This window comes from Lichenostomus cassidix, chromosome 28 (assembly GCF_008360975.1).
Source record: "Lichenostomus cassidix isolate B80296 chromosome 28, HeHo_3.0, whole genome shotgun sequence".
Classification (NCBI taxonomy): Eukaryota; Metazoa; Chordata; class Aves; order Passeriformes; family Meliphagidae; genus Lichenostomus; species Lichenostomus cassidix.
This window is the reverse complement of record NC_139508.1, coordinates 5,715,184-5,774,156: the sequence shown is the minus strand read 5'-3', so window position 1 is coordinate 5,774,156 and position 58,973 is coordinate 5,715,184. Positions and strand designations below refer to the sequence as shown.

Sequence of the window (58,973 nt, the reverse complement as noted above, 5' to 3'; positions counted from 1 at the left end):
GATGCCGAGTGGTGGCACCATCCACCAGCCGCCCCTGGGAGGGTGATCCAGTGGCGACGAGTCCCTCGGCAGCACCAATGGGTGCCGGCTGGCATCTGCCTCACTACAAACCCATCACCACCTTTGCTGTGCCATAGCAAAGAAGGAAACCTCCCCTCTAAAGGTATTTCCCAGCTGTGGGGTGTATGCAGTATAAGACCAGGTGATGTCACATGTCACCATCCTGCATACTGTCCCCAGCTGATCTCAGGGCAATCCAGTCACCCCAGCAGGCTCAGAGAGACCCTACCCCAGTGCCATGCTGTGGTGCTAACCCTCTCTGGGTCGGCAGGTGCACAGGTGAGCCACCAGGCTATCTGCCAACTGAGAGATACCACAGCCAAAAAGAAATTAAGCCCCCAGCCACCCACTGCAGAAATGCTTTAATGCAGAGAAGTGGTAGATTTCAGGTTCTGCAAAGCCCATGAACAGTGCCACTGTCCTCTCTGATTTCACTTGGAAGGGACTTGGAGAAAACAATATGCCATTGTGATGGGCAGTCATCTAAGAGCCAGGGGCAGCTGGTGGGCTCGGGGCAGAGGGCCCAGCTGGAGCACAGCCCCTGACCTTTGGGTGTCCCATGGTGGAGATGGATACGAGCAGCTGTCCGGCTCAGCAGGTATCTGAGCTGAGGTTCCTTGGGCCAAATGCCTGTGTGGGACTGACCTGAGCCATGTCCTTGCCTGCGGCATCAACTGGGTCACCCTGATGTGCAGCAAGTGCCTCGGGTCTCAGACATGGCTCCAGCACTCCAGATGGCTGCTGGAAAGGCGACTGCCACCCCTCATTTACATTACCCTGACAATATTCTCCATAACTGACTGAACGAATCACGTAGGGCTGTAAGAGCTCCCTAATTAACACAGTTATTATTAGCAATGTCAGGACAGGTTTGAAAAAGGCAAATTCAGAGTACCTGTGCCTGACAGCAAATGTTGAGTGGGGTGATGGGACCATCCCACATGACCATGATGTCCTCTCTGTCACTTGGGAGTTCTGAGCACATCTGGATTGTGGGAGCAGGGTCATCCCTAGGTGCCAGATGGGTTGGATGGGCTGCACAGGCACTGGTCCAGGCATGGGAGTCTTTGCACAGGATGAGTGGGGTCATGTTGTTGCCAGGCTTCCCCCATGAGCTAAGAAACTGCTCCTGAGTCATATCCAGGCAAATCCTAAGGGAATTGGGATCATCATTATTCAGACCAAGACTCCTGGTGATGCCAACAGCTGGACGTGCAGGAGGAGCAAGGTGAGAGGGTTCTGCTGGGTGCAGGGACACATGCTAGCCATCCTGCAGTGCTGCCTCTTCCCCAGCCCCCAGATCGCCCTGACTCCTGCCTGCGAGCTGGTGCCTCTGGGGGCTCTTTGTCGTATGTAGGGCAGCCCCGGGGTGCCCGCAGCAGCTTGTGCACTGCCAGAGCTCCTGCCCCTCCTGCTGCCCATTGAGCGCTTGGAGAGGCGCCTAATTCATCCTTTCAGAGCAGAGATAAGATGGATTAAGGCCTACTGAATGCTTGCCAAAAGAATTGCCATTAGGCCCTGGAGAGCTTAATCTCCACCAGGCTAAAAGCAGACAGGCTACACCCACAGCTAGTCCTGTCTGCCAGGGGATAAACACCCAGTGCAGGATTTCAGGGAAGCCTTTGGAGGCTGTGAAATGCATCCCAAAGTGTCCATGCTGTCCGGAGTGCCCAAGGCTGGGTGCCAGATCCCACACTCCCCCCAGCTCCCAGGAATGACATTGCTGACTGTAATGCAAGGGACTGTACTGGCCACTGGAGTCTCAGACACCTCTGCACCTTGACTCTCCTTTCCATGAGCTCATCTCCAAGGCTCCTCCATCTTGGCAGCGTTGTCTCCTGCAGATTAGCTCTCCAAAGCTGTCTTTGCCCACATACTGCTCAGCTGACTCACATTTGTTATTTCCTGTCCCTATCTCTGATTTCCTTTGCTGTCGTCACACTACCACTCCCCAAGGTCCAATTCCTCTCCAGGTATCCCTGACCCCACTGCTGCTCAAGGTCTGACATGTTTCCCAGCCTCCAGGCTGATTTCAGAGGATGATGATGTTCCTTTCCATGGAGCCAGAGCATGGAGGGGACGGAGCTCACTCTCCCCTCCAGTGGTGCCGGACAACCTCAATTTGCCCCCATGCAGCCTGCCTGGGACACCTACACAGCCATGTGTGGTCAGCGTTGTGCCCAGTGTGACCACCACAGCTCAGGGAAGGCAGTGCCAATCTGGTGTCTCATCCTTGCCTGGGAAGAAGTGGTGAGACTGGCATGGGGTTTTGGACCTCTTTGGAAAGCCAGACCCAGCAGGCCAGTGTTTACATTTTAGTCAAATCTTGGTGGTAAGGACACTGTGCCAGATGCCAACCATCACGAGGGATCTGACCCCACTGGCTTTACACCACAAGCAACGCCTCTCAGGACTTGAGATAGGGAGAATGGGCCCCATTAACCACACCTGCTAGAGACCGCTGGCTGTCCAGCCATCCCACCAAGAGGGATTTTGAGTTCATTTTTCTGTAAGACCCTGGAAAGAGGCAGGGTGCTGGCAGCATGCCAGGGCAGTGCTTGTGACAGGTGCTTTGGGGCTCATCACACCTCTGCCCTGAAAAACACTGACATCTCCAATGTCATTGTCTCTGGACTTTTGTTGACAGAAGAGGTCTCACAGGCATCCCTCTCCCACCAGCGCTATGTGGGTAAGTCAGGTTGTATTAAAGCACAGCCACTAAAACCTCCAGCCCCAGCCCTGAGTCCCTCCCTCCAGTGCCTCGGGACTCCCCTCACACCCAGCTTCTTCTTTCTTTAACTTTGGAGGTAACAAACCCTCCAACTTCACTGCCGTCCCCCCTGCCTTCCACTGCCATCATCTCCCCTTCCTTGCCTGTCCCTTGTCCTTGCACTCCCCCAAGACAGCAGCTGCCTCTGGCCATGGAGCAAATGGAGGCTGGGCGTGGCTCTTCCCTCTCCACTGGCATGATGAAACCTGGACTGCGTGGCGGTGACACACTGTCCCAGCCAAACAAACACAGCTCAGCCCTCGTGTTTCATTGCAACAGCCTGCACAGCCCTGGCGCTCCCAGCCAGGGACAGCCCAGCCATGTCTGGCAGAGCCAGGGGCTGGCAGTGGCAGCTCTTCTGGTGCAAGTGCCATCCCAGCACTCCTTGGGGGCGATTTTTAACTGGGCTGTGGCTGCCAAGACCAAGGGAGGGCTGAGGTCTGCAGGATGCAAGGGACCCCCATCCCAAACAGTCCCCATTCCTGATGGTGTGATGAGCTCATCTGAGGTCTCGTGGCATCCCTGCATCCCTGCCTGTCTCTGCATCCACTCTGCCCTGTCCCTTCCCTGTCCCCCATGGCAGAGCAAAGCTGTTGGGGATATGGAGGGCATTCACTGATCCCCTAGCGGCATTTTAGTGCTGCCCCTGAACTCCCTGTGGGCACAGCAGGCACATGAGATGGGTCTGACGCTGATGTGAAGCCATGGGATCCCTGTGGCACCAGGCACAGGGCTCTTCCAAGTCATGCGACGAGCCAAAGCACCAGCACGATTTGAAGCAGAAGCTGAGGGCACAGGCAGTCCCAGGAGGGTGACACATGGACTGGCACAGCCGGGGGCACCACTGTGGAGCCCAGATGGAGATGGCAGCAGCAGAGCCGGGGTGCGATGTTGGGGTGCCAGAGGCAGTGGTGAACAGTGACGGGCAGATGTAGGTGAGAGTTAAGCCATGCTGGGGACACCAAGCCTTCCTCATGCTCCCTTGATGTAATATTTGTGGGAGCAGTGTGTTCCAGCAGTGCCATAAACACAGAGAAGCAATGCCATAAACAGCAGTGCCATAAACACAGAGAAGCAATAAACTTGCCTTTATCTGCCTATGGGGCCTTGGGACCATCTAAATTAGGAAACAAAGGAAAAAACAACAACTCCAAAGGGTTTTTTTCTAGCTGAGCCAAAAACAGAGCAGAAGCCAGGAGGGGGAAGTTCAGCCCAGACAGGGGCACATGGGAGCCAGGACACCTCAGCTGGCCCCAAGCCACCCCACATCTGGCCTAGAACCAACCTCTGCCTGGGAACCTGCACCCAGGGCAGTGTCCCCAGGCACAGTGAGTGATGGTGGCCCCTGGCATCACTCTCCTCTCAGGAGTAGCAAAGGATGCTCAGCCGGGCTGTAGGGCTCTGGCATGGAAATGGTGGTGTTGCCTGTGTGACCACCCTGCCTGTATCTCTGCTCTGCCTTTTGGGCAACCTGCCTGGGGCTGTATCTCCTCTCCTGGGCCCCTCGCAGCCCCCTCCTGGCCCAATCCTCTAGCAAGGGAGTGCCAGTGCTGCAGGATCCACACTTGTGGTACAGCCCCGGCTGTGCCACTGACATCGCCCTAGCTTGGCTCAGTGCTGTCCTCACATGGGCAGAAGCTGATCCCCAACCCTCTGAACCTTGGCCCAGCACTTGGTATCTCCTAGGTATGGACAGTGTCAGCTCATTCAAAATTACCTATTTTGGGTCATCTTCCTCACAGAAGACAGTGACATTGCAGAAGCTGAGGTTCTCATCCAGGCATGATTGTGAAGACAGGTTTTCACTCAGATTTACCCAGCCCCCCAGCAAGTTATTACCCCTCTTCTCACCCCTTTCATCCCCAAACTGGAAAGTTTTATGGTACTGTCATCAACCATCACCATCCACCACCACCCATCACTAACCCATTGCCACCCCTCACCAACGAGTCACCTCCCCTCACTAACCCATCACCAGCCATCACCATCCACCAACCCATCACTGGCCCACACCCACCCACTCCCAATCAGTGCCACCCACCCTCACTGGGGAACAGACCCACCCCCCTGTGGTGACAGCAAGTCATGGCCCGACCCTGCATGGCACTGTGTAGGGGACTGTGGGGAGACTGCCTATCTGTGCAGGTAAAGCACCAGTGGCAGTGAGCTGTGGGGTCAGCCCTGCCAGCCTCCAGGGCTTTTTGGGCTCCCACATCACAGCTCGTGTTATGAAAACCATAAATTATTAATTGCAGCTAAGAAGTGAAAGGCTGCGAGCTGCCGCCTGCGCAGACCCGCCGTTCATCTCCGGGCTCTGCCCGCTTAAAGCAGGTCTCACATTTATAATTCATGAGTGTGTCCCTCAGAAGCAGTTTTACAGTGAAAAGAAGGAATAATGCACGCTCTGCACAGAGCCCAGGCAGGTGGTGCCTAGCCCCAGCAGCCTCCTCCATCCCAGCCAGAACCCCATACTGCTGCACAAGAAAACCCTCTCCAGGCACTGAATCCTGTTTTCTCATAAAATTTAGGACAATCTGTCAGGGCTTGTCCTACACTTCGGAGGCAGGTGTGCCAACAGGCGGATTGGCACAAGCCACCTCTCTTGAGGTGGGTGCTGGGAGCACAGAGAAAGCTGAGCTCCATGGAGGTTGTCTCAGCCGAGAAGGCTTGTCTGGTCCTGAGCCCCAGCTGCTGGCCCATCGGAGCAAATTCACATCACACCTCATTAAAAATTTGGGACTCAATCCAGGCACCCCACCCCCCGACATATGCAGTGGAGGTAGGGTGTACCTACACAGCCCCCAGCATTTGGAGAACATCCTGCAAAGACCTATCCTGAAGAAACATATCCCTGGCTCAGTGCCCTGGCACTTGCCAGGTCCTGGGCTGACCTGGGACCTTTCCGTCCTTGCTGCCAGGTGGTTTGGGGTCTAAGGATGAAGCCCTGGGCAGCCACACAGGACAAATCAGGTTTGTGCCCTGTGCAGTTTCAAGCAGAGTGTTCCCCCATCGACACCCCCGGACTGGCCGTCTCCCGTGGGCGGTTGTCAGCTCAGGTTCAGTTCTTCCATCACCTGCTCTGAGGAGCCTGTCTGTCTGCTTGTTTGTTCTTGCCTGAACCCATTAATTAACCTGAATTAAAGCATCATTCGAGCTGACAGTGCTGGGCTTCCTTACGGCAAGGATGTTGGTTATGATTACCACCTGGGCAAGGAAATTACAGCAAAATTCCTGCACTGCCAAGGTCTGGGAAGGATCCACCAGCAGGACCCACAGACCTGGGATGGGGCTGGGATAATGGCAAAGAGCCTGTTCCCATGCAGCTTGCTGGAAACAGGAGCAAATGCAAAAACCCTTGAGCATCTGGGAGCACAGAGCTGTGTCAGGGGGATTTAATCCCCACCCAGCCTAGGGATGATGGGGAAAAACTCCTGTCTGTGATGCAGCTGCTGCTGCTCATGGGGCTTGGGTGGGACCCACCAAAATGCTCCTTCCCTGGAGGAGACACAGCCCTGGGATGGGTTGCAGAGCCACGGTCTATCTCCATCCCTGCCTGGGGTTTCCAAACCTGCTTGCACAATGCTCTGGCCATCCTGACCTGGTGCTGGGACATCCTATGGCTACTGGGCTCATGAGGCTGTGGTGGACCCTTCCCTCTCTCAGCACCCGCCATCTCCTGCCCCAGATGTGGTTTTTCTTAGAGGTGAGTGGAAATATATAGAAATCCTTATGGAGGGAGAGAGGAGCACGGTCAGGTCAAGAAGCATTGCTTTGAGCCTTTGCCCCTATTAGTGACCAAATGGTGGAGGACCTGCATCATGCAAAGGTCATGCAGCTCCATCCTCCTCCAAGCAAGAGTCCCTGCAATGCTCCCACACCAGGAGTAGCATGGAGGATGTCAATGGGAGTCCCTGTGTCCTGTGTCAGGGATTTCCACTGGAGGTGAAAGGGGTGAAAGATGAAGCATGACCCGAATCCACCCCGTGTGTCCCAGCACTCTCAGCCTGCAGTGGGTGCTTCTGTCCCCTCAGCCATGCAGCACATTTCCCTGGCTGTGGACAGATGGAACACTGCTGCTGAAGGGCAGGAAATGCCAGGGAAAGGCCAGCTGAGCCAGATTGTACAACTAAATTACACCTTGACTTTTTCACCAGGTTTAGCAGAAGATGTGATTCTTGTCAGCAAGGCTCACCATGTTTGGCTATGCTCATGTTTGCACTTTGCATGCCCCTCTGTAGCCCCTTCCCACTGCCTTGGGTATCCAGTGCAGATTTAGTGCTGCATGTTCTCACTCATTCAATGAATAATCAATTTAACTGCCATATGCACTGCTCATCGAGAAAGAAACTGCTTCTTGTTAAAGGTGTGAAAGTAAGTCATGTGTAAAATTAGCTTAGCCCTTTGCTAAGTCAGATGGGAATTGATTTCAAAGCAATAGAACCTGCCTGGGTTCCCAGGAGCTGGACCATTTTCTAAACCAGCTACTGCTTTGCAGAAGAGGGAAATATTTTCCCAAAATATGGGAGGAGGGTTCTGGGGACTCATTAAAGGCTGAGTGGCAGAGGGAAGACCAGTCACCAGGATGAGAGCCCGAGCTGTGTTTCCATGCTTTGAAACAGCCAGCTTGGGAGAAAATGTCCCAACGCCCAGGGGGGCTGTGCCCAATCAGTGCCCATGAGTGCTCGGCCGTGGGTGGCCTGGGGCTGTGGGTGACCCTGGCCAGCCCTGCTCCTGGGCTGCTGGTCCTACATGCTGCAGACTGTGTTTCTTTTTGTTTTGAAGAAAAATGAACTTCTGGGGTGGGATTTGCCCCCACTCCAGGGATTTGGACATTAATTTGTAATGGGGATTAACAGTTCAAATCCCTTAAGCAGCTTTTGCAGCCCCATCCCTCATTCCCCTCACTGCTGAGACCCCCGGCCAGCCTTGCTCAAGCGTGGACAGTGTCTTGGCAGGGCTCAGGGCATGGTGGCATTGGCATCACATCATCAAGGACCCCCTTGCCCTGCAGGTGATGGAGACATGGCTCTACCCAGCCCCTGGAGGGAAGGCCCAAAGCAGCCTGGCTGGAGGTTTCATTGCTGGCTCCATCCCGTCTCTGGGCACAGAGCATCTGCTGGGGCTTTTAGCATCCAAGACTAACATGGGCTTTAGTAAAGGCTTTGACATCCCCTTAAACATCGCAAGTTCAGCTCTGCCCCTGGAGTCACCCTTCCCGAAACCACAGGGTTCAGCCTCTGCCCCACTCCAGTGTAGGAAGCCCTTTGGGAATTGGGGTTTAAGGCTGATCCCCCCAGCATCAGACACTCTCCAGACCTGAGGAGCAAGTGCAATGTTTCCACTGCAAAACACTTCTGTAAATAAACTGACACCATTTCCCTGCTTAACTATGGACTTTCAGGCTATTTCCACTGTATTTCAGTTTTGTATGTTGATTTCCTTATGACTTGCCCCTGGGAACATCTGTCATGGTTTAAAGAGCAGAGCTCACTGGGAGGCAAGGGACAGTTTCAACAGCCCAATGTCCAGGACAATAAACCCAAGTATAAGGACTGGCCTCCCAGTTTGAGTGGAGGGAAATGTGAGTGTGCTGTTTCCAGCCGAAGACTGCTGGCAGCACATGGCATGCCAAGAACGGCAGGTAGCAGAAATCTGCAGGAGGCAGCTGGCAGGGCTCCTTGGCTGGCCGGACCCCTTGGCTGGCAGGACCCTCATCCCCAGGGCTTGGCCTCCAGCTGTGGGGTGCCAGATCGCTGGGATCCCTCATCCCCTGCCTGGAAAAAGGATGGAAAAAATCCCCTTCCTGCTGGACCCCTTCCTATGTGCCTCTACAAGATCCTGTCCCCAGCTGGGAGATTTGGGGGAGAAAGGTATGAATTTGGGGGGTTGACTTTGGCTGTGCCCTGATGATATGGCAGTTTGAGTACAGTGCAGGGGTGCAGTGCCCCTCTGTCCCCTGGAGTAACATTCCTTGAGCCACTAGTAATACCCTCTCAGCTCCCTTGCTGAGGGCACAGAGGAGGAAGAGGAGGATCCCAGTCTGCCCTCAGGGCACTCTTGGGCACTGAGGACTCCTCTTCCCAAGGACTTAGGGACATGGAGGGAGGCAGGGGCAGCCCTGAGCCTGCTGCCAGACACAGTGTGACCTCTCCACTGAATCACAGTGGGAGGAGGGTGCCCAAGTGCCCAGGAGCCACATCAGCAGCCCAGCCCCATTAGTACCCATCTCCATGGGGATGTTGCTCGATCACACCGTGGGCAGTCATGGGGGTTGGGGAAAACCAGGGCTGTCTTCATGCCACAGCCCTTCTGCCTCTCCAGCATCACTAATCCCACTGCCCACTCCCTGGGTGGCAGTTGCTTTGCTCTCCCCTCCTCCTTCTCCTCACATTTCCAGTCAGTCTCAGCAGAGATCCCCCTTTAGCTCAGAGTTTGCTGCTGGTCCCTGAAAAGTGCTGCAAGACCCTGGCAGCTCGGTGCTGCTTACACATCCTTGTGTCATCTTGGGCCAGCAGCTCCCACTGCCCCAGCTGCGTCCACTTCTGTCAAAGCATCCTATCATTCTCCATGAAGGAGGTCACTGCTGGCCCGAACCACCCACAACCACCCAAGAAGAAAAGCTTGGCTTGGGAAGGGAGAGTGGAATGCTGCACCCCACACTAGCAGGCTGCTGGCTGCTGCATCCCCATCTCCACTGACAGCCTGGCTGGAGGCTCTGCTGAGCCTCTGCTGCAGAAGCTCCGTGGGATTCTGTAATGGCAGCAGCAACTAAATGATGTCAGGTCTTTCCGATGAAGTGGGGTGGCCAGTGGCCAACAGGCTGGTATGGAGCAGAGCCTGGTGAGTGGAGAGTGAGTGTGCACCCACCAGGGAGATTTTCTGTGCCAGTGGCTACTGTGAAATATGCCAAGCTTCACATTAACACAGTGATAGATGCCTGCAGGCACCTCAAACCAGCAAAACCCATCCTTGGCCCCTGGGAAGAAAAGAGAGCAGCTGACCTGGATTTCCTCTGAAAAAATGCAACTCCAGACAAGGACGCATTTGAAAAGCACGCAGTTCCCAAGGGCCTTTATCATAAAACCAAGGAATCATTAAGGTTGGAAAAGATGTCTAAGATCATTGAGTCCAACCATTAACCCAGGCCTGTAAGGTTCACCACTAAACCATGTCCCCAAGTGCCACATTGAATGCTTAGGGCCAAAGACAGTACAGTTAAAGCCATGCCCAGCCAACAACAGCCATCTAGAAAACAGCTCTCACTTATGCCGCATCCAGCACGTGTCAATGCACTGTGAGGTGGGAGCAGCTGTGGTGTGCTCAGATCTGAACCAGGGCCATGTGGAGGGGACAATCAGCACAGAGAAAAGTGGCAACTCCAGCATCCGTTTGTGGATACAGCATCCCATGGCAATGCTGGGAATGGAAATCCCTCAGAAGCCAAAGCCTGGGCTCACAAGTGAATTAGCAGCCAAACAAGCCAGGCACATTAGGTTCTTCCATCTAAGTAATGTTCCAGATGTTCATATCTCTGCTTTGTGTTGTGCTCTGCCAACCCTCCACCCCCAACATGGGGAATACATGGAGAGCAGAAATGCAGGGGAGAGCAGTTGTTTGTGGTTTGCATAAGCGTCTACCCTGTGTCTGAACAGATAATCAGTGAACTTCAGAAGTTAGGTAAATGCTGCCCAGGGAAATTCTGAGTTTAGGGGCAGTGAAAATTCTGAGTTAAGGGGCAGTGAAAATCTGAAAAGCTGTCCTCAGCTGTGGTGTCAGCAATAGGCAGTGCTCAAAGAGGCATCTGTGAGCTTCCCAAAACCCTCCAGGGAGCATCCCCGACTCCCAGCACAGAGTCAGCATCCTTCACCCTTCTTGTCTCTGCTGTTTGCTGATGAACTGCTCCTGGATCCTTAAGATACTTCCATGAGTCCTGGACCAAGGGCTGGAGTTTCTGCAGCACTTCCCCAGTGCTACAAAGAATGGACATCAGAAAGCTCAGGTGGGGGTCAGTTCCTTTGGTCTTGGGAGAGACTCTTCCCTTGGGGGTGTCAGAAAGGGGGGATCCACTAGGGCAGGGACAAAGACCCCTCTTCCCACTTGGGATGGGACAAGCAGCTCACACCAGGGCCCCAGGGATGCACCAGAGGTGTGTAATGCACCTGGTTCTTGGCAATACATTACAGGAAAGTCCAAGATGGACAATACTAAAATGAAGTGCCATCTCCTGTGGAACATTCCTGCCTGCCCAGGACTCACAGCTGCCTGTGGAGGGCCCTGGATTTTGGGGGCTGTATGGAGGGACAGTGCTCCCCACACAGTGCAGTCCTGGCCAACAGGAAAGTAAGATGCTGCCAAGGGTTTTGAAAGCACAAGGCACCAGAGCAACTACTGACACCCAGGACCAGTACCAAATGCTCGTCCCTAGTACCAGGACCAAGACTTGGGATCAAAACCCAGTACCACTTCCAGTACCAGCCCTCAGTAACAGCCCCAGCACCCAACACTGACTCCCAGCATCAAAGAGCTGATGTTCAAGACCATCCCCAGCACAAAGACCCTGTACCAGCACCATTTCATGAGGCGGTGGTGTCCCAGATTTTGGTCCAACAAAATTAGTTTAGGGTTTGATCCATTCATGCACAGATTTTCCCAGTTTCTCATCCCTGACAAAGGAGAAGGAATGAATAAAATCCATAAAGAAGGGAAAGGGGCTGGGGGTGGGCAGGAGCCCCCCAGTCGCCTGGGGCTGGGCAGGGCCGAGGCATCTCCTGCACGTGGCACAAAGAGCCAGAAGAGCTGCTCCTCCTGAACATGCTGAGTACATCCTCCCACGCCTGCGCCGGCTGCCTGGACAGGGTCTCCAGAGGAGACGAGCTCACGCAGCAACCCTTCTTCCAGGCATTCATGCTGCTGCCTTCAGAGCTTTATGAATATTGTAGCAAGGCCATTCCTTTCATCTCTGCTTCTTTCCAGGGAGCCCCAAACCTTCTGCACATTCATTTCCACCTCACTATTCCTCTTAATTATTTAAACTCGCCTTCCCGCAAGCAGAGCCCTTCCATTATCACCCCTTCCTTTGCAGCGCATGTGGAATTTGGGGACTTGCAAATCCACTCAACTTCTTCAGATTTGTGCAGAGCTGCAGGTTTCCTCAGGCTCCCCTCCCTGCTCCCTTCCAGCCTGGCCCTAGGCCATGTTCACAGAGGCCCCAGCCACAGACACCTCCAGAGAGCCAGTGACAAGGCAGAGCAAAGCAGCTTTTTACTGGGGTCCTGAATGCTGAGGAGCTTCCCTATATGACTTTGATCATTTCCATGGCTCTTCTTGGTGGTCCTCCCCCAGAGCTGCATCCAGGGCCAGATGTCCCTGCACTGCAGCTGTACCGATGTGGCTCATCCTAGAAAAATCCCTTGCTGCTCCATGTCCAGCCTTGGCAAAGCTGAAAGTACTTCCCAGAGCTCCTGTAGAGCAGATCCCATCCCTGCCCCTCTAATGAGACATCCTCAGTTAATTGCCTTTTAGCTAAAAGGTAGGAAGGCCAAGCCCAGCTCCTCAAATACTGTAAATTAAAACCTGGCTACTCAAATACTGTTGAAGAAAAGCAGTTTTCAATAAAATGGATTCACATTAACACTTTCTCTGTCTACTTTTGAAAGGTGACAGCTGCATTTGGGCACCACCATGTGTCTCTTCCTGCTGGCCCAGCTCCCAGCTCCCCATGCTGCTTGGACCTGGCCACAGCTGAAAAGGCAGGGTCTGGTGGAGCTCTGGGAATAGTGGCAGGACACAGGAACTGGGGAGTGGGATGACTCAGATAGCTTTGACACATCTTGATCCCCTGTCATGCCTGAACCTGCCAGGTGCTCAACAGCCAGGGCTCTGTGGCTACACCAGATTTGACCACACTGCACTGTGCTTGGGTGTCAACAGTGACCAGAACATTTGCTGGAGCAAGGGACCCATGGCCACTGCTCTTTCTCTCCATCCTTCTGCTATTGTGCCATTCTCTGGTTCTCTCATACCCTAAGGGTCTCTTGGTTTGGTTGGTCCTCCCTGAGGCCACTGAGGGAGGACTGGGGTTTTCTCACCCCACGGAAGGGGACGAGGGTGATGAGGAGGTGCAGTGTGTCCCCCATGGCCACCTGGCCACCTCCACCAGCTGTGCATTATTCCTGATACTATTATTTTTTTATGCATTTATTGGTACCCAGCTGCAGGCTGGAATTGAAGTGGAGGGGCTCCAAGGGGACGCTAGTATGGAGGGGCTGCCAGAGCCCCCATCCTCCAACACCACCACCAGCATCACCAGAGCAGGGAGACCCCACTCTGAGCAGCTCCTGGCTTCATAATCCCCCAAAGTACCCCAACAGGGTTGCATGCAACTCCCTTGGGGCTGTGCCAGCAGTATCCTGGGTGGACATTGGGAATTGTCGCTGTGGCATCGCTGACTGACAAGCGTGTGGCACCAGCCCTTAGGGTGTCGGTCCCTTCCCCACCACCCTGATTTGGTTGGTGGCCTGTCCCCAGCAGTGGGACCCCTTGCCCGCTGTGGCCAGGCCAGCGCTCACCTCCGTGCGTCACTCCCTGAATTAATCATCAGCCTCACTCTGCACTCAACTCCTCACTTAAAGAGATTTTTACACATTAAAAATTAACAGCACTAAATGATTGATGGATAAGGCCCCCTGCACCCCGAGGAAGAGCTCAGGCTGCTCCAGCTTCACTTTCCACCAGGACTCCAGCATGTCCTTGTCCCCAGCCATCCCCTCCACTGCACTGGGCATCATCCAGGGGAGAAACCCAGCATGGCAGTGACCCCCACAAAAAGGCACCATTCGCTCTCTAGAGCTGCAGTTGGTCTGATGAAGGTGTTTTAAGTGGTGGAGCATCTCCAGAGCCCTGGGATGTGCCTGCTGTGGCCGTCACCACTGGGAATGAGATGCTCCATCCCTGTGTGGGTCTTGGGGGGTCTTGGGGGGACCTTTTGCCCACCTGAGCAGCACAGAGGAGGGCTGCAGGCTCGAGTGAGAGCTGCAACTGAGACCTTCTCCTTTCTCCCCCATAACTCCATCTTCTCCATGTCACCCCAAGCCGTGGCAGGTGTTTGGGAGCAGCCATTGAGGTGCTGCATGGGTCGAGGGGGAGAAAAAAAACCTTTGCCATGTGGGCTCTTGTCTGTCTTGTCACTGTCCCCAGCCGTAAAAAGCTCTTGCCGCCACCTCCCCCAGGGCCTTGCTGCTTTCTGCCCCCACCTCAGGCCCCTGGCCCCGACACCCTCCAGCATACACCCCCAGCACCCACCCCCTACACTCATGCCCTAAACTCATCCCCAGCACCCACCTTTTCAACCCACCCCTCAACCCCACCCCCAGCACCCACCCTAAACTCATCCCTAAACCCATCCCTAAACTCCTCCCTAAACTCATCCCCAAACCCACTCCTAAACCCACCCCAGGCCCCCCGCCCTCCCTGGTTCTCGGGGCGGCAGCGCCCCCTGCCGGCCGGAGCGGGGCAGGGCCGAGAGGACGAGGGTCCGGGGCCGGGCCGGGGCCGGGCCGGGGCTTCGGGAGTGCACAGCCGGAGATGAGAGCTCGAGGTCACGGCCACCCTGCCACCCCGTCACCCCGCCACCCCCTCACCCCATCATTCTATCCTCCCATCACCCGGCCAGTGCCTCACCTTGCCACCCAATCACCTTGTCACCCCGTCACCCCGTCACCCCGTCACCCCGTCACCCCGTCACCCCGTCACCCCGTCACCCCGTCACCCCATCACTGCTGCTCCCGCAGGCAGATGTGACTTGGTCCCAAAGTTCCTTCAGATGCAGCTCCAGAAGTTCAAGCTGGGCAGGACCCGACGTACTCCCCACCTCAGCAGCGAGCCCAGCACCTCTTCCTGCGGTCCCCCAGCCCCAGCTGGGCCGTGGTGCCCTGCTCCCCACCCCAGCCACCACTGCCTCCACTCCCCTCTGCCCAGTGGGTCTTGGGGTCCTTTGGCCACCCTGTGGCATCATCTTCCTGTTCAGAAGTCGATGGGCTGCACCAGCCACTGCCCAGATGCTCGGTCAGGCTTTGGCTCCCTATCTCCTTGAATCCTCGTTTGTCAGGAGGGACACTTTCCCTTTGCACTCCTCCCACACCTTGCTCGACCTCGACACACAGGGCCCATCTTGCATCCCTCAAATACACATCAAATCATTAATAACTGTCCTTCATTTCAGGTGTCTGTCCTCTCAGAGGAGACATGTCTGGAGCAGTGCCAGGGGGTCAGAGCAGCACTCCTGCCACACACAGTGCCCCAGATGTCCCCACATGCCAGTGGTGCTGCAGGTGCTCCCTGCCGCATGTCCTGTGACCAGGAGCCCGAACCACGCTGTTCCTCTTCTTCCTCGACGGAGGAAGGACACAGGTCCCACACGCCTGGCTGCTCCCCACGGGGCTGTACCTGTCCCTGCAGTGTAGGTGGGCTCAGACCAGCCAGTTCAGAGGCACCACTTACACTGTGCAGCATCTGTATGAAAAACTCCCATAGATGGGGCATTTTCCAGTTTCTCTCTGCTCACTGGCAAAGACCGAACCAGCTGGATGCTGGCACCGAGGCAGTCTGGACAGCTGAGCTTCCAGACAGTCCGGCAGGAGGGAGCTCATGGAACTGATGGCCATGGATCCACACTTGGGGAATGTGTTCCTGTCCTGCAGATGGAGTGGGAAGTTCCCAGTGGAGATCCGAGAGCAGAAAGCAACGGCAGAGGTGCTGCCAGGATTAGAATTCAGGCTACGACCCGCCCCCGGAGAGGGCGTAAGCGGGAAAGCCCCTCTCCTTGGCCCCACTCCACCGCTGCCAGCTCAATGGTCCGATTGTCTGCCGGCACCAGATGTGCCGCTTCGGAAGGCAGCACAGAGGGGCTTTTCTGCTCCTCTCAATGACAGATCTGTGCCATTCCCGTCGGGAAGGTCCCGCTGCGTCGCCCCGGCCCTTGTCAGATCACCGGCAGCCGGGAACCTGCCGGCCGCGGGGCGCCGGCCGGAGAAGGGCGCTCTGTGTGCCGGACATACGTGGCCTTTCCCGATTCCGCTGGAAATGTCAAAAGGGAGTCGGATGCCGTCAGCCCCTGGGCTCTGCGGCGCGGGAAGTGAAGCTGGGGCAGGGGGAGTGGCGACCTGAAAACAGCTGGAAATAACTCCCCAGGAAAAAACTGAGTTTGACTTGCTCCTGGCTGTGCAGGGCAAAGAGGCATCTGCTGGGCAGGAAATTCCCTGTTTGTCCTAAGGACTCAACTGGCGTCTTTGGCCGGGTGCTAGAGGGCAGCGAGCACAGAAGCAGAAGGTGTGTGGGGGCTAGTCTGTGCTCCCGGTGCACAGCCAATCCCATCCTGCTCTGCAGGATGAAGGGACGAGCTGGAAATCAGTGCGTGAAGCTCAGACCAGGTGATGGGGACATCCTTATCCCCCACGCAGGCCAGTGTCCCTGCTTATCATCGAGGGTTGTGGATATCAGGGCTGCTCCCACTGGGCAAGGGGATTTCCCACAGAGGACAGAGCTGCATTTGGGACCCCACCCTACTGCAGGACCGAAGTCACAGGAATTCACAGGGAGAGATGTCCCCCTTTCCAGAAGTCACTCCTTTGGGGGACAATCAGTGTGGGCACCTATTTTCAAAACTCATTTTACAGCCTGCTGGCTACAGGTGGACATGAGGGTACAGCCCAGAGCCCCTAATGGAAAATGGCCATTTTGAAGGAGTGCTCTGTTTCAGCCAAGATCACAGATTTTCAAGGCAACCCAGGCTGCAAACCCTCTGTGCGCAGCATGACCCCAGTACCAGAATGTCCCAGACCTGGGAGCATCCCACTGACTGTCGGGGTGTGTTTAGGGCCACGTAACAGTAGGACATGCCAGCCATTGGGGCAGGTCCCCTTGCTGCTGCTGGCGGGGCTGGCCCGTGGCCAAAGCAAACCCCAGCTGTGGAAAGCCAGCGCCGCATTTCCCTCAGCACTGATAAGGCTGACTGCAATCACAGCCACAAAAAAAGCTGTCCTTGCCTGGGCTAGCTGAGTGCTGTGCCAAGCACATCAAGGATTGCCCGAGATAAAAGCTCTTGCCTGCTGTGCCGCACAGGCATGAAACGTCATCTGCAGCTGGCTAGATCACAGGGGACACGGGTGGGGAGACAGACAGCAGACAAGGGCACCCTGCACCTGGATGAGGTTTGGTCTTGCTGGGGACAAGAGGATGCACAGGATCACATACCTAAAGGGGAATGTAGCAGGAGGTGGCATGGAGCAGGAGGCTCCCAGGGTGTCATTGCAGGTGGTCTGTGTTTGATGCAGGTGCTACAGCATGTCCGTAAACCAGGTTCAAAAGAGTCTTCAGGAGGTGATGAGTGGTGGGAAATGGCAAGGGAGGAGGCTGTGGGCGAGGAGTCTGTGTGGTGGTTGTCCTGCTGTTGGGGTTTGGCTTTCCCCAATGGCTTCAGCCTCCATGTTAGCCCCTTCCCAGCCAGCTCAGTTGGGTCTGAGCACCGTGTGTGCATCCACAGCTCGTTGGGGACCCTTCCCCAGGTCCTGCTACCCCACACACTCCTGGAGGGCTGGAGAAGCGGCTCCACCTCCTCTCTCAGACTCTCCTCTCTTGGGCTCTTTGTTTTTCTGCAGCATCCCAGGGAGGAAGGATCTGAGCAGAGAGGCAATGAGAGGAAATGAGCTTCCTGTTCACTCCCAAACCTGCAGGCAGAAAACAAGGACATCCTGCTGGGGTGGCTGGGCAGGGACACTGAGCCTATGGGACAGCAGCATGCAGGGCTGGGATATTGCTGGTGTTGACACCCTTTCCTACAGGGACTGGGCCAGACAGAGCCTCACAGCTTTTGCCTCTGGTCCCATGCCATGCCCGACCTGACCAGCTCATTCATGGGGCCATGGAGGGGAGGGTGGAGCCAGGACCCAAGCTCAGGCAGTTTTAGTGGAGCTGGAGCAAGCAGAGATAAACTCAGGCAGCCAGGATATGGCTGGAACACATCCCGTCATCTCTTTCCCAAGTGTATACCAAGCACGCACAGCTCCTCCCTGCCATGGGCCACCACTGGCCAGTCTGGACACCCAGGACTCCAGAGCCCACATCAGTGCACTGCCTCAGAGAGGACTGAGATGCTCAGGGCTGTAGGATTCTGCTGCCCATTGAGGAGACCAGGGTGCGCATAGGTCGGGATCCCACTACCCAGGGAACAAATGGAGTCATCCAGTGCTGGAGGAAGTGGAATGGCTTGTGCACATGGCGGTGCAGCCCTTCCCCACCAGCATCTACAGCAACATTTCTCAGGGTCTCTTCCTCCAGGAGTCATCTGAATGACACAGAATGTCAGCAAATGCCTGCTCGTAGCCCACCAAAAGCCTGGCCAAACTGTGTGTTTTCTCATGTACTACCACGCAATTCCCGTGCTGTGTGTGGAGGGACTGGGATGCAGCCTGTTCTGTCAGTCTGCAGTCACGTCAAATTCCTAGGGCTCTGATCCCAGCACACTGCAGAGAAGCACCTGGCTGTGCTGCTGTGAGTCACAACACACGCACACAGGCACACACATTTCCTACTACTCGGATGGGAAAACAGAGGCATGATCACGTTCATGGTCCCAGTAGGGACTGGCAGAGAGAAAAAGATTGGAATTCACAGGGAAAGTAATTTTTTGAGACCTTCTTCTGGAGCAAAAAAAGTTTTTAAATATATGTGATTCTATGAAAACTTATCAGCCGCTGGAGCTCTTTGTTCAGGTGGACATTCTTAGGAGAGTCAGGCTGGTTTTGATGGCCATAGTGAAGAAACAGCTGTGCCAGACCCAAAAACAATACTGTGAAAATCAGCAGAGCCCCAGACAACTGAATGACAACATTCCAGCACCAGAAAACCACCAAGTTTTTTTTGCAGAACTGCCCCTACAAGAGGAACAGGAGCCTGGCTAGCCCTCCTCACCCCTCCCTGCAGGGTTTGGGAGAGATGCTGAATACAAGAGCTTGGTCCCAGACTGTGGAAGTCCCTGGTCCTTACCAGTAGTCTTTCTTAGACTGAGCATCTGTGCATCTTTCGCTCACGCAGGCACCAGCCCTGACACCTGCAACCTCACAGCTACACTTTGCTTAACCTAGACCTTGGCGCAGGTGTGGGTGCAGCTGCTGCCATGGGCCCCCAAACCTGGGTTCAGCTACACCTGCCTGGCACCACCAGCCTGGGCAGGCAGGTGCCACAGCTCGGACCGGTCCTGGCTTGGCGTCCCTGGCCTGCGGTGAAGCCACCATGCTAGTTGCCAGCTAAGGCTTCAGAAGCACTTTGCTCCATGTGATCTGCTCCTGGATGCAAATGGGATTTGCATGGGCTGTGGGTATCAACCAGTCCATGTGAGTTCTCTGGGCACAGCCTCATATTTGAGCCCCACATCGTTTCTGCAGAAAAGAATGAATATTGGAAACAAGGGCTGTTCCTTGGGTTTGATTCTTCTCAGTGACCAGAACTTAGAGCCAGAAGAGTCTGATCCCTGCAGGGAACAATGCAATCCCCCTTGTGCAAAGGCTGCTGGGGAGTCTCAGCCTGGAAATACCTCTGAGCTGACACAGTTTTGTGGTCCAGCACCACATTCAGGCAGCCCCAGCGCTGTATTTCTTTGGTGGTGCTAGGTGGTTTGAAGTCTCCCCACTCTTCCATAGCTCAGTCCCAGTGCTGGGGTGGCAGCAGTTGTGTGGGGATCTGGCACCCACAAAGCTACGGTGACATCACTTTCCCAAGCTCATGTTTCCTCAACTCCTTCTTTGTTGTTTTTTTCCCTTTGCAAGGAGGAAACTAGAATTGCTGCCTGGAGGTGGGTAACATTTCTGTCAGATGTCCCAGAGCAGGAGTGAGGGACCTGGACATGGGCCCATCATGAAGCTCTGAGCCAGGATGCAAGGCATGAGCTCTGCAGCGCAGCTGACAGGTGGGCACCGGTGGGACTTGGCTTGCCATGCCAGACTTCACCATTCCTGACCTGGATTGAGAAGGTAAAGCTGCATGGTACGGAGGACCCAACCAATTTCTTCACCAAGCAGTTAGTGAATCAGCAAGAGTGGTGCTATTCCAGACCTGCTTTGGAGACTGAATGAGGGCGTGAAATCACCAAGTTCATTACCACAGGATGCTGGGGAGGCCAACTATGCAAATAGATTGGAGAGGGACAAGGTCTGTCAGTGGAGGTAGATTCATCAGAGCTATTAAGGTACTTCCATCCGGATGCAAACCCTTTCTCAGGAAGTCCCCAAACTGCCAGCCAGTAGCTGGGAGGGACATCAGGAAGCACATCTTGTTTCTCCTGCTCTTCCCGTGAGTAGTGTTACAGAAGAGCCAGACATGGAAAAATACCTGCAAGGTTCAGAGCTGAAAAGGAAAGAAAAAGAAGTAAAAATCCTTGCTGAGCGTTTCAGTGCCGAAAGGGTCTGGAACAGTTAGTGAGGGCAACCACTGAAGGGGGAGAATGACTGGGGTTATTACGGGATGGGGGAGAGCCCACAGCTCGTGGCTGAGCGACCAGCACAGGAAGCAGGCGGGGAAGAAAGCTGGCAAGAAAAGGAGACAAACAGCCGCTGCTGTTTGCTGGGACAGGGAGGGCTGCCAGGAACCCAGCGGGGCCAGGCCTGGGGAGCCCAGTCAGGGCCAGAGGCACACGGCTCCCAGCCGTGGGTAGGACGAGGGCAAGAGGTGCAGGGGGCGGCTGTGCTGGGGGGAGCACGGTGGGACAGGGAGCGGGACCCCAGCCACCCGCCGGGCCCCGGCTAGCAACAGGGTTGAGCTCAGGGCAGAGGATACCCCAGCATCGGGTGATGTGGGCAGGGGATCCCCCTTTCTGCAGAGTGACCACTCCCGAGGTGGACAGGTTAGGGAGAATCCCGACTACAGGGTGACCGGAGTAAGCGCACCCCATCTCCAGGGCAATCAGGATAGCGGACCTGGGGGTGACAAAGGTCGGGGAGACCCCTATCCCCAGGTGACCGGGACGGGGCACATCCCACGGCGGGCAGCCACGGGGACAGCGATATCCCCTTCCACGCGGAGAGGGGGCTAGCGGGGATGCCGCGGGGCGAGCGGCCGGGGGCGGTACACGTCCCGTCGGGCCCGGGGCCGGTTCCCGCCCGCCCCCGCCCCCGCCCCGCCCCGGCCTCTCCCGCTCCCGCTCCCGCCCTCGGCCCGGGGCTGCGGCGGGCAGCGCTGCCCGGTGCCGCGGAGCAGCCCGAGAGTCCCGGGCCCGGAGCTGTGGCCCGGCTGCAGCCCAGGAGTCCGGCGGCACGGTGAGGGGCGGCGGGGACCGGGCGGGACGGGACGGGCGGGTCCGGTGGCGGCGGGGCGGGGGCTTGTCCCGGTGGCGGCCCCCTCAGGGCCCCGCACCCGCCGCCGCCCGGGGCCCCCCGAGGGGCTGCGCTGGAGCCCCCGCGGACGCCGCCGCCGACGGGATCACGGCGGGATGGGGCGGCCCCGGCTTTCGCCGCCCCGGGGGCTCCGCCCGAGCGGCCCCGGCGGTGGGAGCGGGAGGGGAGTGGGGCCGGGGCCGGGTTGGGACTCCCCTCCTCCAGCTGGCGGCGGCGGGGGTTCCCCGGGAGTCCCCTGGACTGGGGACGGGCTGTCGCCCCGATGTACAGGTGCCTGGAAGGTGCTGCGGGCACCCAGGGGTGCTGGGGTCCCCCAGGGGTGCCAGGAACCCGTAAGGTTGGGAAGGCTGGTGGACTCCCACGGACTTGGCGGGCTGGGCGTTCTGGGGACTTCCTGGGATCCTGGGAACCTATTCGGGTTGGGGGTGCTGTGGGTTCCCCGAGTGCTGGGGCCCACAGTGCTGAGGCTGTGATATGGCACCCCAGGTTGCTGCAGGTCCCTCTGGGATGCTGAAGGGCACAGGGGTGCTGCGGAGTTTTTTGGGATGCTGCCGCGTGCACATGGAGAACCCACCACAGGGTTGTGCACAGTGCTGTGTCTGTACCCGGGCTGCGCCTGGGCATCCCGGGTGTAAATTCAAGCATTTCATCTCAGGGCCCCTCCTCAGAGCAGGACGGGCCCAGGCCATCGCTGCTGATCTCATGTGTTGTCAGCAGCCCCGAGGGAATCGAGAAGTGTTGGTGAAAGGTGCTGGTGGGCAGCTGTGGTGAGGGTGCGAGGAAAGGGGTTGATATTCTCTAGAGAAGCTGTCACACCCTATAGCGCTATAGGTGTGAGGGGACAGGTAGAGCTGATCCCCACGTGGGTAAGTCTGTGTGTGGACTCTATGCCTGTTATCCAGGTCGTGTGTGAACTCAGGGAGGTCCCTCAGGGGCTGGAGCGGGTACAGAGCCTGGGCAGCCCCTTTGGCCTCCCAGTCAACTGGGCCATCGATGACGACAACTCCAGAAATAACAGTCCAACCCTGAAATTAGGCTGTTGAGATGATGGAAGCATTTCCCTTTCTCTCCCTGGGTCAGCACTGTGCACCCACCCACCTGGATCCGGCTCCTCCAGGAGCAGCTCCAGCATAGACAGGCTGGCCAAGGTGGCCTGGGCAAATAGGTAGAGGCCCTCCCGTACAGCCCCTGCAGCAGAGGACAGGAAGGTGTCATGAGCCCTGGATACCTCCTGCTGCACCCAGCCACCGTGCTGGCGGGTGACACTGCAGGTGACAGGCACATGTGGCAGCTGGCTGTGTGTGAGGAGCCCGAATGCCGGCAGGTTGCTGGCAGTGGAAGAAGCCATGTGCTTGCTCAGTAGTTTCCCTTTAACTTTGGAACAGCCTCATTTCCAAGCTTCAGGGCTTATCGCCTGCACAGAGCTACGAGGGAAGCGTGCCTGGCTGAGATAAATCAAGTTGCACTGGCCAGGGCTGCTCTGGACTCTGTCCTCACATTCTTCGTGACCTCAGTATTTTGGCTCAGGAGGAGCACTAGGGAGAGCCTTGCCCGTGTCCAGCCCCAGCCCCACCAGTGGAGCAGCTCAGGCTGCACTGCAGCACACGGTTGAGCCGAGCCAAGGGCTGCTACAGCTGTGCCCCTGGAGAGGGAAAGGGCCCAAAGGTCTTAAGCTTTAGGAACAGCTCCCCCAGACCTCTCCTCTGCCAGTTCAGGAGCTTGGAAACCCCGAGGGGAAATCACCCGTTGGACTATGAGGCCAGGGGTCCCAGGAGGCTGCCTGCACCTGGAGCTGGGGCATGAGGTGGTACCTGGGCTGTGCCAAGGTGCCCACCCTCCCCCATCCCTGACATGACTTCTTACTGTAATTGAGTGGAGCAGCTCCAGTTTTGGCTCCAAGTTTCCCATGTTGGCATTGGTACAACAGCACGAGGGGAAAATACAGGTGCAAGTCCAGGGCAAAGTGTAGCCCCAGCTCCATGGGGGTGGTTGGGTCCGTGCACATCTTCCTCCTCTTCCTCCTTGCTGCCAAGCCTCCCCACCAGTGCTTTGCTTTTACCATCCTGCTTTTCTGTCAAAACACCAGGTCTAGGAACAACACTTTCATTGCTCCCAAAGGGAGCTGGGATCATGTAGAGCCCCCCCTCCAGGGGTCCATGTACCCAGCCCCTTCAGCAACCATCACCAGTGCCCAAGGGAGCACCTAAAGCTGCTGAAAATCAGCCTTTGGCACCAAAGTGGCTGGTACAATGGACCCTGCCGAGACTTCAGCCCAGGTGAAGAGTGGCTGCTCTGTGTGGTGCCATGGTTGTGGCATCCAGGTCTGGCTGGTGCTGATGGTGGCTGGGCTGCAGGTGTGGGGAGCCAACCTGCTACACACTGGGATCATCTGCCCCCACTGCACCAATCTAACCCCATGCATCTTCCCCAGCCCAGGGACAGTTTGCACCTCACAGGCTCTCCAATGAGGGTTTGAACATCATGGGGTCCCTGGGGCCATTTGAATGTGGTTGGAAGCTGGCAGGTCCCATCACCTGTTTTTGGAGCTTGGTGAATGCCCTGGATTCAGCCCATCCTGACAGAGCAAAAGAAATAGGGGCCAGGAGCAGTGGGAGGATGTCCCCCACATTCAGGATGCAGCTGCTGATGTTGCTTGAAGGGGCCATAGGAGGTGGCAGGTGACGAGCAGCCTGTCCCTGGCTCAGTGGAGGGGACAGCAGTACAGTGCTGGTGCAAAGGGCACCTTTGCTGCTGGAGTCGTGTGGGAGGCCTCCAGGCCTTGGCCGAAGAGGCTTTTCCTGTCCCCAGGCAGGACAATACCCAGCCGGGCAGCGGAAGGGAGCTGCCGGCCACTTCCCCCTGAGGAAACGCACCCGCTGGCTCTGGCTCCTGTTGCTCTCTCTTCCTCGTTTGATTTACAACATGCATGGAGCCCAGTGGGAAGTTTGTCCTGGCCCCAGCAGAGTTTAATTACCTGCAGCAAGGGCCGTGTGAAGGAGGATGCTGAACACTTCCCAGGGTGGGAGGGATTAGGTGAGGGATGTGTCTTGGGCACAAAGCCACCGGCACGGGAATGGTGGATGCCAGCATGGAGCTGGGACGCTCCCAGGAGAGTGGAATGGGTGCCAGCCTGAAGCTAGGATAGTCCTGAGGGAGGTGGAAGTTGGGATGTGAATCAGCTGTGGATGGGTTGGTAGAGGAGTGGGAGAGCCCCAGAATCCGTACTGGTGACTTGTGGGAAGTGCTTATCTCTGACCAGTTGGACTCAACCCCCAACCCCATGCGCTGGGCTGGGGGTGAGAGGCCACTGCAGTGCCCAGCCCGAGCCTGGCCTGGCGCTGCCACAGCTGCTTTGCTGGCTCCATGCGGTCGGGGCAAGCCGAGGACTTGCGGCCACATTGCTGGGGCCCGGGAGTGGCTGCAGCATTGGTATGAGTGATGTGTGTGAGGGGCTGGGTATCTGGGGATTGATGTGGGTGTTTCTGGGCAGCCAAGGCCAGATCCTGTGCCATTCCCTGGGCAGCACTGAGCCTCAGCTTCCCTGAGGGCAGTGCCCAAGCTGCCCTTCCTCTGCGGCATTCCTCCTCCCCTGCTTTCTTCTGAAAATAGACCAGTGACAAATGCTTTGCCCACTAGCAGCTGCTCAGCCCCATGACCACCTGTGCCCCATGGGCCCCCAGGCCCACTGTGTCCCCACTGCCCAGGGACCCTGATGCGATGCGCAGCAGCATTGGGTGCTCCCAGGGACCTGTTGTCCCATCCTGCTCCTGCTAGGAGCTCTTCACACCTGGGTCCCAGCACTGCCAGATGTTGCAGCAGGTCCCAGCTCAATGGTCGCAGCTGGTGGCACCTCTGGACCACAGTTGTATCCTGTTGGCTCTCCTCCAGCGTGTCCATGCCTGGCTCCTGGGAAAACCAGGCTCCCATTTCATTCCCCTCTGCCATATTCCACTTTATTGACAGGGAAAAGCAGTCTGGTCCCTCTTGGGGGTCATCGGCCCTACACAACACCCCTGAGGCATCATGGGGCACCCTGAGTGGTGAGAATGGACATCACACACAGCACTGATGGGTGCTGACAGCTCCCCGCAGTCACATGGTTTTGCCAAAGCATCGCTTATCTTTATCCAAAGCAAACTTCATGCTGAGTATTGCACCTATACAGGTTTCAGCCTCATTTTTTCTTGGCCTGCTCCCACTGTATGGCCAAGCTCCAACTCGTGACCCTTGGAGCTGGCAGCATGGCTGCAGAGCATTCCTTAAATGTACAAACAATCCCAGCTCCACAGGCAGCACCGCACTCACCCAGCTGCCAGCTCCAGTGTCAGCCCTGGACTGGGGAATGCCAGGGGACCTGGTGGATGGTGGGGCGCAGCCACAGGGCTCTCCACAGGTGGGAGGCTGGGCTGTGTGGCTGCCTGGGGCTCACCAGCCCTGGGGTCACAGGGTTTGGCTGGATTTGGCCTCATTGTTGTTGCAGGTTAATGGTCCCCTGGTCAGCAGCATTCTGGGGAGAAGATGGCTCAGCCGGCACCCCTGAACCAGAACCTCCCAGGTAAAGAGACCAGGGTTGTCACCAGGTAGTAACAGTGGAAGGAGTGTGAGGGGGGTGGCAGGGCTGAGCTGTCCGGTCACATCCCAATGGAGTTTCTCACTCCAGCACCAACTCTGACATGGAGTAGGTGCCCTGTGACATGCTATGACACCTAGGGTGCTGGAGACAGACACAACCCACATTATGGAGGGGATGGAAGGAGCCTGGAGGCTGCAAATTCCAGTATAACCTAGTTGGAAAAGCTGTCCTGTCTCCACCAGGTCCCTGCCTAACCATCCCTGCTCCTGTTGCAGATCTTGGGGGCCCGTTCTTGTACCGGGACCAGGACGATGGAGAGAAGAGCTCATATTCCGTGGAAACCCCCTATGGCTTCCTATTGGACCTTGATTTCCTGAAATATGTCGATGACATTGAAAGTGGCCAAACGCTCAAGAAAGTGCCACTGCCTCGAAGGGCAAAAGGGTCCCGGCTACCACCCAGCACCCTGCGCAGCCCCAGTAGCCACACCAGTGCCTGGACCTCCACTGAATCCCTCACCTCCACGGCCAGCGAGGATGGCAGGACTGCGGTGCTGCTGTCCCTGCACAGCCAGGCACCCCCGGAGCCTGCAAGCAAGCCAACCTCACACCCCATCTCGCTGCCACCAGTACGGCTGCTCCCACCTCCCACCCTCAAGTGCTCTGTGCGAAACCCACGGGTGGAGAAGACCTTGCTGGAGACAAGCAGGAGGCTGGAGCAGGAGCAGGGCAATTTGCAGGATATTGGCAGTCCCTCTTGCAGTGGCCCGCCGGGCGCCCTGAGCCAGCTGCCCCACTGGGTGCCAGTGGGTGCCGAGGGCCAGGTGGGCTGGGGCCGAATGAGCCCTGGCAGCTCGGGGCGCAGCACTCCGGCCGCTGGGCTCAGTACGGCCCCGCTGCAGCACGTCCGGGAGCAGATGGCTGCAGCCCTGCGGCAGCTTCGGGACCTGGAGGAGCAGGTGAAAACCATCCCCCTCTTGGAGATGCAGATCTGCGAGTTGAAGAGGGAGAAGGCGAAACTTCTGGAGAAGCTGTCGGCAGAGCATGGCGAGGCATTGTACCACCCCCCTAACTCTGAGGCAGGGGGTGAAGGGTTGCCCCAAACGGGGCCAGAGAGTGAAGTGGAGCCAGTGAAGGGGCGAATGAGCAAAATTGCAGAGCTGAGGAAGCTGACAGAGAAGCTGGCTGTGCCGGAGCGGGGCGTCAGGGCTTGGCCAGGCAGGAGCCCTAGGGTGGCTGAGAGGCCGTGCCGCTCCGTGGCAGTGGGTGAGGACCGGGCCATGACAGACGCTGTCTTCTACTACCGGTCACAGCAAGAGAGTGGGGATGCACCAGACGGCGGCACACGGGGACACAAGGACGTGGCTGTCTGGGTGCTGGAGTCTTCGCTGGGGCTAGCCACTGAGGCAGAGCGGGAGATGGAGATGCTGCAGCAGACAGTGGGGCACCAGAAAGAAGTGATCACACTGATGGAGGGGCACCTGCAGGAGGCCACACGGGAGCTGGAGGAGCTGCGGCTGGAGGTGTGCGCCCGGCGACCCCATGGGCAGGTGGACAAGGAGGTGATGGCTAAGCCGCAGGTAGCTGAGGCATTGGTGGAGGCTGTGGTAGCAACACAGAGCCGGGCAGCTGGCAACCCCCCAGAGACAGCGGAGGCAGGTGTGGAGTGCTGTCCCCCGACCTCCTGCGTTGCGGTGAGCTGCCGTCCTGATGGGCGAGACGTGGCAGTCGGACCCGATTCGGCTGCCAGCTGCAATGACAAGGGCAGCCAGACCGATGTGAGCAGCATTGTTGTGAGAGGAGAAGAGAAGGAGCATGGTGCGGGCAAGGTGATGGAGCCTGGCCTGAGCAGCCCCTCAGTGCCAGGCACAGGAGCAACAGGGGGGATGTGCCCAGACAGCCCAGCCCCCGGCCCAGCTGTGCTGGAGACAACACACAGCAACCAGGACCCATCCCCAGTGCGGGACAGTGGAGCTGCCCCAAGCCCTGCAGCCGGTGAGTGTCACCAGGGATGATGCCAGGGTCTGGGTTGGAATGTTCCTGCAAGAAGGGAGAGGATGGCCCTGCAGAGGACACTGCCTGCAGGACCAACGCTACCTGTGCCCCAGCAGCTGCCCATGTCCCTTCCATGCCTGCCTGGGGGTCTGGTGGCTTTGGGGTGCTTGGCTAGCCCTAGGGAGAAACTGTTTACAAAAGCATGTAGTGACAGGACAAGGGGGAGTGGTTTCAAAATGACAGTAGGGTTAGATTAGATATTAGGAAAAATTCTCTACTGTGAAGTGGTGAGGCCTTGGCACAGGTTACCCAGAGAAGTTGTGGATGCCCCATTCCTAGAAGTGTTTAAGGCCAGGCTGGATGGAGCTCTGAGCAACCTGGTCTAGTGGAAGGTGTCCCTGACCATGGCAGTGGAGTTGGAATGAGATGATCTTTAAGGTCTCCTCTAACCCAGGCCATTCTGTGATTCTTAAATTCTATGATTCTTGCACACTGGCCCTTGACATTCATCTCTTTTCCTTTAGGAGCCCTGAAGTCTATCATGAAGAAGCGAGATGGTCCTCCTCAGAGCAAGGCTGAGAGCAGCAAGAAGAGCCTGCAGTTTGTGGGCGTGCTGAACGGGGAGTATGTGCTGAGGGGCTCCTGCCACCCCAGTGAGCCAATCCTGGTCCCCTGCATCCCTGTCCTGGGCTGGGACCAGTGCCAGGGCGTGAAGGGGGCCAGGCTGGTGCTGTGTTGCCACTGAACATTCTCCCTCTGTGCAGGTATGAGAGCACATCCAGTGAGGAAGAGGAAGAAGGCAACAGCTCCTCTGAGAAGGCTTCTGCCGACAGCTCTGACAGTTCAGAGCAGGGAGACACCGAAACCTCAGAGGAAGAGGCCAGGGAAGGCAGATGTGAGCCCAGACTGGAATGCGACAGGACTGATGTGACCCTGCTGGAGCCCCCTGAGGTGAAGGAAAAGTAAGTGCCAGGGGGGAAGGCTCCCTGGTCCCTGGCCCTGTGCAGCTGGGAGCCATGGTACTGGCCCAGCCAGCTCGGGACATCTGCCCCAGCTTCAGTGCAGCCAATGGGAAATACACATTCAGCTCCTCCAGAGACCATTCAGCAGGAAACAGTCCTTCCAGTTTCTTGGGTCTGTTAAGGAAAGGATGAGGCCCCAGATGCCTCTTTGCTGCAGCAGATAGTTTGGAGGGGGGAAAAAAAACAACAGCCTTCAATGGCATTTTTCAACAAAAGAAAAAAATTTGGCCTAAGAAGAGGTGAATGGTGCCCAAGCATGTCTGTATAAGGCTTCTTTCTGTGGAGGTTTGCAGAGGCTGAAGCAGCAAGGGTGCAGCCACCGCTCTGGAGATTGCATTCTGGGGAGTTCTGCAGGGGAAGTTAGGGTGCCCCACCCCACGGGTTTAGTGGGATGATGCAGCTCCACGCTGCAGACATCCTTGTGCTCTCCACAGGTTTGAGCTGAGCCCCAGGATGAGGGAGGCCTGCCTCATTGTCAAGACCCACCTGGGCCACCCCGGTGCTGCCAAGAGCAAAGAGGTGGTGAGTGGGATGCTGGGGTGGGATGGTTCACACAGCCCCTGCTGACATCCCCCAGAATTAGCCCTACCCAGAGAGGGGCCAGCAAAGCCTGGTTCAGCACCTTCCCCCAGAATACAGCCCTTTGCTCCAGGGTTTGTCCCAGGTTTGTCCCAAAACCCATGTGGACTCAGCTCAGGCCATGCCCAGCATGCGTTTGGGCAGTTCAGGGTCCTGCCTTCATCCACCCCCTCTGAGGCAGGGGTTCTGCTCCCCCTCACCCAGGCTGACAGCAGGGGGTGAGTGCCAGGGTGTGGGGCCATGTGCAGACTTAGGGGGAGCTCAGTCCCTCTCTGCCCACAGCTCACCAGCAGCAGCCTGGTCCTTCAGGAGTGGTTCCGTCTGTCCAGCCAAAAGTCGTCCGTCCCTGACACAGTCGCTAACCACCTCCTGGCCTTTGCTGAGGTCTCACCGGCACTTCTGGCCCACGTGGTGAACCTGGCAGATGGGAATGGCAACACAGCCCTGCACTACAGTGTCTCCCACTCCAACTTCCACATCGTGCGGCTGCTGCTGGACACGGGTCAGTGCCCCCACCCCCGGAAACATCCCCTGGCCACCATCCCACTGTACCCTAGGTCATGTCCTGACCATGCCAGCACAGAGGGAAGGCGTTGGCAGCAGAGGGGGAAGGAGAGCTGCCCTGGGCTGTGTCCATTCATAGGTGTGGGGGTGGGCAGTCACCCCAGTCTGTTTGGGAGCCCAGATTTGATGGGGGAGATCCATCAGCAGTTCTGTGCCTGTGGGATGGCTCACAGCACCCTGCACAGGGCTGTGAGGGGGAGCCAGGCACGTGGTTTGGTCCATGTCTCCCACCAGCCCTGCAGCATCCTGAACCCCTCTGCCCACCCTTGCAGGGATCTGTAATGTGGACCACCAGAACAAAGCTGGGTACACCGCCCTCATGCTGGCAGCGCTGGCAGCCGTCGAGCAGGAGGAGGATATGAATGTGGTCAGGAGGCTCTTCAGCATGGGCAATGTCAATGCCAAGGCCAGCCAGGTTGGTGCGGGCTGGGGGCCACCACATCCTGACCCTCTACTCCCACCCCCAAGCAGCTGCCAGAGCCACATGCAGCCCTTCCAAGGGCGCAACAGTTGCTCCAAAACCTGGAGGTGTTGGTGCATTGGGAGGGCATCACCATCTCTTCCTGCCTGGCAGCAGGGCTGTCTCAGCAGTGGTCCTGTGGTGGGGGGACGAGTGGGTAGCACAGCAGGGGCAGGGGTGTCCTGGCAGTGTCCCTTCCTTGCAGGCTGGCCAGACAGCGCTGATGTTGGCTGTCAGCCATGGGCGGCAGGAGATGGTGGAAGCCCTGCTTGCCTGCGGGGCCGACGCGAACCTGCAGGACGAGGAGGGCTCAACTGCGCTGATGTGTGCCTGCGAGCATGGCCGTGTGGAGACCGTGAAGCTGCTGCTGGCCCAGCCCACCTGTGACATCTCCATCGTGGACAGTGTAAGGCTCTCCACTGGGCCTGGGCAGCCCATGCTACATCCTGTCCCCAGATGCCTTTCCACATGCTCACCCTTCCTTTCTAGGATGGTAACAATGCTGTTGCCATAGCGCAGGAGGCCGGTCACAGTGACATTGCCACGCTCCTCTACGCCCACCTCAATGGCATCAAGGCACAGCCACCCGTGAGTACCACAGCACTCCCCCGGCTCCTGCCACAGGTGGGCAGATGGCCCTATGGGAGGGGAAAGGGTTATGACACAGATGAGTCTCTAGGAAGGAGCTGCAGCAGCAAGAGCAAAGCATTTCAGGTGCCACTTGCTCAGAACAGCCCTGCTGGTTCTGACCAGGGGTCACTGAGGGGGCTCTGGTAACTCTCTCTGCAGCAGGGGACGTCACCGACAGCCACAAAGAGCCCTGGAAGTCCAAAGAAACCAAATTAGAGTGACCTTGGGATCCATCCAGGGGCCACGATCAGCACTGGGCTGTGATTCACATCCCCTCGCCAGCCACCCCTCTGTGCCGAACCACTCTCTGCAGCTTTAGTCCCGTCACAAGCACCATCCCTGGGCCTCCCTCGCCCATATCCTCCACTGGATGCAGCCCACGCACGGCCACCTCACTGCACCAGCTGATAGGAGCCAAGTGACCTAAGGGTGCGACGCACAGGGAGCACAAGCCACCCAATCCCCTCTACTCCCTGCCATGACCACTGGAGCTGTGCCACCTCTGAGCCCTCTGCAAGAAGGTACAGCAGAGAACCAACCCAGCAGAAACAGCACCTGGTTTGTGCTCTGGCAGCTCTGAGAAGGCAGCAGTGCCAGTAACATGGACATGGGAGAGGGAATGCTGCCTTGGACAGGGGCTGGGACCGTTTCCAGACTCAAATACTTGCCCTTCTTTTATGGCATTTCCTTTCCTGGCTGAAATCTGATTTTCTTCCTCTTTTCTAGCACATGCACACAAAGCAAAAAAATTATATTGCGTGGCCAAAGGATGAAGTTCAACATGAAATCGCTCCAGATTTAATTTGCTCAATGGGAGCAAAACCTCTGAGCAGTTGGGGTTGCGGCCAAATGACAAAAGGGGCTGAGGGCCAAGGATGCCTTTGGGGACTGAGCCTGCCTAACTGATAACCCACATGGGGAGCAGGTCCTTCTCCCAAGGGAAAGAGACCAATTACCTCTTAAACATTTCCCCAGTTAACAGGTCCCACAGAGTGTGCAGACAGCCAGAGCGCACAGCTGAGTCCCTCTCTGCCCACTTTGCATCACAAAAGAGAGGAGAGCAGCTGAGGACAGTGCCAGGAAAAACACATGGGCCAGAAGAGCTCAGAGCACACAGGTAGAGCCTGCAGAGGAGAACACGTATGTCAGAGAACATATGTCTGTGCAAGTGTGTGAGTACTGTGTGGGGTGGGAAACAAGGTAAGGACAAGGACCAGGAGGAAAAAGGGTTTTGCATGGGAAGGCAGCTCTGCTCTGAGCTCTTCATAAAGGTAATGTGTTGCACCCCCCATTCATGCTCCTTGGCCCAGTCTCACAACCACTTCTGCCCCTGCCTGGCCTGGTCTGTGCCATTCTGAGCTGGGGAACCCCACAACCCTCCCCAGAAACTTGCTCTCAGCTTTGCACTGGAGTTAATACACAGTGCTCACTGCCGCTTCTTAACACACTACTCTGTTTACTGGTATTTTAATACTGATGTTTATTTTTAAGATATAAATAAAATTTAAAGTTATTTTGAAATATTACAAACACATCAGCACAGCCTCCTGCCTCCTTGTCTGGCTCACAACATACCCTGCAAGAGCTGCGGCAGAGGCACAGCCCCTGACCACAGCAGGTGCCCCCACATTCCAAGTCATTCACTCCACATTTATGCACTGGCTGCATCCCTCAGTCTGGTTTTCTCTCTGCTGAAGCGTCCCAGGCAGATGCAGTGGTGTCTTTTCCTATTTCATTCTGCATGACCAAGCTGGATGCAGGACCAGATGCAGCCCTTCACCACCTCTGGTTCTCTGTAGTGCTGATATTGCACTACATCATTAAAGGCCAATCACCAGACCAAGTGTGAGGATGCATATTGCCTCCCTCATGTGTTTAGGGACCAGGCTGACCCCACAGGGGTACTCCAGAAGGGATATAGCTCTTTAAGCCACTCTTACTGGCTTAAAGCCAGTCACCCAGCAGTCAGGGCCAGCAGGGGCCTGACACTCTCGGGTCACAGCTGAAGCTATAAGGGAATAAATAGCAGCCACAGAACTGAACTCCAAGGGGACTTCAGGCACTCATGACCAGTTCTGAGCTCTGCTGCATCACACGAGCCAGGGAACGCAGCCTTGCACTATGCTCTGAAACTGGAACACCCCCAAAGAATCACAACATCAAGCAACAGCACAAACACATTGACAAGGGCTTTCTCTGTGGCACAAACTCCATGCATCTCATGCTGCCCATGAGCTACCCAGGGCACAACTAAAACCAGCAGGAAGGAAAAATCCCACAATCACTCTAACATTAGCCCCTACAACAATCCTTGCTGCCTGCTCCAGTTCAGCAATTTGCACATTCGTCCCAGCAGGGCTCTGTTCAGCTTTAGGACACCCAAATCCTCAGTCACACCTGCCACTGAACTGCCTCAGTCAAGCTTGGGACACTGCAGACAAAAAACACTCCCATCCAGAGACCACACGAGAGGCTGCAGATCTGAGTCTGCTCAAACACACCACAAACCTGGACCACTCTATAAGCAGATGGAAAATACCAGTCCTTAAAAACATGCCCTCGATCCAGCAGTTTTCATGCTCATTCTAAACTTTTCAGCCTTACTTTTGATTTATGTAATATTTTAAAACAATACATCTTGCTAACTGATTTTGTGGAGGAAGGGAAAGCCAAAGAAAGTGAGATGGAGGGGTCAATAAATCAAAGAGGAGTGACAAGCACTTGCTCTCTGCGAGTGACTGCCAGGAAGGACAGCAAATAGGTGTATTTATAGCAGCATTCACTGAGGACAGACAGAAGCAACAGGCTGGTACCAAGCTTGAATTTTAACTTGCGGATTAATTTCCACTGAGGTCCAGTAAGTTTCCAGTGCCACTTCACCATCGCATAAAGAAAATTGCTTGAAGGTCAGGATTAAGGCTACTGTAATCAAAATTGAATTATTTTTGTTGAGACAAATCACTAAAGATGCAATAACTCAGCGATACGACAATGACTATATTATGTGTAACAAGCAGGGCGTACTGCTACTGAACCCGAAGAAAGCGGCAGGTGCTCAGGTGTGAGACAAACCAGAGCAGTCAGGCACTCAGTGAGTGAAACCCAGGCAAGGGGCTACTGGAAAAACCCTTTATTGCAGTGACACAGCCGCCACGTTCCTCCCCACCCTAGCCCCACGGCCAACTGAGCTGCGCCAGACTCCATCCCGCGATGGAAGATCCGGCAGCAGGCGCAGCCCCGGGTCCCGCTCAGCGCAGCCGCCGGGCCTCGCGCTCCGACTCCAGCAGGGTGAGAACGTCGCCCTCACGCACCGGCCCCTTCACGTTGCGGATGATAGAGCGGCTCGTGTCATCCATGAACTCCACGCGCACCTGCGGGGTGGGACGGCGGGACCGCGTCAGCCAGGCCTGGCCCAGCCCACGGCATCACGCCCGCCCCGGCCCGGCCTGCTCACCTGAGTGCACTGCCCCTGGGAACCGGTCCGGCCCAGCACCTTGGTGACCTGCGGAGACAGACTGGAGGATCAGCGCGCTGCTGCGGCCTAGCGCAGCGCAGCCCGGCCCGGCCCGGCCCGGCCCCCATACCCACCCTGGCCAACTTGATGGGCTGCACGCGGCTCGTGTCCATGGCGGCTCCGGGTCGCGGAAAGGGGCGGGCATGCGCAGCGCCGATTTATATAGAGCCAAATCTCGCGAGACCCAGCATGCCGCGCGCGTGGCCCCCGCTCCCCCCGCACCCCTGCCCTTCACAGCGGGCAAGATGGCGACGGCGACTCGTGTGATCCAGCGGCTCCGCAACTTCCTGGCGGGGGTAAGAACAACCCCGGGCTCGGGGTCCCTCTGTCCCGTGGGGCGCTGCGCTGCACCCCCGGCTCCGCGGAGCCCTCGGCGCAGGGCGGCAGCCCCGTCTGAGCCGCTCGGGCCTTGCCTTGCAGCGGGACCTCCAGGCGAAGCTGCAGTTGCGCTACGAAGAGATCGCTAAGAGGTGCCGGGGCCGGGCCGGGCGGCGGGCGGAGCGCTGAGTCGCTCCCATCCCGGCCCCGCCGCTGACGCTCGGGTCGTTCTCTGCCTAGGACCCAGCCGCCCCCGCGGCTTCCGGTGGGCCCCAGCCACAAATTCGCCGATAACTATTACTGCAGCCGGGACGGGCGCCGGGAGTCGCTGCCGCCCGTGGTGGTGGCGGCGGCGCAGAGAACCCTGCCTGCGGGGACACAGACCGGCAGGTAGGTGTGACGCGGGCGGTGCTACACCGCTGCCGCCGCGGAGCGGGGTCAGCTCAGATTGACACCAGTAACGCAGAACGCGCCCAGCAGCAGTGGGGAATTACCCGGATTGCCAGAAGAATGTGGAGCTGATTACTTGTGTGTATTTCCTTGCAAATAAGTGAGATGGGAAGAAGTTCACTTACTCTGCTTTGGTGAGACCCCCACCTGGAGCATCCGTGTTCAGCTCTGGGGCCTCCAAGAAAGGACTTGTTGCAATGATTCCAGAGGAGTCCACAGAGATGCTCTGATGGCTGGAACCCCTCTGCTCTGGAAGCAGGCTGGGAGAGCTGGGGATGTTCATCCTGGGGAACAGAAGGGTATGGGGAGACCTTAGAGTCTCTTCTAGTGCCTAAAGGGGCTCCAAGAGAGCTGGAGAGGTACTCAGGAGAAGGGATGGAGTGCCAGGACAAGGGGGAATGGCTTCCCCGTGCTAGAGGGCAGGGTTAGATGGGATATTGGGAAGGGATTCTTCCCTGTGAGGGTGGGGAGGCCCTGGCACAGGTTGCCCAGAACATCTGTGTCTGGTCCTGGATCCCTGGAAGTGTCCAAGGCCAGGTTGGACAGGGCTTGGAGCAACCGGGGATAGGGCAAGGTGTTCTTGCCCATGGCAGGAGTGCTAGAAAAAGATGGGCTTTCAAGTCCCACCCAGTCCAAACCATTCTGGGACTGATTAGCAAGCCCCTCCGGCACGACTCTGCAACCTGGACTTCTGATTAAATCCAAGTGTGATTTCCAGTGTGTTACTAAAGCCTCTTCTCTCTCTTTCTTTCTTTACCCCAGTTCAGGTGCTGCAGTGACAACAGCAGGGAAAAAGCCAGTGACACCAGGACCACCACTTAGGAAGTGGGAGATTTCCAAGGATGAGCCCTACTTGTGAGCTGGGAGAGAGCTGAAGCTGCGTGATGAGCACAGGTGGTTCCAGAGCAGCTCTGATGGGGAGGCTGTGCTGGATGTGGCTCCAGGGCTGCTGCAGGGAGCTGATGTCTGACTAATAAATGTATATAAAGCTGTAAATACCACCCCCCATTTCGTCTATTTTATTTGATTTATTCAAGTTACTTCTCTTTAATACTAGTGTAAGGTTTGGTTGGTAGAGTAGGGACACAGCACAGGGGGATTTGTGAGCTGTAGCCAGTCAGTGAAGAGCAGAGCTGGGGAAAGCACAGCCTTGCTCACAGGGCTTCCCCCTGTGCCCAGGTTCTGCAAGAAAAGTTCAGCTGCCTGTGGCACTTTCCCCACCAGTGCCAGTGTCCTGATGTGACCGCACCCTGCTTGGTCCAGCTGAGCAGTGTCCAGCCCATCCCCAGAGACAGAAGGTCACTGCTGACTGCGGTGCTGATGGATTTCCAGGGAACTGCGGGAGAGTGCGGCTGTACCTGAAGCTTGGAAGGGTCTCAGCCGGGCAATGGCAGCTCCGTGCGCTGTCTCCGAGAGACGCTGGAACAGACAGATTGCGGAGCCGGCCGCGATGCTCTCGGGAGCGCCGTTCGAGCTAAGCTGCCCGGGCTCGGGGGCGGTTCCCTCCCTCCGCTCACGTGACACCGCGCTGAGGCGCCGCTCACTCCTCTCTCGCTTCGGGGCGGGGCCTCCTCAAGGGCGCGTGCCCGCGCCCCGCCCCCCGGAGCACTCCACTGGTGGAGGAGGGGCCCCAGCGCACGCGCTCTTCCTCCGCGCTCTGCGTTTGTAGCGGGGCAGCGGCCCCCGCGAGTCCCTCTGGTGCAGGCCCGCGGCATGGCCGGGCCGCGGCTGCTGCCGCCTGGGCTCCTGGTGCTGCTGCCGGTGCTGCTGCCGCTGGTGCTGCCGCTCCCGCCAGGCAACGGTGAGCTGGGGGAGCGGCCGGGCGGGTGGTGCCCATTGGTTCCCCGTGCACGCCCTTCGCTCTCATTGGCTGGAGCCCTTGTGCGCCCTGAGCGCAGGATCCCCTCGCCCTAGGTTCGGGGGGCTCTCTCCCGTTGCCCCCCCCCCCCCCCCTCCCCCCCGAGCTCCCCTCACGGGCTCGTCCTCCCGCAGCCGCCCCGTCCCGCTGCCTCCCGGACCAGTTCCAGTGCGCGCCCGGCGCCGTCTGCTTCCCTGGGGGGTGGCTCTGCGACGGCCACCCCGACTGCGAGGACGGCGGGGACGAGCGGGACTGCGGGACGCCGACCGCGACGGAGCCGAGTCCCGGCGGCCCCGGGGTGACCCCGCCGAGGAGCTTGGCGGTGTCGCCCGCCGGCAGCGCAGGTACGGGGGCGCGCGGTGCGGGCAGGGGAGGGCTGGGGGCGGGGGCGGCAGACCGGACCGAAGCCTTTGCTCCCCGCCGTCTCTGGCCGATCCGGGGCAGCTGCGGTCACCGCGGGTCACTGTGGGTGGAGGAAGCGCTATGGGAGACCCCCACCTTCAACTTCCTCTGGTGGGGACGGCGCTGACGCCTTCCAGGGCTCTCTCGGGAAGCGCCTTTCAGGTAGTTTCTTCCTTTTTCCAGAACATACAGTTCCCAGCAGCTCTCTTCAAACGAGCCTGGACACTGGAACCTGTCCACCTCCCGAGCTTCTCTGATCTCTGGGGAATGGGCAGGCTGAAGGGAAGAGGATGTGGAGGAAGTTCTGGGCCATCCGGGCTCGCCCGGAGCTGCAGACCCAGTGTCTGGGCTTTGTCTGGTTGTGCCTGCACCCCAGCACTGTATGTACCTGCTGCTTGGCTCTCGAACGTCCTTTGTCAGACCCATTGGCTCTCTTGCGTGCTTGGAAGAGCAATTCTGGAAAACCCTTACCCGAGGTCTTCCAAGGGTGTGGAGAGGAGGGGGGATTACTGCAGGTGTGAAATATTGGGTTTGGATTTGATGCCTGCACCAGTTCAGTTGGCAGGTGAGGAGAAGAGCTGCATTTTGGTAGTACCTGTGGCTTCTCTGTGCCACGAGGACAGTCTGAGACGCTGCAGTTCCAGCTCCAGCTGGGAAATTTCCCAGCTTTCCCTGTTACGCATTTCCAGTAGGACATTTTTTTCCCTCCAGTGTGGGTTAATCACAGTAGCCACAGATAAGATTTTGCTTAAATTAAAAAAGGCCTCTTGGTGCTCTTGAGGTGAGCTGGGAACTCAGCCAGGTGTGGACTGAAGACTGCTTTGAGTGCTGACCATAAGGTGAGTTGGAAGCCTCATGGACTTGTCTGTCTTTCCTCACAGAGGCTTCAGCTACACCTGAGCCTGAGGTCTCTGTGCCATCGAAGAGTCAAGGTTACACGTGGAGCTTGATCGTTGCAGGTATGTGAGACTCAGAGTGCTGCACATGGTCTTGGACCTACCTGCCTTGGGCTGTAACTTGAGTATCCTGATGGGGTCAATTCCACACCTGTATCAGTAGCTGCTTTTGCTGGGCTGGGAGGGCATGAGGAAGGCCTGACACCACAGCTTAATTACTGCTCTGCCTTATATGTGCTGTGTCTTTGGAAAGGCCATTCCATGCAATTGCTCTAATTCACCTTTCGTCTGTCCCTTGCCCTCGAGGGACACTGCTCATCTCTGGCTGTTGGTTCATGGTGGTGAGCAGCAGAGCTCAGTCCCAATGCCAAGACAAGGGCAGTGAGTGGGTCTCTGCTTGTGCACTCTCCTCTCCAGGGCTCCTGAGCATCCTGGTAGCTGCAGGTTCTGTTGCTGTATGGGGTCTGTCCAAAGCAAAAAGCAGATCTGACACCTTCAGTCGTGAAAAAGCATCCAGGGAACAGCTGATGCCTGACAAGAGCCAGACAGGCTCCTTGCCCTGAAGGGTAAGTGTTTTGCATCCTATATGCTCCCTGTGCCTGAGGGAGAAAGTCCTTCTTGCCCTGTGTTTCTGGCTTCTAGAGCTTTCTCCTTCGGGGGTAGGTTTTCCCAGCTTCCCTGATACTTGCCAACCAGGTGCATGGGGTTTCAGACTGCCCTGAAGCAGCAGAACTCTCCCTTTTACTCCCTGCTGCCAAGGACATGGAGCAGTCCTGCTAAGATACTGATCTTCTAGTGTGGGATTTTTTCCTCCACTTTGCATAAATTGAAGTCAAACCAGCTTTTTTTTTCTAAAGGACTGTCAATAACCAGGTGTTTTTCTGTCTTTGTAACAGGGATCCTTATCCCAAGGTGGTAAGGTGAGACTAGCCTGTTCTGTCTCCTGCTCACCACAGAGCCTGACTGAATTGGACATCAGCTTTCAAATCTGGGTTGTTACACTGGAATACCAAGAGGATGCTCCCTTTGGAAATGGGTCTTAGATTGTGGGACTACCTTGGCTCCAGAAATAGCACACGACATCAGCCCTCCCAAAGGTGGTAGAAATGTCTTCATTGTTCTGGGTGGCAGTTGTTAATGCTGATGCCCACCAGTGTGGCCTTGGATCCGAAGATATTTGTCTCCTTGAAATGCCAGGTGCTGTTCAACTGTTTCCTTCCACTTCCAGCCAAGAGCTTTTTTTCATCCGCCCCATTCTTCCCCCAGGATTTTATCAGGGAGCAGGAGCTTTCTCATCCATTTCCATAGGCACTCACTGGCTGCACAGATCAGAGAAATACTCCACGTTTGCTCTACTGTTTGATGCTGCTCAGTCCCGTGCACAGAAGGCTTTTAGTGACAGTCCCACCACGGGGGTGACAGTTGCTCTGTCTTTGCTGTACTGTCACCCAAGCCCCCGTGGGACATGCAGTTCCTCGGCCCTGGGCAGGCAGCTCCTCTCACACTCCCTTCCACAAACATCTCCACCCTTGGCAGACCTGCTCTGCCTGCTGCAGTGCTGAATGCTGCGTGGGGCTCCTTTAAACACTCTTAATGGTGTCTTCCTTAAAACTGTTTTGACATGGGTGGTATATCTTGAGGGTCCGTACTGGGACCAGTGCTATTCCACATTCTCATCAGTGGTGTGTAGAGTGGGATCAAGTGGACCCTCAGCCAGTCTGAGAATTGAGACCAGGCTGAGGAGTGCAGTTGGGGGAGGGGGATGTCATCCAGAGGGACCTTCAGGCTCACAGGAACCTCAAGAAGTTTGATAAGGTCAAGTGCAAGGTCATGCACCTTTGTTATGGCAAATCCTGGAGAAGAAACAGCTCTGGGGAGCCTTGTTGTGTTTTGCCCATGTCTAAACAGGGATTGTAAGAAAGATGGAGAGGGGCTTTTCACCAAGGCCTGTAAAGACAAGGAGCACAGTTACAAACTGACAGAGGGTGGGCTTAGGTGGGACACAAGGGAAAGAGGGTTTTATGTTGAGGGTGGTTCTGGGCACAGGTTGCCCAGAACAACTGTGGCTGCCCCATCCCGGGGGCCAAGCTGGACAGGGCTCTGAGCATCTTGGTCTAATGGAGGTGTCCCTGGAAATAAGTCACATCTTGGGTGAGATATCTGTGTGGCACGTGGAGCCCCAGTCAAAGGATTCAGTGCTGTGCACCTCTCAGAACTGACGGTGCAGGGACAGATTAGTGCCTAGTGCCTCTGGTTCAGCATTGGCCACGTGCACATTGCACAAGTGTTCACTAAGTGCGCCAAGCTGCTGCCTTGGCTGCTGACCTCTGTGCCTTGAAGGTGGGAACTTGGCTTGCCAAGGAGACACCAGTCATCAGCCTTGGAGCAGAAGTCTTCTGCTCCTGGATAGCGTGTGAGTGTTGCCATACCCCACGGGAGATACTTCTATATGTAGTATGAAGTCCTGAGTTATTCCAGGGCTGCTATTTTTAGTACCAAGGAGTCATTTGCAGGGCACATACAACCCTTTCCATAGGGACAGGTGGAGATAGCTGTGGTGGCTGACACAGGAAAATAAAGAATGTGAAATTAACAAGTTCTGGAGTTTTTATTTTTCCTGGATTTGTGCATTTGCTTGGATTCTGTAGTAGCCCTGGAAGGCCAGGGCCTGCATCACCTTTGGGTGATGTACTCTATCCCGGGAAAGAGTATTTGTGGTGGGTGGGCTGGCGTGGGGTAATACAGGGAAGCTAGTGCTGCTGTGCCTGCCTGGGGTGGATGTGACTCCAGCACACCAGCTGGAGCAGAGAGAATGAAATACAGGAGCAAAGCAAACAGAGAGGGTGGGGACAGGAGGAACAGATGCCACAGTAGCACCAGAGGTGCTACTGCTGAATCAGGGACAAGTGGGGAGCGCAGCCAAGAGCAAGGTGGAAAAACTGCCTGAATTTGTCCCTTCTTTGTCAGAGCAGAGCACGGAGCAGGGAGTGCTGCAGGGCAGGAAGAACTCCAGGAGTTCCAGCAGGACAGGGCTGAGCTGGGGCCAGTTGAAACGCTGGTGCTGGGAGGGCCATGTGGCCAAGGTCAGTTGTCACCAGTCAGTCCCAGATCATCCTCCAAGCTGCAGCTGCCAAGCTGAGCCCGGCTTGGCACAGGGCAGAGCCCTGGCTCTGTGCAATGGGGAGTGAGGCCCTGGGGCAAACTCACAAGACCGCGCAGGCTTTGCTTACGGCTCCCTGAGCCTTGTGCTTCAGGGTTGAAAGAAACACATTTTACGGATCTTGTGCCAAAACTTGGGGCTGTGTTTCTGACAGCATTTTCCCTTCCTCTGGTGCCAGAAGTGTTTTTGTTGTTCTAATCCCTGGGCTCAAAGACTTCAATTGTAGTGGAGCCCAAGCTGCTTTTCAGGCCAGGAGCATCTTTTTGCTCCATGTCTCTGTATTTAATAGGACCAGTTCCTGGAGATCAGTGTAATGTTTTACACATTGAAGTAGGGTCCTATTCCAGGATAAGACCTCAAAGATCAGCCTGTTTAATACTGGTTTCCCTTTCACTTGCAAATCCAAAGAATTATTTCCTCCTTTTCAGTTCCAGTAGTTTAGAGGAACTTTTACTGCCTACTTGCATTTCCAGTGTCCTGTTCCCTGTTACTGCCCCTGCCTGTGGGAGTCGTGGGGCGGAAGGCTGATGTGATGGCACAGGAGCAGCTTGTGTCCCACAGAGGATCTGTCTAGGCACTGTGTAGAGGCAGAGGTGGTTCCTTCACCTCATCCCCTCTCAATCTGTGCTGTGGGACTTGAGGGATGAGCTGGGAGGTCATGACCATCTCCCTTCCCTGGCTATGACAGCTGACAGAGCCGAGGCAGCTGCATTAGCAATTAATGAAGGGCTGGTGCCAAGAGCAGCATCTGGTGTGGGGGTACAAAGCCAGTACAAATCCTGCGTGTCTGCACCTTCCTGTGCCATCAAGGGAGGGTAAATTGAAGCACGTTCATGCTGTTTCCAGTTTGCTGTCATGGATGTCCTTCCAGGAAACCGGTAGCATGCGGCAAACGCAAACAGCTAATAAGAACAGAATAAGGGAAAAGAGAAGTGCAGAGCTGGAAATAGCTTCTTACATAAAGGACTAGTGCCTCAATCTCATTAGTGTCTTAAGGAGCGGGCGCTTGGCTGCCTCCGACTCCTGCGATGCAAACCCCAATCTGATCAGCAATCGGCTTTGGGACCCCGGCAGGTGCCACGTGGTGCCAGGACACAGCTGTGCCCCTCAGGCAGCCACTGCCCCAGGCTTGCAGCACTCATCCCAGTCAGTGAGTGCCTGGTGGGAACATCCCCATGAAGCCAGAGCTGCTGTCCCACAGCCCGTAACAGGAGTCACCGCTTCAGAAGGCCAGTCACCATGAGGCAGCAGTGGACTAGGCGTGCGAGTCTCTCGGCCAGCCTGAAGATAGGGGATCACTGGGGCCGCTGCCGAACCCCAGAGGAAGAGGAATCCCACATCCCATTTGCCCAGGACAGCCTGGTAAGGCAATGGAGCTCCATGCAGAATGTGGCAGATGGAAACCAGGAGAAGAGCCAGACTCCCATTCAAAGGAACAAGTACCTGCTCAACATTAATGTGGGTGGCAAATTGTTCCAGATAGCTTGCAAGGTACTGGCCCAGTATCCCATCACGCGGCTTGGGAAGCTGGCCCTCTATACAGACCCTGTGAAGAAGCTGCAGCTCTGTGATGACTACTTGGTGCAGAAGAATGAGTACTTCTTTGATAGAGATCCTTCAATTTTCCACTACATCTTCCACTTCTACCGCAGTGGGGTCCTGTGGGTGATGGATGAGATGTGCCCCAGTAACTTTGTGGAGGAAATTGAGTACTGGGGAATCCATCTGAAATACTCCCAACGCTGCTGCCGAATCCTGTTTGAGGAAAAGCAAGATGAACTCAGTGAGTACCTGAAAATAGAGAAGGAGCTGGAGGCAGAACTGGAGCCCTTGGAGTCAGGGGAGCAGTTTGATGGCAAATTTCTCGGTCAGTTTCGGAAGATGGTCTGGAACCTCATTGAGAACCCATACTCTTCTGTCCCAGCCAAGATCATTGCTGTTATGTCAAGCTTCTTTGTGCTTATCTCCATTGTGGGCATGACACTGAGCACAGTGGAGGAGATGAAAAACAAGACAGGGAAGATGTGGATGGAGCAGATGGAGATGATCTGTGCCATCTTCTTCACCTCTGAATACCTCATGCGGCTCATATCCTCCTCCAGCTTCAAGAACTTTCTGCGGGCAGCATTTAATGCAATAGACCTGGTGGCCATCCTGCCCTTCTACATCCAGATCCTCTTTGAAAATCTGGATGAAGGAGACATGCATTACCATGAGGAGCTGCACAAGGTGGAGAACGTGAGCAAGCTGGGCAAAGTCCTCAAGCTCATCAAGCTCATGAGAATTTTCCGCATCCTCAAGCTGGCACGTCACTCCACCGGCCTCCGCGCCTTCAGTTTCACCATGCGCCAGTGCTACCAGCAGGTTTGCTGCCTCCTCCTCTTCATTGCCATGGGGGTCTTCACCTTCTCCGCTCTGATACACTCAGTGGAACACGATGTCCCTGGCACCGATTTCACCAGTATCCCCTGTGCGTGGTGGTGGGCAGCGGTAAGGTGTGACCAGCTTCTTCCAGAAGGCTGGGGGAGGATCCATGGGTAGGGGCTGCCCTGGTGCTCGGGGAATTCACCAGTGCTGCTGGCCAGGAGGCAGGAAGGGCCCAGCCTTCCCACCGGCTCAGTAACTGGGAAACCCAGAGCCCTGCATTTTCTGAGAAAAGAAATCAGAGGTTTGGACTAAGCTCAGAGGCTCAGAAGGTGGTGCTGGGGTGGAATGGTGGGACAGAAGTGGTGGCCTGGGAACCTCCAGGCTGGAGTTGAACAAGGGGGATGTGACTCAGCCCAGGCTTTGTCTGTCATGGGACCCTGGTGTTGGGTGGATGCAGCCTCTGGGCATGGGGACAGCCACCCTGGACAGCCTGAGGCCTGAGCAGCATTGCAGCTGTGCTGAGCTAAAGATGCACAAGAGTTTGTGGGTCTGAGATGGGGAACCCAGAGCTGCATGTGAGACCCATGGTCACACTGTGCCTCAGCCCATGTCCTGAGAGAAGACACAGACTGAGGTGTGCTGCTCGTTTGCTGCCGTGCTTGTGCCAGGAGCCAGCTGCTGAGCACTATAATAAACCTGGGATTACCTCCGAGATGGGGAGGTAAAGCACTTGAGAGACAGGGGTTATGAGGGCATTTTGATTTAGAGATAAAATGATCCCAGACATCACTTCTCCTGTTATAGTCCCCCTTGGCCACCAAAGGCTATCTGCTTCAAATTTATCCCTCCTTGAGGAAGGGCAAAATCACTTCTGCAACATCATCAGGTTCAAGCATTTCAACATCCCATGCTGAGCCTGTTCTTGGGAGCACAGCTCCCTGCTGAGCCCAAACCTCTCTGCCTCAGCTCTCACCCTGTCCCATAGCCCTGCTCCCCAGTCACTAAACGTGGTTCATTCCCAAGCAATGCCTCTGTTTCCCTTGGAAGGAGGCTCCAGGAAGCTTTGTTCCTCTGGGACCAAACAGCTCACAGCCAGGAAGCTCTGGAGCCACAGCTCTGAAGGGGGAAGGAAGCTCTAGCAGACTGCTGGGGAAGGCTCAGCTCGGGGGTGTCCACCTGCCTTTGAAGAGACACACACAAAGCAGGGAGGGAGCAGGGTCTGCCCTCTGATCTCTGCTTCTGAGGCTCAACCAGCCCTTTCCCTGGGCTCTCCAGGGCTGCTGGACACAGCTTGGACAGTGGAGCCCTAAACGTGCAGGCTCGTAAGAGGGGATAGTTTAGCTGGCTGCCGTCCTGGTCTGGCACTGGTCACAGGGGACAAGTGGTTCCACACAGTGGGGGGAGGGAGGGAGTGAGTTCCAGCACCAGCCGGCAGGGTCTGTTGGGCTGGCTCCCGTGGGATTTTATCCTTTCCTGTCCTTGCACAGGTCAGCCTATCCACTGTGGGCTATGGAGACACTGTGCCTGACACCATACTTGGCAGAATGGTGGCATTTGTCTGCATCTCCTTTGGCATCATCCTCAACGGCATGCCCATCTCCATCCTCTACAACAAGTTTTCTGACTACTATGCCAAGCTGAAGGCCCATGAGATGAGCCAGTCACATCAGCTTTCCAGGAGGATGCGCTTGAAGCAGCGAGTCCTGCGGAAGTTCTCGGAGTGCTGGAGAGCTGACCCCCACTATTACCACTGACCACAGGCTCCCCTCCCCCCAGACATCCCCTGCCCTCTGTCCTGGCCATCCCCCCTGCAGGTCCTGTCCCCTAGGGAGGCTCCAAGCCATGGGCAGAGTCACAACAGTGCCAGGGCTCTGCTGTTGCACAGGGGCTGCCGTCAGCTGGGACCTCCCTCACTGCTACATGCTGGACACTGTTGTCCCACAGAGTGGTCAGTCAGAACTGGCTCAGGAGCTGTATGGCCAAGGCGGGGTGTTTGTTTACCATGGGCTGAGACAAGGGGCACCCCAACATCACGGGGAATGAGCAGTGGGGCTGAACTGTCACCTGTTTGAGGCTGGTAGCCCTGTGTGACACCCATGCAGGTGCTGCTCTGCTCCCCACTGAGTGGAACATGCTCAGGCTCCCCTGGCCCAGAGCCCCATGACTCCCTCCCAGCCAAGCAGCCCAGGCCTAGTCCAGCACAGGGATTTGGGTGAAGGCTCAGAGGAAAGGCTGCAGCCATGCATCCTTCCGACCAAATCTGCTCTTCTTCCCGCTGCTCTGGAGCGTGGGACAGAGTTCTGACTCCAGATGCAGCCGTGATGGGACCCACAGGCACAATAGGTATGCAGAGCTTGTAGCCAGAGCATCCCCAGGAAGAGGCATTTAATCAACCAGGCCCAAACCCTTCATTGTCATGGATTCTTGTCCACCACTGTTAGTGATTCAGTAAAATGCTCATCATTTGGGCTGAGGAGGGGACATCTCCCCAGGGCTCACAAGTCCATCAATGCAAGGAGGGGGCTCTCAGGGATGCAGATGAGTCTGTCCATGAATTAGTTTTGGAATGAGGTGCCCGAGCCTAGGTGTGCTGGAACTGGAGCTGGGACATGCGTATGATCAGGACACACCAGTTGGCTCTGCCCTGTGTTTACATCATGGGAGGCAGTGGGGAACATGTCCTGGAGGCACAGGAGAAGGATTTGCCCTCCGGTGTGGGACCATGTCCAGTCAATGGGCCTCCTGAAGGGATTCACGCTTCCCTTGGGTGGGATGGAGAGAGGGACCTCAGGCTGCAGGGAGGATTGGCATGGGGAAGGGCCAACAGCTGTTGGTGCTGCTTCTAGGGGAGCAGAGGGAAGAAACTGGTGCCAGCCAGGCCAGGGTAGGATTACCTCATTTGTGAGCTGGGCTTGGAGATGCAGAGGTGCTGGGGGACTCCTGGTATCAGTCTGGGCCTGTGGCTAAATTGCTGCTGTTGGAAACTTGGAAAGACTTGGAGGGGCCGAGCACTCTGACAGGGACAGCCACGCTCCCACTGAGAGCTGGACTGAAGGGGACAAGGGGGCTGGGCCATCAGGTGTGAGAGGTCCCCTGCCCTGACCGCCTATACCTACACCTGCTCCCCAGCACCCACACTGACACTTTCCCTCTCTACACCTCCCCAGCACTGACCTGACCCCACTGCGTTGGGCAGCTCTGGTTTCCACCCCAATTCTCTTCTGTGAGGAACCTTCTCTCTGGGCACAGCAGTTTTCTCTGACCATCTTCCCCCAGAGTTGTCCTGCCCCACTGTCCTGGTTTGAGCTCCGATAGAGTTAATTTTCTTCCTAGTGGCTGGTACAATGTTGTATTTGGGATTCAGGATGAGAAAAGTGTTGATCACACACTGATGTTTTGGTTGTGGCTCAATTGTGCTCACCCCAAGTCAAGAACTTATCTGTGTCTCATGCTCTGCCAGTGAGGAGCTACACAAGAAGCTGAGGGGGAGCATGGCCAGGACAGCTGACCTGAACTGGCCAAAGGGATGAACTGGCCCATGCCATAGGATGTCCTGCCCACTGTGTCAACTGGGGGAGCTGCCTGGGAGGAGACCATCACTGCTGGGAGACAGGCTGGCACAGCTCAGTGGGTGCTGAGCAACTGGGTATTGGGCATAATTTGTCTGGCTTGGGGTTTATGACTCTCTCCTTTTGGTGTCTCCCTTTTTATTACAAATATTAATTAAATATTATAATATTTTATTTCCATTGTTGAACTTTTCTTATCTCAAAAGGTTTTACCTTTTCTTCTGATTCTCCTCCCCATCCCACCAGGGTGGAGGGGGAGGCTAGTGTCTGCATGGTGCTCAGTTGCCATCTGGGGTTAAACCTCGACAGCCACCACCCACCTACCCCATCAACATCAGCTCCAGACACCTCTACACACACACCCTTCCCACCCCAGACCCTGTCACCACATTCCTCCAAGCACCCCCACTGCCTGCTCATCTCCCTGCACCCCCTGTTTGCAGGCTGATGGATCCTGAGATCATTCAGCTTCCAAGGAATGGGGCACAACTACCTCCTCCCCTCACCCCTGGAGACTGCACTGCAGCTGGACCTTCATCCCTCCATGTGCACCCCCTCCCTGCGCCTGCAGGATATCTGCTTGCTCCATTCCTGGCAGCAGTTCAGAGTCCACAGGTTTGGAGAATGGCACTTTTAATAGTTGCTCTGAATTAATTTTACAAATCACAGCAATGCAGGAATGTACAGACATTTACAGGACACTGTACAGGCGGTTTCTGTCATATATTAGTCATATATACATATGTCCTATACATATATATATGTCGTATACATATGTCATATATACATATAGTACAGCCTGCAGGAGCCTCTGCACAGGCAGGGACACCCACACCCCCGCACAGGGCACCCCCAAATGGAGCCCTGTGGCTGCTGGGTCACACAGGCTCGTTCGGGTTGATTTAATCAGAGCTTGGCCCTGAGCCTTCCCGGGCAGGCACTGCTGGGGGTGACACACCCAGGGCAGAGCCAGCACCCCCTTGCTTTGCTCATCCCAGTCTCTTTTAGAGAGTTTGTGGGACAGAGACCCCACACTGATTCTCTGCAGGGAGCAGGTGCAGCCTCCACTGTGGCGGTGTTTCCAGCCCCTTGCTCCTCTTGCCTCAGTGGCAGCCACAGCTCCCGGCCACCATGTCATCGTACTGCTTGAGGACCACGTTCTCGTCATCATCGAAGTAGAGGAGGTTGATAGAGTAGAGCTTGTCAGGCACACAGCAGGGGCTGCTGACGCCCTCGCTCAGCTTCAGGGCATTGATGATGGACTGCACTGTGGCATGGTTTGTTGGCCTCATGTTCTTGCCCAGCGGGAAGGGGCAGGAGCCTTTGCAGTGGAAGGCATTGTATCCCCGTGGTGAGATGATCCAGCCAGACCAGCCAATCTCCTCAAAGTCCACAGACAAGGGATGCCTCTGGCAGGGCTGGAGCCGGTCCAGCGAGCGTGTGCTGCGCGACCTGCCCAGCTTGGGCACCGGCATCTTGGAAGGGAGATCAGACGCCTGAGGCTTTAAATCTATCAGAAAGGAGCATCCAATGCCATTAGCCACTGTGTGAGCCTGAGAGGAGGGAGAAAGTACTGCAGCCCCCCTGGCCACCCCTCCCCACAAGTTTTGTCTGCACAGCCTATCACCAGCCCAGGTAGAGCAAGCAGGAGGCGACAACCTCAGTCTCATGGCCACACTCAAATCCAGCTTTACATCTGCAAGCAGGCAACAACCCTGAGCAGACTACACCAGAAATGAGAGAGCCTCTCCCTCCGGCCATGGAAGGAGCTTTAGATTTGAGGAGTCCACGTGTGGGGAGCACCCCCTGGGAAAGGGATGGTGTCACCAAGACAGCTATGCCAGGCATGTGGGACCCACCTGGGAAGCCAGCCATGGGCAGTGACGCTCCCCGGCGCCCGTCATCCGTGAACAGGACCAACATGGGCTTCTTGCTCTCGTGGTGGCCCTGTCCAGATGCAAACTCCAGTGGTGGGGGGTCAAGTGGGCTTCCCCCCGGGCCCTGGACTGTCACCAGCAAACCTTGGTTGCTGCTTTCATCTTCAGTCCAGTCACGAACCTGGGGAACCAAACCCGTGTCACCATGGACCAGGACAGGCACCGCGCTGGTGTCCCCACAGGAAGGTGCCAGGCCAGCAGGACAGTGCAAACCAGGATCCCTTGAGGCCACACTCTGTGTGCCACGGGAAGGGGTTGCTTTGGGGCTGCAGCACAGGGGACACGGTGGCAGGAACCTGCACCGGCCCTCCCTGCAGAGCAGTGAGACAAGTTTGGGGAAGGATGAAGCAGCCCCTGGGGCTCTTGGCAGAACGTTTTCCTCCCCCTCCCAGAGGATGTATTCCCCCCATGTCACTGCAGAGACTGCACTGGAGACAGCAGCGCTGAAATGCTGCTGGCGGTGAATTGGGTAAAAAAACCTCCTGCGTGTGAACCCCCAGGATTCCCTCTGTGCTGCCCACAATACGGGAAAAGCAACTCACAGCCGGCGTGATGGCAAAGACTTCCCAGCCCGAGGTCTGCAGTGAGACAAGCCGGGCTGCCAGCAGCTTCTTCCCTCCAGAGGTGTCCAGCTTGTCTTTCTCCAGCACCTGGTAGACACTGACCTGGGGAAGGCAAAAGGTGGTCACCCCTGGCATATCCTGCCTGAGGGCTTAACCCTGGACACAGGCGTGGGGGGAGATGGGGATTTGTCAGCATGGATCTGTAACAACCTTGGTGTGCCTTTGCTGATGTTCGCACAAACCAGAAGGATATTTAAGAACCTGCCACAGTTAAATCATCATGATTCCCTGTGAAACATTTGTTCATGTAGTCCCCAAACCAGGCCATGTTCCCACTGCAGGAAAGTGACCACAATGTGCTAGTGGCATCCCTGAGCACAGGCTGGGGGACAGCCATCGCCATCCCCATCGCCATCGCCATCGCCATCGCCATCGCCATCGCCATCGCCATCCCCATCCCCATCCCCATCCCCATCCCATCCCCCTCCTCACCTGACAGAAGTGGTGCCTTTTGGGCCCATCTGTGACCCTTGGCCAGAGGCGGAAAAGGTGCAGTTCTGCTGTCAGAATCTTCTCGTTCTTGGCCACGCTGGAGAGGACAAACAGGAACTGCATCTCCTTGCTCTGAGCTGGAGGGAAGGACGGGTTGAGAAGAGCAAAACCAGGGGCAGCACCTCCACCGGCCATGCTCACCCTCTCATACAGCCCCATCCCAGCACCGCAGGGACCCCGCCTTACTTTTATCCAGGAAGCTGCGAACAGTGTTGCCCTCCAGGATGTCAGGGTTCTTGGTGACACCATCCGCGTTGGCAACAGTGTTGAATAGATCCACCATGTACTGGGGAGGCTGCTTGAAGTGAGCCGGGGGGGCTGGAGGGTCTTCCATGCCAAAGACTTCCAGGAGTTTCTTCAGCGCCTCAGCCCTCCGGCTTGCCACGCTGGCCGGGCTCGGGCATGCGGGCTTGGCCAAGGCCAGCAGCAACAAGACAGTCCCCAGCATGGCTCTGTGCTCCCTGTCCCAGCTCAACTCCCTCGGCCTCCCCGGTGCTGCATTTATAACTCACTAGAAAGCTGGATTGGAGCGAAATATGCACAGGAGCAATCAGGAGGGTAAAGAGAGCTAATTGCCATGCTAACAAGGTGAGAAGCCGGGCTCCCGGGCCCCCTGCACCAATTAGCTCCAGTACACAAGCGGGAGGGAGGATGGCTCACCAGCGCTCCCGGGGCTGGCAGGGGACACGGGGGTCTGGAAGACCTTGCCAGGGTCTTCGCTGGCCTGCATTTGCTCTCTATAGGAGACTAACTGGATTTTAATGATGGCACTAATGGGACAAATCGGAGGACCTTTGTGTGGAGGAATGCAGCCCATCAAAATGAGCATCCCCTTCCCATCCCGGTCCTGCTGCAGCAGCTTGTGCTGCCCCTGCCGCAGCCACTGCTGAGAGTGAGAAGCGTGGTGGGGGTTCAGTGTCACACAGGTGTCCCCATGTCCCTGTCAGGTGTGCAGGGTGAGGTGCCCGGGGTTCCCTCTCTCAGGGGGGCAGCCCAGGCTGTGTGTCCCCCCGGGGAGCCGAGGCCACGGGGCAGAGCAGGATCCAGCAGAGGACTCGGCGGTGCTACGGCCCCAGGCTGTGGGGTTACCGCAACAGCAGCTAATCCAGTTGGTGTTTTTGGTTTTGGTTTTGTTAAAAAAAAAAAACAAAAAAAACCTGGCTTCCTGGGAATTAGAAGGCATTTGCTGCTAATTCCTGAATGTTTGAACTTAATGGAATATCCGGGTGGTGGCATAAAGCCAATTCTACCCCAGTCACAGAGAAAACAGGCTGGTGCAGGTGGACATGACACACGGTACAGCTGCCATGGGACTGAACGGAAAAAATTTGCATTCATTAACATTAACATTAACATTAACATTAACATTAACATTAACATTAACTCAGCAACTGGCTGAAGCCCTGTCAGGACCACCTGATGGGAGACAAGGTGAAGACTAATGTCCAGTTGTGCCAACAGTTTATTCCAACCCAAAGGGCTGTTAATTATGCAGAACAGGCACGGAGGCACCGACAGGCTACAGTTAAGAGAGAGAGGAAACTATCCATATCCCCGGGATCCTTTCCCTTCTCCTCCCAGCTCACCAGCAGCATGTCCCACAGGATATCTGGGGGTGCCTGCAGCAGACACAGCTCTGCCCCAACATGCCCAGCTCCTGGTTCCCCCGCTTGACTCTGGCTCCCTAGTTTGTAACCGGGAGCAGCCAACCCGTGCACCCCCCAGCCCGTGCCAGACGGCTGCATCCTCCCGGGATGCTGGATGCAGAGGGGCCGTGGAGCTGCACAGTGGAGGCCCAAGGAGCTGCAAATTGCCCATGATGTTTATTTGACAAGCTGCAAAACATTTTGTAGTGGGTTCATTTATACCCGCTGGTTAAAGTAGCTTTTATTCAAAAAATAGCCTTCTCTCATTTACATATCCTACAGACAGTCTGGCGGGGCCTCCAGGAGCCCCACCCGCAGCTCGAGCCCCGCTATCCCTGGCACATGCACTCCCGGATGGTAGCGACGGTGCGGATGCAGTCCTGGCGGCTCTGGAACCTGTGCACATCGTAGCCGTGAGGGGCACAGCGGATCGGGGCAGCTTCTGCCCAAACCAGGCATCTCTCTCCGTCTTCTGACTCCCTGCAGTTAGAGAAAAAACCAGTACATCCCTAGTAAACCTCCAGCGCAGGCAGAGAAAAACCAGTATATGCCCAGTACATCCCCAGTACACCACTGGCTCCCACACCGTGGGCCTTCCATTCACGCTTGGGTAAAGGGCAGATGCTCTGGAGCAGGGTGGGGTAGAAGGGAGGCAGCAATCTTCCTGCAGCATCTATTCCTTACTCCTGGTGTAAGCTATTAACTGTCACCTCCCTCTGTCTGAGCAGAGCAGGCTCTTTCTTCCTGCATTATTTGATTTACTTCCCTTTGCATTCAAAGAATCCCCAAATGGTTTGGGTTGGAAGTGACCTTACAGTTCATCTCATCCCAACCCCTGCCACGGGCAGGGACAGCTTTCACTATCCCCGGTTGCTCCAATCCCCATCCATCCTGGCCTTGGACACTTCCAGAGATCCAGGGGCAGCCACAGATGCTCTGGGCAACCTGTGCCAGGGCCTCATCACCTTCACAGGGAACAATTTCTTCCCAATATCCCGTCTATCTCTGCCCACTGGCAGTGAAAAGCCATTCCCCCTTGTCCTGTCCCTCTAGCCCTTGTCCCAAGTCCCCCTCCAGCCCTTGTCCCAAGTCCCTCTCCAGCTCTCCAGGAGCCCCTTTAGGCTCTAGAAGGGGCTCTAGGGTCTTCCTGGAGCCTTCTCTTTTCCAGGTGAACACCCCCAACTCTCCCAGCATGGCTCAATGGCAGTGGGGCTCCAGCCCTTGGAGCATCTCCGTGCCTTCTTCTGGACTTGCCCGATGTCCTTCCTGTGCTTGGGACCCATATTTTTATGTCTACAATCAACACACAGTCCTGCCCCTTCAGCCTGAAACAACTGCCTGGACCCACCCTGCCCCAGCAACTCCCCACCCTTCCTGCCAGCAGATGAGGGACAGGAGTGGCACATCCCAGGCTGAAGAAGCCACTGTCAGGATCTGCTGTCCTGGAACACCACGGGCTCTGTAACCGCCTGCCCAATTCGGCCCCAGCGCAGCATGCCCTGCTCTCCCCCCCCCAGCACAGCATAGCTACCCAAACCCTGCTCCCGTGTCCTCCCCACCCCTGGGGACCACAGATACATTAGGTGAGAGGACCAGGGGCAGCTCCCACCTGTCCCGGGTGCAGATGTGCGGGAGGGAGAGCGGATGGACCCTGGCAGCTGTGCTTACCTAAGCAAGCAGGCATCCCCCGAGGAGCAGCTGCCCAAGCACCTTCCCACATCGATTTCCTGCAAAGATTTGCAAAACAAAGGCACGAAAATCCCCTTCGGCACCTCAGCAGGGACACCCCAGGACCCTCCATCCTCCCTCCAGCCTCAGGCTCCGCATCCATTCCCAAAGAAGGGTAGCAGCAAGGCACAGCTGGTGAAAAGTATTTTGGGGGCACAGCAGTGTTTTTTGAGTCAGAGTTCCCTGTGCACAAAGGCATGCTCAAGTAGATAGTAGTTCTCCATTGAACTGAAGACATACTTAACTAAATATTTTTTAAAATAAATATCATTGTTCCTCAATTACTTTTTTAAAGAAATCCTCACTCCAGCGAAAAAGTAATTTGTTCCTTTATGGCCCTAATGTATGAAAAAATTAGTGGCAGCAGAATACATTTTATAGCACAAGGCAATACAAATGTGAGATTTTTACCACTCTTGTTTGATGTCAGCATGAAGCTGCCAATGTCAGAGCATCTACCCAGCAGTTTAAAACCCCCATGTGGCCCAGCTGAGCCTACCAGAGAGGAGCCAATCCCCTGGAAACCTACCTTGAGCCGTTCCTCCCTGTGTTCTGCAGAGCTCTGCACAATTTCATAATAAGATTCCACCTAGGAGACACGATAGTATTTTTCCTTCATTTTGCAGTTTTCCAGTGTCTGAACCACCTCCCCACCACGTGGGTTTTTGACCAGAGCAGTGCTGAACTTTGTGGGCCCACAGAAAAGTCCATCTGCAAGGAAACAAGAAGGAAAATTAACCTGGAGCTGCACCCGAGGCCCCTGCGGCAGCAGCACAGACCATCCAGCTTTGACATCCAGCACTCTCTGAAAAACGCTGTTCTCCGTGTCAGAGTCCCAGCTGGGAGTTTGGGGTTCATTCCTTCACTAGCTCAGGGCGTCAGTGGTAGGTCGTGTTCTTCTATCCCAGTTTCCAACCACAAGGAAAGGGAGGTTATTGTGGGTGCAAATTGTGAATGCTATCCCTGACCCTGAGAAAGCCCCAGCTCTGGGGAGCAAGCACAAGCTGCTCCATGTTATCTCTGAGAAAAACTGTATTTGGACACAAAATGTTGATGGCAGTGCTTTTTCCACACTCTCGCACCAGGGAATGGGGAAACATGATTAAGCATTTACACATTCAGCATTTCCCTCTGGATTGGCCAGGGATTGTGCCCTGAACGGGCTTCTCAGATGCTAGAGCCAGTGTTACAGGCTCTCCTGGAGACACATTCCCCAGGAACTTCCACAGGATTTGCTCTGGGCTGGGCTCTCCACAGAAGCACCAGTTATGGCATCTGCTGCCATGGGTAGGGGGAAAGGGGATGGGATGGGATGGGATGGGATGGGATGGGAAGGGAAAGGGGAAGGGGAAGGGGAAGGGGAAGGGGAAGGGAAGGGGAAGGGGAAGGGGAAGGGGAAGGGGAAGGGGAAGGGGAAGGCCCCAGTTCTGGGGGTGTGGGATGAAGGAATGCTGGTACCAGAGGGGTGGAAGGGGCCCCAGCTCTGAAGGTGCAGAACTAAGTCCTGCTTTGCTTTTTCTTTCCCTATTCGAGCTTTAACTTAATGAAAAATTCCCAGGGCACGAAGCAGTTCTGTCTGGATTTGACATTCCCAGTTTGGTTGCAGAGAGCAGTGGGGGGGGGGGGGGGGCTCTGGGTGTGCTGCTGTGTCACTGCCATGCCAAGACTTGCCACCGTGGCAGGTCCTGATGGCCCAGGCAAGGGCTCAGCAACTGGAGAGAAGAGACAAGGGTCCTCCAGCTGTAACTACATCCAGTTGGAAGGGCAGAGGCACAGACTGTCCTGCCAGGCTCAGTCTGAGCTGATGTTCTGTGCAGAAAGAAACCATGTTGTTTCTGTGCTAACTCCCCTGACTTTTCTGCCCTCACCAAGTAAATTAGGGTTAAAAATCTCCATTGCATGAGCTAGAGGAGGGGGAGAAGGATGGCTGAGCTGATGGCCAAGTGGGTTTAGGCTCTAACTAGGACCTGGTCCTGCCCTGCCCCAACCCTTGGGTGTGGATCCTTCACTGTTTGTGTTTTGGTCCTGGCTTTGAACGAGTTTTGAGAGTTTCCTGCCTCCTCCCAACTATTTCACCAGCTGGAGGAGATTTCTTTGTTCCAGGATGGAGCTGTTTTCAGGGGAGGGAAAAGTAGTTTCTGAAAGCAAATATCTCTGGGATGCCTTAAGAGTGGGACACAAAATTTCACAAAAGCGGATTTCTGGAAGTCAGTATTTCTGGGTGAGATTTTAACATCATTCTCCAGCCCTGCACCACCTCACCCTGCCCCCATTCCTCTGATGTTTCCAAGTCTACCATGACACTGAAAGTGTCAACCCGACTTTACAGGGGAAGATTCAGAAGGAAAGTGCAGAGACCTGCCCTAGGGCAGAAGCAAAACTGGCGGCGAGTCCACATTTGCCAGCCCTGGGCTATTACCATGACTGAGATTCCCCCTCCCCGCTCCATGAGTCCACACCCCAGCCCCCCACCCCCTCTGGGGCAACAGAATCGTCCAGCACCTTCCACTAACACGTCTGGGAAGTAAATGCTGATTCTCCCAGCTCTGGAAGAAAGTACTTCACGCTGCCTAATTGCCTTTTCCACTTGCAGCTGGATAACCAGCTGGTGCTGCCGCCTGTGCACACCCTCCTGGTGCTGCCCCAGGAGGGGACCCGGCCCCAGGCAGAGCCCTCGGGGGGGTCCACCACCCTCTCCCAGCCCCTCCAACTCACAGAATCATGGAATGAATTCCTAGGCTCCTGTGCTGCTCGCCAGGCTCACTTTAGCACTCCCGTGGTCTCTGTCACTCTCTAGTGGCAGTGGACAGCCCTGCCACTGCAGCTGCCGGGAGGTTTGAACGGGTTGGGTTTTAGAAATGCCAAAAAAATGACATCAGCAAATTCCACGACAATGGAATTTCTCAAACAGTTGTGGTAAATCATTTCAACACGACTTTCCGTTCTGATAAAATATGACCAGTTCATCTCCACTGTCGTGTCTTGGGTGAACTCATGAGACAGCTCACCAGCTCACAATGAATCAGTTCAGCTTTGTCCCAGTGGGAGGTTTTGACCCATCTGGAATGATTTAGTTTGTAGTTTCCATTTCCAAGTGATTTTTGAAACATCAGTGTAGCTCACTGGTAGTATAAGACCATTTCAGACTGGCAGCAAGGAAATTGCATTTTCCAGGGCTCTGTTTCCAGCAGAGCTTTTACCATCAGGTTGGTTTCCTTGCTTTGATTGGGAGGGTTGGAGCAGAGACCCCTGAGGTCCCTCCCAGCCTGGGTTACTCTGATTCCATGCTCTCTGGCTAGAGGACATTTCCCTGTACATGAGGTAGTTGTATTCCCATCGTCCTCCATGCACAGGGGAGAGAATTATCACTGTGCCTGCAGACCTGTGAGGGCCCAGCAACAGGAAATCCAACCCCAAACCACAATCCCAATACCTGCAAAGGCAGAGGGTCTGCTCAGCAGACTGGGTGCCCTGAGCTTGGGCACTGGTGCTGGTCACACAAGAGTGCTTGTTCCCATATTCCCACAAGGAGGGAGGGAGGGAGAGATCAAGGGAGGGAGAGGAGCTCTCCCTCGGTCATACCTGCACTGTGGGTTGGGTCAGAGCACTTCCCCACGTCGATCGTGACCTCCCAAGGAGAGTCTGGAAAGAAGGTTTTCAGGGCAGGGAGCCTGAGACATTCTTCGGGGCAGGTGCAGCAGTGGCAGCCCTCGACCGTCTCCACCTCCTGAAGGCCTTCGAGGAGCAGAAGCTGCTCCAGGTGCAGCCAGGCCGGCTCACAGCAGCACCCCGTGGGGCAGGAACATGGGGCTCTCACTTGCAGTGGCACAGGGGGAGGGGACACGCCCAAGTGAAAACACAGCGCAGGGAACAACCTCCAGCATCAGCTCCTAACACAAACCTCCCCCGACTTGGAATTGGCTCAGCTTTTACTCCTCTCTTTGTCTCCCCGCCTGCCTAGAGGACGCTGCACCAGCAGTGCCACGGTGCTGACAACAATGGGAAAAGTAACAAGATTTGTCATAGCTACAGGTGATCCCTCACAGGACACACATGTCCAGCACCCACAGAGCTTTTTCTCCACCCCCGTCCACGGTCTGTTATCCCAGTGGAGATGGGACTTTAGGCAATGTCAGCTCTCCTGGAATAAAAGTGCTCCACAACTGAGTCCCCAAATGCACAGGCTCCTCCAAGTCCCTCCTAAGAGTAACACATGGCATATCATGTGGGAATTACATGCTGCCAGTTTTCCTCAGAGGCAAAAACAGGCCTCCAGTCCCCCTGCAAATGGGAGAGCAGCTCTCAGGTACAGAGGTGGTGGTAAGAGCTCCTGGGCTGGGGGTGGCCAGAACCGTGCTCAGATGCTACTGGGGCAGACAGGTGGGCGCTGCCACGGCCCCTTTCTTGGCTGAGATCCAGCCCTTTCTCTGCCCCGAGGTATCCAGCACTGCTGGAGAGTTTCCGTCTGTCTCACCTGCACCAGCCACTCCTTGGGCCAGGGGAGGATGAGATGCTCAGTGATGTGTTTTTTCAGAAGCCCAAGCCAGGTCTTTTAAAACATGTATAAAGCCACAGCTCCAGGCATCAGCACATGACTCTCCCCCTGCCCCAAGCGCTCCTGCAGTGATACAAACACACTGTCCTCACCTTCCTGCTCCTTAGGAAATCAAGCATGAAGGACTGTCTGGAGAACCCTGGGAGGTTGAGGTGGAAGGAGCTGATCCGCTGGGACAGGCAGCTGGAGCGGCACTTCCCAACATCCACGCTGACGGGACTACCAGAGACGTCTGCGAAACACCAGATTCACCAAGGGTTACCACTCATGTTTTGTGTGATTCTGGGGAGGCCTGAGCCCAAACCAGGGCTGAGCACACCAACACAAAGACATGGCCTACCCCTGCGAAAGTCTGCCTGGGAGAGAGATTCCTTCAGTCTGAGGTGAAAATTCCCCAGGGAAAATCTGGCAGTAGCAGTGCAG

General features: G+C 56.2%; 6 protein-coding genes and 1 long non-coding RNA gene across 9 annotated transcripts; 4 read left to right on the top strand and 3 right to left on the bottom strand.

The window, feature by feature from the left end:
* Nucleotides 1–20,995: 20,995 nt before the first annotated feature.
* On the top strand, nucleotides 20,996–32,572 carry KANK3 (KN motif and ankyrin repeat domains 3). Of its 2 annotated transcripts, none has more exons than XM_085040645.1 (11): nucleotides 20,996–21,135; nucleotides 25,694–25,768; nucleotides 26,062–27,780; nucleotides 28,305–28,404; nucleotides 28,545–28,742; nucleotides 29,237–29,324; nucleotides 29,664–29,883; nucleotides 30,218–30,360; nucleotides 30,611–30,811; nucleotides 30,895–30,993; nucleotides 31,198–32,572. In XM_085040645.1, the coding sequence occupies exons 2-11, from the start codon at nucleotides 25,732–25,734 to the stop codon at nucleotides 31,249–31,251; spliced, it is 2,859 nt and encodes a 952-aa protein (XP_084896771.1). In that variant the 5' UTR covers nucleotides 20,996–21,135; nucleotides 25,694–25,731; the 3' UTR covers nucleotides 31,252–32,572. The 2 variants fall into 2 exon arrangements, with proteins under 2 accessions (XP_084896771.1, XP_084896770.1); XM_085040644.1 differs by having other exon boundaries at nucleotides 20,997–21,135; nucleotides 31,195–32,572.
* A 1,578-nt stretch (nucleotides 32,573–34,150) lies between these two features.
* RPS28 (ribosomal protein S28) lies at nucleotides 34,151–34,723 on the bottom strand. Its single transcript, XM_085040649.1, has 3 exons — nucleotides 34,624–34,723; nucleotides 34,490–34,537; nucleotides 34,151–34,406 (listed from the first exon to the last, which is right to left on the bottom strand). Exons 1-3 carry the CDS (start codon nucleotides 34,660–34,662, stop codon nucleotides 34,284–34,286), a joined length of 210 nt encoding a protein of 69 aa, XP_084896775.1. The 5' UTR covers nucleotides 34,663–34,723; the 3' UTR covers nucleotides 34,151–34,283.
* Nucleotides 34,693–36,313, top strand: NDUFA7 (NADH:ubiquinone oxidoreductase subunit A7). Of its 2 annotated transcripts, none has more exons than XM_085040648.1 (4): nucleotides 34,693–34,845; nucleotides 34,970–35,019; nucleotides 35,108–35,257; nucleotides 36,085–36,313. In XM_085040648.1, the coding sequence occupies exons 1-4, from the start codon at nucleotides 34,693–34,695 to the stop codon at nucleotides 36,137–36,139; spliced, it is 408 nt and encodes a 135-aa protein (XP_084896774.1). In that variant the 3' UTR covers nucleotides 36,140–36,313. The 2 variants fall into 2 exon arrangements, with proteins under 2 accessions (XP_084896774.1, XP_084896772.1); XM_085040646.1 differs by having other exon boundaries at nucleotides 36,080–36,313.
* Nucleotides 36,314–36,914: 601 nt separating this feature from the next.
* Nucleotides 36,915–41,069, top strand: CD320 (CD320 molecule). The gene is made up of 5 exons (XM_085040650.1): nucleotides 36,915–37,118; nucleotides 37,310–37,519; nucleotides 38,459–38,536; nucleotides 38,891–39,039; nucleotides 39,370–41,069. Exons 1-4 carry the CDS (start codon nucleotides 37,031–37,033, stop codon nucleotides 39,034–39,036), a joined length of 522 nt encoding a protein of 173 aa, XP_084896776.1. The 5' UTR covers nucleotides 36,915–37,030; the 3' UTR covers nucleotides 39,037–39,039; nucleotides 39,370–41,069.
* A 1,803-nt stretch (nucleotides 41,070–42,872) lies between these two features.
* LOC146426344 (potassium voltage-gated channel subfamily V member 2-like) lies at nucleotides 42,873–45,754 on the top strand. Its single transcript, XM_085040714.1, has 2 exons — nucleotides 42,873–44,123; nucleotides 45,488–45,754. The coding sequence occupies exons 1-2, from the start codon at nucleotides 42,873–42,875 to the stop codon at nucleotides 45,752–45,754; spliced, it is 1,518 nt and encodes a 505-aa protein (XP_084896840.1).
* Nucleotides 45,755–48,361: 2,607 nt separating this feature from the next.
* On the bottom strand, nucleotides 48,362–51,129 carry LOC146426343 (bone morphogenetic protein 2-like). Its single transcript, XM_085040886.1, has 5 exons — nucleotides 50,808–51,129; nucleotides 50,562–50,698; nucleotides 50,049–50,171; nucleotides 49,429–49,627; nucleotides 48,362–49,079 (listed from the first exon to the last, which is right to left on the bottom strand). Exons 1-5 carry the CDS (start codon nucleotides 51,067–51,069, stop codon nucleotides 48,673–48,675), a joined length of 1,128 nt encoding a protein of 375 aa, XP_084897012.1. The 5' UTR covers nucleotides 51,070–51,129; the 3' UTR covers nucleotides 48,362–48,672.
* Nucleotides 51,130–52,115: 986 nt separating this feature from the next.
* LOC146426342 (uncharacterized) lies at nucleotides 52,116–58,593 on the bottom strand. The gene is made up of 4 exons (XR_014846306.1): nucleotides 56,711–58,593; nucleotides 54,525–54,706; nucleotides 53,936–53,994; nucleotides 52,116–52,747 (listed from the first exon to the last, which is right to left on the bottom strand). It is a non-coding gene; the product is annotated as an uncharacterized LOC146426342 (long non-coding RNA).
* Between the last annotated feature and the right edge of the window lie 380 nt (nucleotides 58,594–58,973).

Excerpts from the sequence above, each read along its gene's own strand:
- KANK3 (XM_085040644.1), top strand. The coding sequence starts at position 25,732 with ATGGCTCAGCCGGCACCCCTGAACCAGAACCTCCCAG. Across the intron at positions 28,743-29,236 it reads CCCCCTGAGGTGAAGGAAAA|GTTTGAGCTGAGCCCCAGGA; the intron begins GTAAGTGCCAGG and ends TGCTCTCCACAG. Across the intron at positions 29,325-29,663 it reads CTGCCAAGAGCAAAGAGGTG|CTCACCAGCAGCAGCCTGGT; the intron begins GTGAGTGGGATG and ends CTCTGCCCACAG.
- RPS28 (XM_085040649.1), bottom strand. The coding sequence starts at position 34,662 with ATGGACACGAGCCGCGTGCAGCCCATCAAGTTGGCCAGG. Across the intron at positions 34,538-34,623 it reads AGCCCATCAAGTTGGCCAGG|GTCACCAAGGTGCTGGGCCG; the intron begins GTGGGTATGGGG and ends CTGTCTCCGCAG. Across the intron at positions 34,407-34,489 it reads CCCAGGGGCAGTGCACTCAG|GTGCGCGTGGAGTTCATGGA; the intron begins GTGAGCAGGCCG and ends CCCACCCCGCAG.
- NDUFA7 (XM_085040646.1), top strand. The coding sequence starts at position 34,693 with ATGCGCAGCGCCGATTTATATAGAGCCAAATCTCGCGAGACCCAGCAT. Across the intron at positions 34,846-34,969 it reads TCCGCAACTTCCTGGCGGGG|CGGGACCTCCAGGCGAAGCT; the intron begins GTAAGAACAACC and ends CTTGCCTTGCAG. Across the intron at positions 35,020-35,107 it reads TACGAAGAGATCGCTAAGAG|GACCCAGCCGCCCCCGCGGC; the intron begins GTGCCGGGGCCG and ends TTCTCTGCCTAG.
- CD320 (XM_085040650.1), top strand. The coding sequence starts at position 37,031 with ATGGCCGGGCCGCGGCTGCTGCCGCCTGGGCTCCTGGTGCTGCTGCCG. Across the intron at positions 37,119-37,309 it reads GCCGCTCCCGCCAGGCAACG|CCGCCCCGTCCCGCTGCCTC; the intron begins GTGAGCTGGGGG and ends GTCCTCCCGCAG. Across the intron at positions 37,520-38,458 it reads GTCGCCCGCCGGCAGCGCAG|AGGCTTCAGCTACACCTGAG; the intron begins GTACGGGGGCGC and ends CTTTCCTCACAG.
- LOC146426344 (XM_085040714.1), top strand. The coding sequence starts at position 42,873 with ATGAGGCAGCAGTGGACTAGGCGTGCGAGTCTCTCGGCCAGCCTGAAG. Across the intron at positions 44,124-45,487 it reads GTGCGTGGTGGTGGGCAGCG|GTCAGCCTATCCACTGTGGG; the intron begins GTAAGGTGTGAC and ends GTCCTTGCACAG.
- LOC146426343 (XM_085040886.1), bottom strand. The coding sequence starts at position 51,069 with ATGCTGGGGACTGTCTTGTTGCTGCTGGCCTTGGCCAAGCCCGCATGC. Across the intron at positions 50,172-50,561 it reads AAAGGCACCACTTCTGTCAG|GTCAGTGTCTACCAGGTGCT; the intron begins GTGAGGAGGGGG and ends TGCCTTCCCCAG. Across the intron at positions 49,628-50,048 it reads TCTTTGCCATCACGCCGGCT|GTTCGTGACTGGACTGAAGA; the intron begins GTGAGTTGCTTT and ends TTGGTTCCCCAG.